General features: G+C 34.9%; 2 protein-coding genes across 3 annotated transcripts; one reads left to right on the top strand and one right to left on the bottom strand.

The window, feature by feature from the left end:
* The first annotated feature begins 11,982 nt into the window (after positions 1-11,982).
* On the top strand, positions 11,983-18,157 carry LOC8285382 (damage-control phosphatase At2g17340). Of its 2 annotated transcripts, XM_002514366.4 has the most exons (12): positions 11,985-12,275; positions 12,374-12,439; positions 12,707-12,773; positions 12,891-12,959; positions 13,042-13,182; positions 13,349-13,477; positions 13,619-13,705; positions 16,973-17,047; positions 17,125-17,202; positions 17,327-17,404; positions 17,691-17,753; positions 17,927-18,157. In XM_002514366.4, exons 1-12 carry the CDS (start codon positions 11,986-11,988, stop codon positions 18,005-18,007), a joined length of 1,224 nt encoding a protein of 407 aa, XP_002514412.2. In that variant the 5' UTR covers position 11,985; the 3' UTR covers positions 18,008-18,157. The 2 variants fall into 2 exon arrangements, with proteins under 2 accessions (XP_015571856.2, XP_002514412.2); XM_015716370.3 differs by lacking the exon at positions 12,707-12,773 and having other exon boundaries at positions 11,983-12,275; positions 12,902-12,959.
* A 160-nt stretch (positions 18,158-18,317) lies between these two features.
* Positions 18,318-19,870, bottom strand: LOC8285383 (cysteine protease XCP1). The gene is made up of 3 exons (XM_015716371.3): positions 19,010-19,870; positions 18,755-18,895; positions 18,318-18,656 (listed from the first exon to the last, which is right to left on the bottom strand). Exons 1-3 carry the CDS (start codon positions 19,700-19,702, stop codon positions 18,441-18,443), a joined length of 1,050 nt encoding a protein of 349 aa, XP_015571857.2. The 5' UTR covers positions 19,703-19,870; the 3' UTR covers positions 18,318-18,440.
* Between the last annotated feature and the right edge of the window lie 41,078 nt (positions 19,871-60,948).

Raw genomic sequence — 60,948 nt, 5'->3', positions numbered from 1 at the left:
ATAATAATTTTACCCCTTTTCTAGGAATTCCTGTAAAAATTCTTAAAAATAAAAAGCAAAATCCCTATAGACTATAAAATTAACTGACTTTATTCATAAATCCAACAAACTGTACTTTTCTTTTTCAAAGATAAATATGACTTCATTAAAAAGACAGAGAGTTACAAAAACCAGAGTTCAACAGCCACATAAATCGGCCTGCAATTTTTGAGTATCGAAACTCATTTAGAAGGGCTTCCTTTGGCTAATCCATGAGCCGCCCAGTTAAGATGTCTTCTAACAAAACAAAAGGTTACATTAGCAAAAGAACAGGACAATGCAAAGATATCAGTGAAAATAACTTCCGTTTTCAGCGGGGGTTTCACAATTTTCTTAGTAGCCTGTATGGTATTTTTGGGATCTCCCTCAAATATGACTCTCACCAATCCCAAGTCCTTTGCAACCTCCATTGCCGTTCTCAATCCCAAAGCTTCCAGCAGTTCCGGGTCTTGGATGCCTCTAAATTTCTTGCAAGCACAAAACACAGGCTTACAACACCAAATTTCTTAGCTATCAGACCCACCATACCCATGTTCTTAACTCCGGATACTGCTGTATCAAAATTTATCTTTATAAAATCCTTCCCCGGAGCGACCCAAACCCCTGCATTACTTTTGGTCCCTGCTAGCTTGTTCAATACTAATGGGTCTTTCCGGCCCATAATTTGATTCCGCTATTTGTTCATACAACTCTTTTGCTCGAGCTCCACTTCCTCAAGGTTGCAAACACAATTCCTAAATACTAGGCTAAATTACTCTCATCGTCCCTAGACTTTGGGCCGATATCAGTAAAGTCTCTAATCTTTAATTTGTAACAATAAACCGTCTAAATTTTCAATTTCAGTATCGCAAAACGTATCATTTTTTGGCAAAAAAATTACCAGAATGATGATGTGGCATGCCACGGGTAAATGAATTAGAAATAAATTAAATAAAAATTAATGGATTAAATTATAATTTTTATTTATTTCTAAAAATTAATAAAAAATTAACAAAAAGATCATCTCCTTCATTTTTTTCTCTCTCCTCACTGTTCTTTCTTTTCCCTCCGCTAATTTTTATTTTCTGATCAAATCAAGTGGCGCTACCACCATAGAAGCGAAGCCCATGTAACAGACAGTCTATCTATACCGTTATTGAAGAGTACCAGAACTGGACGAGTGAAAAATCAGCATTCAAAGCTTAAGAGTGTTGCTGCTTTCTTCTTCAAATTCACCGCTTTCCACCACCGGTCGATGCTGCCACTTTCAACAATGAGTTTGCCTACCTCAACTTAGTGTCCCCCGAAAATTATAATGTTTATCTAGCCATCCTCCACCTTCTGCCATTGATGAGAGAGAGAGAAAGCTGGTAAGGAACCCCCGAAAGGGCTACCGTCCGATGGGTACACGAAAGTGATGAAGTTGCTTTGACTACAGAACCATGCCTGTCTGTTGGAGCGAATTGGGTGATCGGGCTGAGGACTGCCCCCTCTTCCCTTCACTCTACTTTCCCTTCTTTTTACTTGTAAGGTTCTTCACCTTCTGCTATGTGGATTTGGAAAGATCTGTTTGTAGGAATAAGGTTTCTCCTTTTGGTGAATGGAGTTTGTGTTTTGAACCAAAAGCAGAAATCATGGCTTTGTAATGTATTTTGAAAATTAATGCTATCGGAATAGATCATTCAAGCATTTTGTAATTATGTGTCTTTATTTGAAGAACAATGCTCTTTAAAATATTTTTATCATTTAATGAAATTGTAATGTTTGGAAAACAATTGAAAGAAATTGGTCCTTTATTAAGGCTTGACTCAACAGTACCTAACAAAGAATGATAAAAATTTGTAAACCTAGAATCTCTAAGGACTGCTAAGATGGAAGTATCTAAACCTTCTTTGGTAAGGGGCTTTATTCCTACCTGGACAAGGCCTATATGAATATACTTATAGTCTTTTTCTTTATGCTTCTGGAGGGTCATTGGATTCAAAAGATAAATTTCTTCAAAAGGCTTTGAAATTTGAATATCTCTTTCTTCAGTTTTGATAGTAAAATCAGTTTTGAAGAGAGGAAACTTTGAAAACTCATAAATTTATTTTTTTTGAACCTTGGGTATTTCCCAATCATCAATATGCTTTGAAAAATCTTCAATAGTGATTTTCTCAATATTTACTAAACCTTTATACCTTGAAGACTCAAAAGTAGAGTTTGAGAAAGAAGAAGATCTACAGAAAAAAGGTTCTAAATTCATTTTAAAATAAACCAAGATAACTTTCTAAACAAACATGAACCAAGGTACCAGATTTTGCATTCCCGTAGCAATTGGGGTTATGGATTTTCAGTTTATGGGGGGTAGTATGGGATCCGTAGTAGGCGAGAAAATCACTCGTTTGATCGAGTATGCTACCAATAAATTTTTACCTCTTATGCTGCCCTTACACCAGACGGGGCTTACTACTGTGCATAAATGAGCAAGTTTGTTTATCAGAGATATGATGCATATTAAAATGATTTTAAAATCTTTTTTATGCAGATGATGTTTCTTTTTGGAACCCAATTGGCTCTGATACCAACTATGAGACAGACTAGACTAACAAGTTTCTAGTGTGCAGGATCCTCAGACGAGGCAAGCACAGAGCATACGCTTGTTAAATCTTAAACAAGAATGGAAGATAAGATGATAAATTTTATTAATAGATGAAAAATATACAAACTTTGGAATAAAAGCTTTAAACAAAAGAAATATAACTTACAAGAGGAATTGAATACAAGAGGAAGGTGGTTTTCTCACTATCACTCTCACACTCTCTCTTTTCTCACTATATTTCTAATGGTATGACTTGAAGAATACAAGAGTCTCTTGTTATTTTTCAGTCTGCCCTCTTCTTTGGAAAAACTCCTCTATTTATAGAGGTCTTCAGCCTTGAAGCTTTGGATGCTCTTCTTTGGAAGCTCTTCATAGTGGAATGAGGGGCTCCACGTCTTTTGTATGCTTTTGATAATGGAGTAAGAGGCTCCATGACTTTTGCAGAAGTTATCTGCCACGCTTTAGTGAAGAATCTTTTACTTTTTTAAAGAGTCTTTTGTCTTCTTTCTTTTCTTTTTAAATGACTTTTTTTTATTATTATTATTGGGCATTTGGCCCATTAGATAAATATTTTGGGCTGCCATTCCTAGTTTTCAACCCAAGGGCTTTACAGAGATGTCATTTGATGGCTTGAATATCCAAAACAGTCATCTTCGTTCGAGTCACCATCTAGATCTATTGCTGCTGAGCTGGTGCTAGAAGAGGAAGATGAAGCTTTAGATTTTCCTTTGGAAGAGGCAGTTTCTGACAACTGTTTGATCAATTGTAAGAAATCTTCTTCTGTTTGAGCCGCCGCTAGCTTTGGAATAATGAAGGACTTCTGTGCCAGGAAAGTGGTCTGTTCTTTCGGAGGTGGCAAGAAGCTATTCTTTGAAAGAAAACTTTGTACCATCTTTAGAGATAATTTTTCTTGGTGGTTAAATTTATCCCACCATTTGACTTTGAATCTTCGGGCAAGGATGATTTCTCCATCTGCTGCTTGATTGAAATGGAAATACCATACACATACCCATACACATACCCAGGGGAGAAAAAAGTTTGAACAAAATAGAAGTAAAGGGGGAAAACGTTTTTCTATTTTGTTTAGTTTATAGTGGTCTTTGAATAGTTAAACAGAGGTAGAACTTCTGGAATTATGGTTTCAGGAACATTGCTATAAAAATTCCACCATTATTTAAACCAATATGGGATCTTTGTAGTTTGGATTGTGCTTGTGTCGAAGTAGAAAAGCCAAGAATGGCTTTGTCCTTCGTTTTGAAGAAGAAAGGTATTAAACCAAGCTTGTTGGTAGTCCCAATAGTTGAAAGAAGTGTTTACGCTTGATGGGTAGGTTCTTTGGAGGGAAGTTGGAAAAGATCTTGATGAATGTAAATCCATTCCCCAATCTGAAGGGTGGTGGATTCTTTGTATGGTGCATGTGGAATATGCAGGGTCTTTATGATCTTTGTACTTTTTGAAGTGTTTGAACTTTGCAGAACCAGTTACCTCAAGGATAGACTGGTAGTAAGATTGAGGCTTTGATATATTACAGGGCTTGAAATACTATCCTGGAGGGAAAATTTTTGAAATTAGTTTTGAGTGGCTTTCTGTACACAATCCTTCCTTAATAGTTAAAATGCTTTAAAAATTTTGCTTTTCTATATACTCATTGGATTTGAAAAGTTTTGTTTGTGAAAAAACTATTTCTTGGGAGTTGGGCTTTGAAATACTTTGAGAGCTCTGAGATAGGTTTTGAGGGAAAATTTCTATCTCAGGTTTTGAAAAAGGGATAGAAAGTATACCTTTACCTTTGTTGGAAGAAGAGGATGTCTTTGGAGAGGATGTCTTTGGAGAGACTTTGGGGTGAAGTTGTATCATTTGCTTTGAATATTCTTCGACCCTTTTTAGAAATTCAGGATCTTGCTGTGCAAGTCATTCCTGAATTTGTAATTGTTGTTGGGCCGGATCTACCTTGCTTTTGTCAATTTCTTCCGGATGATTTCGGTCCAGGTTCGGATAGGCTTTGAAGAGGAGGGTAAAATCTCCTTCTTTGGACTTTGAACAGGCTTTGAATTTGCTGTCAACTTTTCTTCTTTTGCTTTCGATTTTCTTGGCATTTTCACTCCTATTTTTGAAGGAACTCTCTGGTTAGAAAGTCTAAAATTGAATTCGAATCTCCTCTTATATATTCGATTTCAAAATCAAAAACAGAAAGAATGGCCTACCATCTGACAAAAATCTGCTTTGAAGCTATGTTTTGAACATCTTTTTGTAAAACCTCTTTAGCAGATTTACAATCAATCCTTAAAAGAAATTTTTGGTTTAAAAGGTCGCTTTGAAATTTTGAAATGCACAAAACTATCGAAAGAATTTCTTTTTTGATAGTTGAATAATTTTTTTCTGTATTATTTCAGTGTGCAGAAACTGGACAATACATTCTTTGTTGTTTTGGACTTGCTTAAGAATCCCACCATATCCTAGATTTGATGCATCAGTTTCAACAATTTTGAATGCAGATGGATCAGCTAGGTGTAAACATGGTATTTCAGAAACTTGCTTTTTAATGCTTTGGACAATCTTTGTATGCTCATCGATCCATACAGGGGGGTTTTTCTTTAACATATCATGGAGGGGCTTTGCTAGACAGTTCAAATTCGGATAAAAATCCATCACATAATTTAAACTACCAAGGAATCTTTGTAACTGAGTTTTTTCTAAAATTTTGTTTGGAAATTTTGAAGTAAAGGCTAGAGACCGTTCAATTGGGGTGATAGTTCCCCGAGAGATATAGTGACCAAGAAATCTAATATTTTTTTGGAATAAAGATATTTTGGATTTTGAAACCACTAAACTATTTTTCTTAACAACATAGAAAAATGTCTCCAAGTGTTTGAAATGTTGTTCTAGAAAATTTCAAAATATTAATACATCATCGATATAGACAATGCAAAACTTTGAATAAGGATTGAAAATGTCATTCATGATTTTTTGAAATTCAGAAGGAGCATTTTTTAATCCGAAAGGCATTACATTCCATTCGTACTGGCCAAATGAAACTGTAAAAGCAGTTTTGTACCTGTCTTTAAGATGAATCTGGATTTTCCAAAATCCTGATTTCATATCAAACTTTGAAAAAATAAAAGCAGAATGAAGCTTTTGAAGAAGATCTTTTTTGTTTGGAATTGGGTATCTAATCTACTTTAGGGCTTTATTCAAAGGTTTGTAATTAATCACCAACCTAGGTGTTCCTCTTTCTATCTCACTATTTTTGTTGACATAGAAAGTTGCACATGACCAGGGGGATCTGGATTTGGTAATCAAACCCTTTTGCTCTAAATCTTTTATTTCTATTCTACAATGGCTTTCTAGGGTTTCATTCATTTGGATGGATCTTGCTTTGATGGGAATTTATTTATCACAAAAATCTTTTTCATATGGTAAATCTACCATATGCTGCTTTCTTCTCCAAAAGGCATTAGGAAGATCAGAACAAACTTCATTTTCAATCTTCTTTTGCAAATCAGAGATTTTCCTTTGGACAAAATCATTTTGCATTTGACTTTGGATTCTTTTTAAACCCATATCTTGTTTCAAGTAGAAAAGCTGGGTTTGTTTTCCTTTAATCAAAATATTTATCTCAAAATTATAAATTGAGTGGGCTTTTATAAGATTGAGATTTCTCTTCTTGGGTTTTTCTATAAAAGGAAAAACAATCTTTGAATCTTTAGCTTTAAAAATAATACCAGCAGTAGTTACTTTGAAGGGAGTAATTAAATTGATGAAAGAAGTTCCCAAGATAATTGTTTGCTGTAAATCCTTTGTAAGAATAAAAATATTTTTTAAAGCAATATTATTATTTAGAATTGCGTGATTTAAGCAATTCTAATCTTTGAACTATTGGCTGAGGTAAGCCTTTCTTATATTTCTTGATGATACCTTTTAGGAACCAGCTCATAATTGATACAGTTGAGGTCTGCTCCCGTATCAAATAAAGCGATAGTTTCTATTTGGAAATCACTAGAGAAAATGAGTTTTATTTGGATCAAATATTTTCTTGAGGTAATTTCTTTTAAAACGTTAATGAAGTTTTCTGGAACATTTTCAGAAACCTTAAGATTTTGAAAATCATTTTCTTCTTCAGAATCAGAATCACTATCCTGTTTGAGAATCAAGCTTTGGAGCAAAAGAGAATCATTTTGTTGTTTTTCTTTCAAATCTTTGAGCTCTGTTTTGATGGCTTTGATTTCTTTCTGAAGTTCTTGGACGGTAGGAAGAGGGTTTTTTAACTTTTTCCCTTTATCGAAGATCATAGTAAGATCATAAGTGTTCTTACTAGAAGAGGGGACAAGGGTTTCAGTTTTTAATATTTCTTTCAAAACTTGTTTTTGGATTTGGGGGTCATTAATATGCTTGACGGCTTCAAGAATAGCTTCTTGTTGCCTAGTGAGCATATTAATATTCTTTGGAATATCATCAGAATCTGACTCAGAATAATCGGATGAGGTTTTGATTTCATCAATTTGAAACTCTTCCTCACTATTCGAAAATTCTGATTCAGAGGAATCAACAAGAAGAGCTGAAATTTTACTCAAAATTTCATCTTCTATTTGGAGCTCATGAAGTTTCTTAGAAAACTTGCAATACTTTGAAGTATTGACCCTTTTTGCCACATTTATAGCAAGTAATTTTGCTAAAATCTTTTTTGAAATTATGCTTTGGAAATTTAGAAAAGGATGGCTTTTTGTAGAAATTTTCTTTGTTTTTGGGAGTTCTCCTATTTTTGAAAAATCATTTTTTCTTAAAAGATTTGGAAAAATCTTCTTTGTGTTTTCCTTTGCAGGTAGGGGAAGGCTCTATGGGATTATATTCAAACTGGTTACAAAAACTACCTAGTTCTTGCCTAGTCTTCTTTATTTCCCATTTGAGTTGTCTTTGGAGTTTAAGGTCATGGCAAATCTTCAAACCTTCTTTCTGGGTGAGGCTAACTAATTCATCATAAGTGTAGAAATCATAAGGGATCTGGCCATTATGGGTTTCTCTTATGGTATTCCTAACTCTTTCACCTAGTATCTTAGGTAAACCAGCTAAGAATTTTTCTTTCCAGAAAGGTTGGTTTGAATCTTCCCTAAGCATGACTCTGGTCAGGAAGGTATCTTTATAAGCTTAGAAATTGCTAAGCTTTTTACAGGTTAGATTGCTAAGAAGCTCAGCATTCTTATCTTTTAGAAGAGAAGGGTCTCCTATGAAGTGGAGGAAAATCGTCAGGATTAAGGTTGACACAGCATCCTCAATAGGATTTTCTAGCTCATCTAAGATGGGGGTCCCTTCTATTGTGGTTTGGATAGCACCTAGGATTTGGAGCTGTTGTGCTTGTGTGAGATTGTAATCCCACCATCCTTTAAGCTGGCAAAAAAATCTAGCTATAAGGAGTTCAGCAATGGCTCATCAGAGGTACCACTTTGGATTTTGTAAGCATTGGCTGCCATGGTCATCTATTGTAAGAGACCAAGAATGTTGTATTCTGACATTCCATCTATATTCCATTCATAGACGGAAGAGGCATTGAATCTAGATTGGGTTAGGATATTATTCCTATTTTCTATTCCTAGATCTGGAGCAGTATTCCTAGAAGTATGTCAGGTCAATCTAGGGGCTTGCCATCCCAATCTGTTGATGTTGGAGGGTTTGTCAGTGACACTTTCAAGCTCTGAATCATTGGATTCATCGCATTGGGCTTGATCTATAGCATTGATATTCCTACTGCTTTGAGGAGTATATGGCACTAGGTTTTTGGAGGACTCAGAAATGGCTAATTTGCTAAGTTGTTCCCTAACTGCTCTAGCAAACTCAATTTGCTTCTGAAATTGATCTTGGCTAGGCTTTGAGATTTGGTAAGGTTTGAAGACTGGATTTTTGAGCTTTTCTGATTGGCTTATCTCTTTTGGATGATCAGTGTTGGGGATTGGAGAGGTGAAGACTACAGGAGGTTTTTGGATCTAGCTTTCTATCCTAACAAGTTACTTCCCTATTGTGTTAAGATAGGTATTCGAGATATTGTTCTGCTGAACAATATTCTTGACATTTTTCTCAAGATCTTCTCCTATCAATTTGTAAGGTGTAGCCTCTATTTCATTCTCTCCATAAGGAATGGTTATTTTCCTAAGGGGAGGATGTTCAGACTGGATGGTTTGGTTTTCCCCGACCTTCCACTCTGGAGTCTTGTTTCTTACAGTAACAGGACTAATAAGCTTTTATTTGAAAGGATAAAGAATACTATTTTCTTTGCAATAAATCTGAAACCAATCAAAAAATTTGATTTGGATCTTGTTTTGTATGAAAAATTGATAGTATCTCTCTTGAATACTGTCTTTTTCTTGTAAAAAATACTTAAAAAACTAAAATTTTTTAAGAATGGTTTTTCTTTGAATAGAAATCTTCATGTAAAAGCTTTTTATTGATTTGAAAATCTTTTGAAATCATGTTGATTTCTGCTTCTAGATTTTATGTTATTGCTGATGGTGATGGTGAAGAGGGGGTAGAGACGGTCTCTATATCCTCATCATCTTTCTTTAATTCATTGTAGACGGGTCTGGGGATATTGCTTTGGTAATCAACATTCTGTAATATAGTGTTTGAGCCTGGTATATCAGATGTTGAAAATCTTGGTTGTGTTTGAGATGGAGTTGGTTCTTTGTAAGGAGCATAAATAACAGAAGGTATTTTTGATACCCTTCCAATATCTATGGTCGATGTTAAAGAATCATCATCAGAAAATCTAGAAGAGGTTGATTTCCTGTTGAATGTAAGCTTTACTTTTCCATATGGAAACTGGGTTATATTTTTGAGATTTGTATTTGGCTCTGTTTGCTTTGGTGATTCAGGTTGGGTTGCACCTTCAAGGATCCACTCTTTTGGAAGAGTTATATCTTTCCATTGAATGGTTTTTAGAATAGTTCCATTGGATTTGAAAAGATCTGTTTGTAGGAATAAGGTTTCTCCTTTTGGTGAATGGAGTTTGTGTTTTGAACCAAAAGTAGAAATCATGGCTTTGTAATGTATTTTGAAAATCAATACTATCGGAATAGATCCTTCAAGCATTTTGTAATTATGTGTCTTTATTTGAAGAACAATGCTCTTTAAAATATTTTTATCATTTAATGAAATTGTAATGTTTGGAAAACAATTGAAAGAAATTGGTCCTTTATTGAGGCTTGACTCAACAGTACCTAACAAAGAATCATAAAAATTTATAAACCTAGCATCTCTAAGGATTGCTAAGATGGAAGTATCTAAACCTTCTCTGGTAAGGGGCTTTATTTCTACCTGAACAAGGCCTATATGGGTATACTTATAGTATTTTTCTTTATGCTTCTGGAGGGTCTTTGGATTCAAAAGATAAATTTCTTCAAAAGGCTTTGAAATCTGAATATCTCTTTCTTCAGTTTTGATAGTAAAATCAGTTTCGAAGAGAGGAAACTTTGAAAACTCATAAATTTGTTTCTTTTGAACCTTGAGTATTTTCCAATCACCAATATGCTTTGAAAAATCTTCAATAGTGATTTCTTCACTATTTACTAAACCTTTATACCTTAAAGACTCAGAGGTAGAAGAGTTTGAAAAAGAAGAAGATCTACAGAAAAAAGGTTCTAAATTCATTTTAAAATATACCAAGATAACTTTCTAAACAAACATGAACCAAGCCACCAGATTTACTACCCTTACACCAGACGGGGCTTACTACTGTACATAAATGAGCAAGTTTGTTTATCAGAGATATGATGCAGATTAAAATGATTTTAAAATCTTTTTTATGCAGATGATGTTTCTTTTTGGAACCCAATAGGCTCTGATACCAACTATGAGACATACTAGACTAACAAGTTTCTGGTGTGCAGGATCCTCAGACGAGGCAAGCACAGAGCATACGCTTGTTAAATCTTAAACAAGAATGGAAGATAGGATGATAAATTTTATTAATAGATGTGCAAATATACAAACTTTGGAATAAGAGCTTTGGAATAAAAGCTTTAAACAAAAGAAATATAACTTACAAGCGGAACTGAATACAAGAGGAAGGTGGTTTTCTCACTATCACTCTCACACTCTCTCTTTTCTCACTATATTTCTTATGGCTCTTGTATTCTTCAAGTCTTACCATAAGAAATATAGTGAGAAAAGAGAGAGTGAGGAAAACCACCTTCCTCTGTAGTTATATTTCTTTGTTTAAAGCTTTTATTCCAAAGTTTGTATATTTGCACATCTATTAATAAAATTTATCATCCTATCTTCCATTCTTGTTTAAGATTTAACAAGCATATGCCGTACCGTAAACTTGTTAGTCTAGTCTGTCTCATATATATATATATATATATATATATATAAGACATAGACATGCTTTTGACCTTTTTAGACGTAGATTTGATATTTTTTTTAACCTTTTTAGTTGTAGGATGTGTTGTAATAACTTAGGTTTAATGCTTTCCTTTATTTTCTATCTTATTTTTGTTTTATTATATAAATGTATGACAAATATGTGATGTTTGATTGAAAATTAAAACTTGGACACTTAGACCTAGGTTAAAATTGGGCTTTGCATGTAAAATATAGTCCATTAGATTAAATATTGGTAACTTGGACCTAAACAAAAATCCATATATATATTTAAAATAAAAATCTAATTAGGTATTGGCATGTAAAAGAATAGTCTATTTATATTAAAAAATTTAGTAATAAAAAACATAACTTTTAATTGGGTTAAGATTAGATAGGCTTTATTTATAACTAAATAATAAAAATAGGTTAAGAAAAATAAATAGGGATTGACTCTAACTAAAAATGGGCTAGACTTAAGTCAAACTTACATGCTATAGTGATTATTTGTAGACTTATAGTTGTTGTATTTATAGGTAATAACTCGTTAAATAATAAGATTAAAAATAAAAATACACAAATAAGGAATTTGGCTTTCGAATCTATCTCTAGATGTGGCGAAGTTTCCTTATTAAATCTAGAAACGCCACTCAATTAGTAAAAGTATTCTGAAAAATACTCGGGAGGCAACTTTCTTTATTCGCGCTAGTCTCTGTGACTAATTAGCATGTTCCTTATTAAATTGAAAAATCTTATAATACCGTAATTACTATAGACACTTAGATGCGCGTCCGAAATTGTCTCTCATAATTGTATGATCAATATTATTGTATGATCAATATTATCAATATAATTGATATTACTATTTTTTAAAATAAATATGTCAAAATTTTATGTAATAAAAGTTAATATATAAATAATATATATATATATATATATATATATATATATTTTGAACTAAATGTGAATTTCTGTTTTTATTTTTTAAATAAAATTAAAGATTGCGGAGTGAAATTATAGAAGGATGGCGAGGGCAAATGTTTGACATAAGATACACAGCAACAGAAAAGTTAAAACAAAAATCAAGTAAAACTGAAGAGAAGAGAAGAGAAGAGAAGAATTACACAGGGAATATATCAAAAAGAAAGAAGGAAGAAATGGAAAGCGAATCGGAAATGGTAGCGTTCCCATTGCTGACGACGCCGATAGAATCGAATTATAGGGCATCCACTATTCCTTACAGATTTCCATCTGACAATCCAAGAAAACCTACTCCTACTGAGCTCCAATGGATCGACCTTTTCCTCAATTCCATCCCTTCTTTCAAGTAATCATTATCCTTAATTGGTTTCTTTTTCTTCTTCTTCTTCTTCTTGTGTTTTGTTCTGTTGTTGCATCTCTTTTTATTCATTTTACTTCTTGCAGGAAACGTGCTGAAACTGATCCTACTGTTGCTGACGCTCCTGCTAGAGCTGAGAAATTTGCACAAAGGTCACTGTCGTTTTCTTTTCGGAAGGAATTGATTATGAAATTTATTTTATTTGAATAATTTTTGCTACTGTTTTTGCTCTAAGCATCAGTAATTCTATCGAATTCCATATCAACATTTGTGGGTCACTGGATCAAAATTGCAGTGTTTCTTTTACTCAATGCCTTCTACTTCTTGCTATCAAACTCCCGTTAAATGTCACTCATTTCTTTTTTAAATAACTTAAGATTGCTTTTTTTTTTTTTCAAAAAAAATTTCCTAATAATAAGGTATTCTGAGATCCTTGAAGATTTGAAGAAAGGTCCCGAGAGTCATGGTGGTCCACCTGATTGCATTGTAAGATTCAAGTTCATCTTTTCTTTTGTTACAATTTTCAGGATTTAAATTTTTATTTTACTTGTACATCTGTCTTCTTACTATTATCCTCTCTTTGTTTTATTGGGGAAATTGTAGCTTCTTTGCAGACTTCGGGAGCAAATCCTCAGAGAATTGGGATTCAGAGACATTTTCAAAAAAGTCAAGGTTAGTATTTGTTCTACTTTCTGTTTGGCCTCTCAAAAATACTGTTTGCAAATGAAAGATGTTTTTCTTAATGATGCATTAGGATGAAGAGAATGCAAAGGCTATATCTCTATTTGAGGATGTTGTTTGTCTTAATGATGCTATTGAAGATGGGCCCAAGCGTCTTGAGAATCTCGTGAAAGGAATATTTGCTGGAAACATTTTTGACCTTGGTTCTGCACAGGTTGGTCTTGACAAATTTTCATATAAGATTCTATTATTTTGTTAATCTCTGTATTTAATTAAACCAAATTATATTATTATCACTTTTCATTTGTTGCTGGACTAAATTGAGCATCTCTTAGCTCAACCTTCTTTCTCATCTTCCACTTGTTTCTGATTTGTTAAAGCTTGCTGAGATTTTCTCAAGGGATGGAATGTCTTTTTTGGCCAGCTGTCAAAATCTTGTCCCTCGACCCTGGGTTATTGATGATTTAGACACCTTCAAAGTGAAATGGAGCAAGAAATCATGGAAAAAGGCAAGTTCCAGATGTGATTTGTTTTCCTCATACCTTCTTCTTTTGAAGTAGTCCCATCCTCAGGGCATCTCCAAAAGAAGTTAGGTGTATCGTTCATTCCAGAAATAGTCCTGATCACTTTCCTTTTTCCTGTCACAACAGGCTGTCATTTTTGTTGATAATTCTGGTGCAGATATTATCTTGGGTATTTTGCCCTTTGCAAGAGAGCTACTTCGACATGGAACTCAGGTTTGTTTTCTGGCCACATTCATGTTTGCAACTCATCCAAATTTTTCTTATTCTAATATAAAGTGTTTATTGGCAAATGACTATTTGTTAATGCTTCATTTGCACTTCCAAGCCAATTCTACCCAGCAAATGTCTTAAATTACGGTTAATACTAGAACGACTGAGCTACCTATGGTAATAAGCTTGTTAAATTTTAGGGTGGCGAGGTGGTGGGATGTTGCCTTAATTGCCTGTAGCATCAAGGCCCATGATGAGGCACACATAGAATGGCTGTAATGGGCTGTTTCACCTATTATTGTTATGTTATCTTCCTGAAATAGTAATAGTAGGTCAAAAGTCATTAAAGAACACGAGATACTCTTTAATGTTTTTGTAATTGATAAATTTTAGCATCTTGGCTTAATTCTTTTAAAAATAACTTTCAAATGTTTTCTTGTTTACTTTTGAATTATCTTATTTTCAGGTAAGGCTAAATTTTTTTACTTTCAATTTATCTTCAAACTTGACTATTACCTTGCAATTAGGGAAAATTCAAGATAGAAGTTACATTTATTTGTTTATGTTGCATATTAAAACTTGACCATTGAAAAAGTCAATTCAAATTTTTTAATTTCAATTCCAATCCTATTAACCTCTAAATATCCTTGCTAATGTAGAATGACTAGAGAAAAATTAGCTCTAGGTTAATCTTATTCACTGCTAAGTTCTAAACAATCAAACAATTTTGACAATTGGCCAAAAAAGACAGGGTTATAATCAAACTGAGGCAAGGCAAAACTTTACAAGTTTGAGCTTGGCTAGGATTACTTCGGAATAGAGATCGAGCTGAATTCAAGTTCTATAATGAAGTTCGAGTACGGTTCGTTGCAAAATAATTAAGCTCGCTAGTGGCTCGAGCTCGGTTCATTAGTAGCTTATTTGTTATGATAAATGAGCTTAGTTCAAATTCTGCTTGTTAAGTGATATTATTAAATAACGAAGAAAAACTCGAGCTTGAAATTGACTTGCTAAGCATAATTGAGCTTGTTAACCATATGGTATTATCTTTTTTCTAGTATACTTTTTATGGAAAATTAACAAAATAATTGTCCTAGCTTGGTGGTAAGACAACTAGCATACTCTTTAAGGGTCATGGTTTCGGTCATTGGTCACAGAATATTTTATTTCTAATTATATGTCAGTATTAAAGTCATGCACATAATAATTACAGCCATACAAACACCATGTGCACCGTGTGACTATAAGAAAAAACAGTTTTTATATCTAAAAGTATTTAAATTTGAGTAATAACGAGTTAAATTATTTAAATTTATACACAGTGCATATAAAGAAAAAATAATTTTCTTCATCCAAAAAGATATTTTATTATTATCTCAAATAATGAAAATGACTTGAATATATTTTAGAAATCTAAACTTAAATAGAATATTAGAATTAACAAGCTCCTTTTTATAATTTTTTAAAGTGTTTGCTATATTTTATCTTATTAAAATAAAATAATTCATTTGTGTATAAATTTTTAAATTAATTTAATTTACTCTTACAATATTTGTGAATCTTCATATTTTGCAATAATAATATTAATTTTTTTATTACTAACTATAAAAATAATCAGTATAAATGTTATGAGGTATAAATAGATTAATCTATAGATAAATTTACTAATGTAAGGATGTCTTTATTATCTTAATGCTAAAAATATTTATGACGATAAATTTAAAAATATATATAGCATTTTACTTTTTAAGTGCTAATGAGTCAAATACTTGATATTCACATGCAACTCACATAAATAAAGAGATTACTTCGTTGCAAAAATATAGTCCATTTTTTATTTATACGTTAATTACAATTTTATTAAATTTATTAATAAAATTTCAAAGATAGAATATTATATTATTTTTTAAATAAAAAAAGAATATTACTAATTGAAAACTAAAATAATTATTAAACTAAAAGAGAACTGATGTTTCTATTTTTAATAATTATAAGCCTCACTTTGGTAATAATCAATATGAGTGCTACAAGAGTTAATTGATTATATTTTTATATTTTAATCAACTGACTAATTTATTTTAAATATATTATTCTTTAATATAATAGTGATTAAATTTATCTTTCTGACATTTTGATTGATTTAATTGTAATTTAAATTAGAATAGTATATTTATATAAATGTGTTTTAGTAATTGCAAAAGAAATATATGGATGGAAATATATTAATATGGAAAGTAAAATATATTTTAATTTGTTACAATATATTTTGAGATAAACAAATAATTTTATGTACAAAATATAAGGTGAAAAGATATATAGATTAAAAATAAAAATAAAAATAAAAATAATGATAATGAACATTATAAGGTAAAAATTTTAATTATAAAAATAATATTTTCAAAATAATAATATTAATATATTTAATAGATAACTATATTATTTTTTATTTTAAATTATTTTAATTTATTAGTATGTGAATAATAACGAGTCAAATTATTGTGCACATGAGAAAAAGACTATTCTCAATAAAAATAAAAATATTATCCTAAATTAATGAGCAATTAAATGACAACTAATAACAACTAAGAAACTAATTAGTAGAATATCTTCCCAATAATCCGTTGACTTCTTCTTGACCTTCCCATGAAAAAATCTCTTGAAAATATTCTGAAATGGTGCCAGTGGAGTGCTGTACTCCACTTCTTTTTCTTTTTTTTCTCTATTTTCGTATCAACATATTTCTTATCAAATGCATTAATTAGATTTTGGTTTTGGGTTTGGCAGTCTTGGTGGGTATCCCTGTTCCTCCATCAATATTGCTGATGCTTTATTCACAGTTGTTTTTATCAGGCCTTTAAATTTGAGAAGTTGCTCATTGAAATTTAGCACCTTTCAGACATTTTGATGGGCACGGCAAAATCCATTTCTGCGTTAAATGTTTTATATCATGGTTACTTTCTCGTTAAATGTAGCCTTTGATTTGTAATTCATTTCAGCTATATTGTAAGACTGCTTATGATTAAGTTTTTGCTTTTAAAGAAAGGAAAGCAAATAAAAATTGTAAGAGATTATATTTTGTTACTCCAAATTAAATGCATCCTTTGAAAGGGCAAAACATACTAAACCATGAATTTAGATGTAGTTCTGTTAAGTTTGGACATTTGCATCAAATAATATGCCTCCACAATTGCTATTTTTTTCTTACTCTTGCATGGCTGCCGCTTGCTATCTTAAGCTTACTTCCTTTTTGCTTGCCTATCACTTTGGCAGGTTGTTTTGGCTGCTAATGACTTGCCCTCTATCAACGATGTCACTTACCCTGAACTGATTGAGATTATATCAAAGGTGAAAGAAAGAATAGCTAAACTTTGGTGTTGTTGGGCTGGGTTCTTATTTTTCTGACTTAAGCGCTCATTTTCCAGTTGAAAGATGAAAATGGACAGCTTGTGGGTGTTGATACCTCTAATCTCTTGATTGCCAACTCTGGAAATGATTTGCCAGTAAGGAACATATGTGCTATATCTTCACTTTAAGTATTGGTTGGACTAACATCTTCCACAAATACAATGATGGGTATATGCAAGTGTATAGTAATAGGCTTATTTGCTTTTCCATCATTTGCAGGTTATTGATCTCACAAGAGTATCACAAGAGCTAGCTTATTTATCCACTGATGCAGACCTAGTAATATTTGAAGGAATGGTGAGTCTTTCTCAAATTTTGTCAATATGAAGAAGACAATGGCTACCAGATTGATATGGATACATGAGTTTGACAAGTTTTCTAGCACATAGAAGTGATAATGAAGTCGGGGTAGGATTGGGCCTTGACGGTTGACCAATGGAAAAAAATAGGGAACCTCATTAAGAGAGCAAGAGAGGGAAACTGGAAATTCCAATCCATGGTTATTGGTTATGATTAAACTAAATAGTCTTCAGAAACTGAACTATCCAATTTGTTGCACTTAACCATTCATTGCTTTTTGTAGGGTCGCGGGATAGAAACAAATCTTTATGCTCAATTCAAGTGTGATTCTCTGAAGATTGGAATGGTAAATGTTTAGTTTAGTTTAGTTTTTCTCTTTTTCTTTTCTTTTTTCCTTAATTATTTTTGTTTTTATGTATGTGTGAAGAAATCACCTAATGGCCGTTATTCTGTAGGATTTAACTTATTTTGTGATAATCTCTCCTTTTGCATTTTCTCCTTGTTTTATTTTTTAATCAGGTGAAACATCCAGAGGTTGCCCAGTTTCTTGGAGGCCGGCTTTATGACTGTGTTTTCAAGTACAATGAGGTTTTGAGTTAAGATACTTGTTCTGCTCTATCGTTAAACCATTAAATTAGCAGCCAATCATCAATATACACATGTTTTAGGTCCTTGTCACCTTAAACTTGCATGTATTTACTACTAATTTATGATCATTGAATTAATAAAGAAGTTAAATAAACCCTGATATATAGAACTTCATTTTGTTATTCATGCTCATCTGCATCTTTATTTTATTTGACTCTCTGTTAGAAACATGATTGTTTGTGCACATAAGCATGCACATCCTCTTGTCTGCATTCTTGTTTACATGTGTAATGCCATTATCTACTTTTTAATAGCACAAGGATTTGAGGGATGTGAATTTTCTATCTGATTTTATTGATAAGAGTACCAACAAGGATTAAGAAAGTTTGATCAATGAAGGAGCTATCAGAAAGAAAGGAAATACTATGTTGTCAACCCTGCTGTGTTACTTCTTTTTAGTAGGATATGAAGCCATTTTGTTGATCCCACATAGGCCTTCTGGTTTTCCTGTGTTTCTCTTCATTCGTATGTAGCCTTTTTCACCCCACTTTGGTCCCCAGGAATTCTTCACGATGATGTAATCTAGCCCCTTTGACGATCCATATCCGACTGCGGCTACTCCATGATCTAGATCTGTCCCACAAGGTCCATTGAATACCCCCTGCCAGATCCCTCTGTTTAGAAATTTTTTCTGAAATGTGGTCTTACCCGCTACGAAATTTATCAGATGTGTGTGTGTGTGCATGTCAATTTTCTTACCCTGCCGTAGAACTGGAAATCTCTCCCAGAAGCCTCAATAGATATGCTAAGAGGTTGGTGAGCTAGTGCCTTCAAGAGGCTTTCTTCGTTGTTTTCTGGCACATCATGGTAACCACTGATAGTCACTACCTCCATCTCTTCCTGAAGACAATAGCCATAGAAATGTTAGCACAATTTTACTAGTCATTTGACAATTGAGTCCAGTTTAGAATTAGCCTATACTGTAAAACAATGGTTTTTGCAATGCCCTTTTACCCGCTTTTCATCACAAGTGCCTTCTTCCATTAGGTATGGGTAGTCTTCCTCCTTGTGGAGTCCTCCATTGTTGACGATATAGTCAAATGCATAATCCATGAGGCCTCCATTGCAGCCACTGTTAAAGGACGTGTCGCAGTCGATCAACTCCTGCTCGGACAGTGAAGTCAAATTTCCGGTCACAATCTGGTTTATGCCCTCAACCGCTGCAACTGTTGAGAATGCCCAACAGCTGCCGCACGAGCCTTGGTTCTTGACTGGAGCAACAGCTCCTTTCTTTCTCCAGTCGATGGATTTGGGCAAGTCTATTACATCTCTGTAACTTAAGTCTTCAGAAATTCTCCCCCTGGGAGCATCGGTGTTCAACCCTAAGTACTTGCTCTTGAACTCTTCATGGCTCAAGTCTGCAAACTCATTCAGCGCAAGCCAGTAGGTCGTAACATCCCTGTTTCTACGATCGATGTGCATCAAGTTATCTTTGAAAACCTCGAGTCTGTGTAGCTTCTCTTCAATGCTTTCGTAGGTTTTGCCGTGCTTAGACATCCATGATTCGAAGAGCTCGGTGAGTTTATGCATGGAAGTCAAGTGCTCCGGCGAGTAACCCACAATAGAAAAGTCATGAGCAACAACTGAACAGATGACGAGAGATGTGAAAATGGTGAAAAGGAAAATGCTTGAAACTGAGGGAGCCATTTATTTAGGTTGAGGCTTAATGGTAAGGGAGGGTTAGATGAATGAAGATGGAGGGAGCCGGGCAGCAGTTATATACAGGTTTTAATTTCTTAAATTGCTTTAAAGTGAAGTAGCTGAAATTAATTTTCAATGCATACCGAATCTTTACGGTTGGTTCTTTTTGGTACGCTTTTGCCCCAAGATTGTTTGTCTGCTTTAGGGACATAAGCATATTGATAAAGTAATAATAGACAAGGCTTAAAATTCAAAAACAAAAAACCAAAACAGAAACCCATTTAGCATAACGTTTTCAAATCAGCTTTTAATTTTTAATTTCTTTTGATTTTATTTTGTTTTTCGGGCTAAAAAATTCAGCTTTGAACAAAACAACTATGAGATTATGCCTCTTTGTGATTGCCAACTTCAGTTAACTATTGGCTGCCGGCGCTGGCATCCTGAATCGGATGATTATCTTCCTTCCATGAATCACTTTGTCAACTGCTTCATTCTCTCCTTTACGTCGAGATCTTTTGAGTTTTCTTTTATATTAAAACTCTCTTGTGACTTTATAAAACTAATATCTACCTCTCCTCTATCCATAGGTATTGACAGTTAAAAAACAATTAAATTAATAAGTAAAATTATATTTTGATTTTTAAATTTTTTATCAAATATTAAATTCATTCAAACTTAATTTTTTAATCAAATAAAAATAAAATGATTTATTTTATTCAGAATATTTCTATAACAAATTAATTATAATATAGCAAAAGTTATTAACTAATTTTTTCTACTTATTTTAATTTGTAACACAATTTAATTTTAATTATTTAAACGTTTAAAAAAAAATTATTATAGAGCAACATTATTAAATTATTATACAATTTACTTTTAAATCATTAAACTAAAATAAATATTTATAATTAATAATGTTTTTTTATTTTACTTTATTGGACACTTGAATTAAACTGTGGTAAAAGTGAAAATTTCACTTTAATTTGATGAAAAGAATTTAACTTTGGACGATATTAACACATTTATAAGAAGTACAAGAATCAAAATATAGTTTTTTAAAATTAATTTGGTCTTTTAACCGTCTTGACTTTAAATGTTAAAAAGCACTAATTAATTTTGTAAAAATACAAAAAGTGGATTTTGCTATAGTACTCTACCATTATAAAGTCTATTTTTAAATTATAGACAATTAATCGATATTATTTTAAATAATTTATTCGTCTTATATATTCTTGTACTGATTTAGATTATAGTTGTGAAGTACTAATAATTAAACTAAAAAAAATGTAATAAATAAAATAATATGTTTAATTAATCGATAACCAAATACTATACGTATTTAACTAATTTAGAATTTAATTAGATTATTAAATTATTAAAATTAAAATAATATTAATTTTTATAAATTTATATGATATCATACCTATAGCATATTAGAAAGGCTCAAAGTGTTAAAAGTTACATATGGATCAAACTTAGATATGAAAAGGGTTTCTTACATTTCTGCGGCAAAACGCCAAAATTCTTTTTTATGGTCCTTTTTTTACGATTTTTTTTCTAAAATTTTTCCTTACAATTTCTTTTCAAAAACTTTTATTTATTTATATTTTTTTGGAGCTGTATTATAGTATTCTTTTGATATTTTATTAGTATTCTTTTAGTATATTTTTGTTACCGTTAAATATACTTTTTAATTTTATTTAAATTATATCTTTATCTATTTTAAACTACATTTGATATAGTTTTGGTATATTATGATATATTTTTTGAAACACATATTTTTATGTCACCAAAACACACTAGTTGCTATAAAAAAACATGTAATATCATTCAATTCATGAATACCAAACATAAAGATATAAAATAAAAATAATAAATCTGCCTCATTTGACTGATTTCACAGTCATACAAGTAAAAATCATATCATATATGTATTTTATAGGTATACTTTTTTGTATATTTTCTCGGATGAAATTCTAAAAAGTAAATTTATAATAATACAAGTTATAATAAATAAAATTTCGATATCTTTTAGGTATATTGATGAGATTCTGTAAAAAAATTAAAGGATTTAAAGTAAAATCTGAATTCACAATAATATAAAAAAAATGATATTCTTTTGATATCTTGTAGATCTATTTTTAGTATTCTTTTCTTTCGGTATCTTTTAGATATACTTTTAGTATTTTTTCTGTGACGAAGTTTTAAAAAAATAAAATAAAAATTAAAGTCACAAAAATATAAATTTTGAAAAAAAAATTATTCGAGTATTTTGTAGGTATATTTTTTATATCTTTTTTCTTACGAAATTCTAAAAGAAAAACCATATAAACAAAAACTTTTGAAAGAAAATCGTAAAATATTTTTTTGACTGTAATTTATTTTTCTAAAATATAGTGCATCGTGAAAATTCTTCATTAAAAAAATATATAGAGTAGTGGTATTGCAATTGTTATATCATGGACTCAAGTACATCTAACATTATGCACCTTAAATTATTAACATGTGTGGCCTGCGTGTTTTTAAGGAGAAGTGAGATTAATTGAAGATTTGTGCCTAAAATCAAGGAGAAAAATCATCGATTCAATACATGATTTTTTACTTCAATTAAAATACACAACTGTCTTCTCCAATATTAAAAATTATTTTTCTTTATTTTTTCATTTTTTACATACACTCTTATTCTTAAAACACACAACTGTCTTCTCTAATACCAAAAATCACCTTTCCTTACTTTTTCCCATTTTTATTTTACATACGCCCTATTATTCTTAAAATTATCTTAAAGTTACAATCTTTATAATTTTTTGGCTTTTGATTTTAATCCTTTAAGAGTTAAAAATGTGATTTTTAATTTGTTATTCGGTTCTTTATTTTATATTAAATTAGCATGTATAACTTTTTTAATGAATATATTTTATAAGAATAAATATCTGTTATATATTTGATGAACTTCAAGTCATACTTTGATGAACCCGTTCCTAGTACATGATGAACTTATTGATTATAACCCATGATTAATGAGTTTCTATTATATATTTGATAAACTTTAAGTGATACGTTCATGAACCTATTGTTAGTAGATGATAAACCTGCGGATTGTAACCTATGAATAATGAAACTGTAAACTATAAAATTATATGATATATTTGATGAACCTCAAATGATACTTTAATGAACCTAATACTTGTAGATAATGAACCATTATAATTTATGAATACTTATTTATCTTTATGCACATATGTCATGTTCATTGCTTAAAACTTCTATATTTATATGTTAATGATATAAGATTCATTGTACTACAAAATGAACTTATTCCATTTCAAAAATAAATTCATTATCAAAATTATGAACAATGTGATGAACCTATAGTTCATATATAGTGAATTTTAATGTGCTGCAAATGAACCTATTCTATTTCAAAAATAAAATCGTTACCAAAATCATGAAAAAATGATGAACCTATAGTTCATATATAATGAATCTTAATATGCTACAAAATGTACCAATTCAATTTCAAAGATAAAACTGTTATCAAAATTATGAATAAAATAATAAATCGATAATTCATACATAATGAATCTCAATGTTCTACATAATGAACGTCAATGTTTAACATAATAAACCTTAATGTTCTACATATTGAATCTATTATTTTCTAGTAATAAAATGATTACCATATTTTTAATGAACATAGTGATGAATATTATTTTTAATTAGCCTATAATCGTATTTAAAAGAAGGATTAAAGGTTGTAGAATCTGATTTGAAGGTCCGAAGAATTGAGAAAGAAGGAAGAATTTCAGCTTGTTAAAAATAAATTTTTAAAATCTGCAAATATGCATAACCTATGTATCAGAACAAAAAAAAAAAGAACAACGATATTATGTAATGAAGAATAAGAAAAGAGAAAAGAATAAAAAACAACAACTTGTAGAATCTGATTTGAAGCTCTAAATGATGGAGAATTAAGAATAGAGAAGAGAAAATCAAGCCAAACAACTGAAAGGAACTCGCGATTATGTTTTAAATCGGCAATAACAGATAGAGCATTATATTTGAATTACAATTCTCTCATACGTATATTTTAAAAATCTGCTTCCTTGTTTAAATAAAACCACACGTTTTGGACGCTAGATACATAATGCACAGTGTACCGAATCTAGGATATAATTTACCATGATATTAAGTCCTAATTACATTCCTAGTGTGAGGTCTTATATTAGCAATTGATCTAAAAATTAAGAGGATAAACTATGACATCTGCCGCATAATGGACTCCAAGTATAATATGAATTACAAAGCATGCTAATTTTAATTCTTATAATTTAATGAAAGTATATTTATTTTATATTTATTTTAGTTTACTTAATAAAAATATCATTTTTTATTGCATTCAATTTGTTAAAATTATTATTAATCAAAATGTTTGGGTTGATTTTAAATATAATTTAGTAAAATGAAATTGTAACACCCTTAGTTATAATAATAATTATATATATATATAAAAAAAAACTTTTTTTTCTCCCCTCCCCCTCCTCCTTTTCCTTCCTCCCTTCCTTCTCCCTCCCCCATCGACTGTCTTCTTCCCCGCGCCGCCTACGTGCCGCCCAGCTCGCCGCCGCCGTCGCCAGCGCCTTCCTCCCTTCCCGCCGCTCTGCAGCAGCTCTCCTTCCCCTTTCCTCCTTTCCGCCGATGTTAGCCGAAGGTAGGGAGTTGTCTTCGCCGTTCGGCCTCTTGCCGGCTTGTTTTCGGCGATCTGGCGCCGGAATCGGACTCCCCACCCCCGAAAACCCTTGAAGCAACCCTCCTCCGTCGGAAATCCTTGCCGGCAGCCTTGAAAGGTGTCGCGTGAGCAGCGACTTTCCGGCCCCGATCCGCCGCCTTCCGGCCACTTTCCGGCCAAAACTCTTGTCCTTCCGGACTCTCCGCAACTTGAGCTTCGCGTAGGCGCTTCCGGATTTGAATTCCGACACTGTTGGCGGGACCGGCTTCCGGACCCCAGTGTTTTCTGGACGAAATATTTTAATTTTCAACTCGGTATAATTTTATTAGACTCTGAAAAATTTTGTTATAATATTAGAAAGTTATTGAGGCTATTAATTGCTTGTGTTGGGTAGTTTAAAAATAAATCAAATTGAATTGTTTGGATTGTGGTGTTTTGGAGTCGGAAAGTATTAATGCAGTTCTTGTGGCCTCACTGTTATTAAATTCCAAAGATGTCGATATGTTTTGGCGGTCTGGACCCGTTTCTGGGGTAAATATCCGTAATTTAGGGAGGTTACATCAAATTTCGTGAGAATCCTCGAGTCTAATTTAATTCTAGGCGGTCGACCTTAGGGTCTAAGTTTAGGAAAAATTTTCGAATGTCTATTAATTGTATGTCTTTTGTTATTAGATAATTCGACCTTCCCGACTCCACCCGAGGCGTAGGAGGACCGTGGAACGCATCAAATCATGAGTTAAAGTCATTTAATCTTTCGTATTGCTAGTCGATTTTAATATGCTATTTAGAATTTGTGCTTAATATGATTATTAGTATCATGAGGTAAATGATTTCACTTGATTATTAATATTTGAAATAATATAAATATTATTATTAGTATGTTATAATAAGATAAGCGTTATTATTTTTCCCTCGCAAATTGCACGTTGTTTTACCTTAAATCTTTAATCTTTATTTCCGATATGTGTTGGTTGAGTTCATCGGATAATGATATTTATTATATGTGATGATTGCGAATTGGGAAATGTGGCTTGTAGAACATGCGATGGGTTACATCGGGACGGCGTCTGCCGGTAATGATCATGGACATGTAATAAGATATTTATGGGTTTGCCCTCGGTCGAGCATGGCTCTGGGCTGATTTGTGTAAATTCATGGGAGGTAAGGTCCTGGTCGAGCATTGCTCTCAGGCTTATTTGGATATTTAAGTGGCCGGTGGAGGTAAGGTCGCAGTATTGCTCTCGGGCGCCGATCTTATTGGATTAAGAGAGCCGAATGGCTACTAGATTTCTTATTTGGATATTTAAGTGACCGGTGGAGGTAAGGTTCTGTCGAGCATTGCTCTCAGGCGCCAGTCTTATTGGATTAAGAGAGCCAAAGTGGGCTGTTAGAATTTGGGGTTAGGGTTCTACTTAGCCACACGTCCCGTGAAAGTAAAAATGTCTTTATTTATTTACACTCTCCTTTTATCATTTTATTATTATGGTGTATGATTTTATATTGTCGCAATTATATTCGGAAATTGGTATATTGTTTTGAATAATTAATATATCATGTGAAGGTTGCAAAGCCCTTAGATTATTTGATTTTGACTCACTCTAGACCGGTCTCGGTTGTAATTTTTTCGGTGTGATTAAAGACTTTCGCCCAAGACATCTCGACAGTCCGACTTCTTCTTTTTTGGACTTTTGTAATTATCTTGTACTTGTATACTTGTCATTTTTACTCTAGAGTATCCGCAGTAGGAAATTTTAAAATTTGTATAACTATTCTGACTCTTGTTGGTAGTTTGATGATGTATTATGCAAGACAATTATGACTATTTTATATTTGGTTAATTGTATATTTGGATTTGCGGGTTGGTAAGGCTTACTACGGGTTTCGGTGGCCTTAAGCCTACCCATTCCCTAGTGCCGGTCACGGGCCCCCAGAGTGGGTCGTGACAAAGTTGGTATCAGAGCTTAGGTTTAGTTTTTCCTTCGACCTAGGTTAGCTTTCTAAACTACTGCGGAAACTAGGATAAATTGAGTATGTCCTTGCATGTTTCGTTGATTCTAGTATCTGCGCTATCGTTAGAGAGTCTGTTGGGTTAATAGCTTGTTGTTCATTTTCAGCTCTTACCAATGCCGAGAACCCGAGCGACTGCAGCATCGGCCCAGGAAGGCGAAGATGAGTTTTCCGCTCGGGACGGCTCCTCCGGACCCAGCCCATGGTACCAGAAGGCGAGGTAGGCCTCGAGCAGCTGCCCAACCAGATCAGGGCGAGGCTCAGGAGGTACATGGTGCTGGTGAAATCCCAGTGGAGGCTTTTGTGTCTAGTATGACTGGGATGCAGAGGGCCCTAGAGCGTTGCTAGCCTTTCAAGAAGCAGTTTCGCAGTGAAGCCGTGCTAGTGGGTCCTAGATAGGAATCCGGACGATGTCCCTATGTCCGAGTATACCAAGTTAAGACTGTGGAGTTTGATGGGACGGTGGAGACCCTCTGGACTTTTTGGATGAGGTTGAAAAGAGGCGTCCGATTTGCACTTCGGCGGAGGACCATCGAGATGGCCGGGTTTTCCTTGAAGGGAATAGCATCCCGATGGTTCGGAGATTATATCCGCCTTTCCCGGATGGGTTGTCGTGGAGGCAATTCGGAGATGATTCAAGAGTACTTCATCCCTTTCGGTGTAAGGCGGGAGTATAGAGAGAGGTTTGAAAGGTTAGTTAAGGGAGAATCATCCGTGGCTGAATACACCAGCAATTTGTTCACCGAGTAGGTATGCACCTTATCTTTGTGGGGGACCGAGGAGCGAAGAACAAGAATACATTTCAGGGCTCGGCCCAGAGTTTGTTTCCTTGGTTCAATCTAGGAGGAGTAGCTTCCTAGAAGTTACTGACATGGCGAGGCAGATGGAGATGACGCTACGAGGGTTTAGTCAAGGGACTGACGATTGTAGGAAGAAGAAAACCAGGGTTGTGGGTCAGTCCAGTGCGCAGCCTGTCGTGCCGTACTATGGTAGTGGAAGTTACTCTAGAGGTACCGACCAGCAGGCCGTGCAGAGAAGTCACCGCATCCACAGAAAGGGTAGGCGTAATCGGAGGAGTAGCCGAGGATTCAGACCTGGTCAGGGCTTCAGTGGTAGTGGGCAGAGTTCGGGTTTCAGCAGCACTAGTTCTGGGGCCAGCACATGTCGGATGTGTGGCAGGTCACATCAGGGACCGTGCCTAACGTCTAGTGGAGCCTGTTTTAGGTGTGGTGAGATGGGACATATGGCTCGAGAGTGTCCTCGCTATTTCGGTCGACCGACTTTTCCATGAAGGCTCATCCGCTAGTGCGACCCGACCAGCTTTTCCTGCAACCCCGGAACATTTTCAAGATGGATCTCAGTTTGTTGGCCGGCAGGGCCGTAGTTTTGGAGGGAGATCTTCGGAGGCGGTCGGGGGCAAGGTTCAAGGTCGAGCTTCGTGGTCTCAACAGTCGGTAGGGGCAAGCTAGAGTGTTTACCCTTACTCCTCAAGATGCGCGAGCCTCAAATGCTGTGGTGTCAGGTACTATTCTTGTTTGTCATTCTGAGGCTAGAGTTTTGTTAAACCCTGGGCTACCCATTCTTTCGTATCGCCTAGTTTTGCCATAAGATTGGATGTCGACCGTTAGGCTCCCGGTCCGATGTCGGTCACTCTGCAGTTAAGTGAGGCCTTAGAGACCGATGTCGTGTATCCGTGTCCGTGTCTGAGCGTCGAGATTTGGTTCTTCGACCTAATTCTTTTAGATGTGATGGATTTTGATGTGATTTTGGGAATGGATTGGTTAGCTTTGCATTTCGCCATGTTGAATTGCCGGAGAAACAAGTGACTTTCCGAATTCCACGGAGACTCGAGTTCTATTTTAAAGGTGAGCGGATACCTTCTCCCACGAATCTCGTGTCGGCGATTCTGACTAGGCGGATGCTTCGCCGGATGTCAGGGATATTTGGCTTTGGTTAGGGATACCTCTGCAAGGAAAGGTTGCGTCGAAGACGCGTTCGGTGGTTCGCGAGTTTCTGATGTATTTCCGGAAGAACTACCTGGATTGCCGCCCAGTAGAGATAGAATTGCATCGACGTGATACCGGTACAACACCTATCTCTTTGCCGCCCTACCGAATGGCACCGTACCGAGTTAAGAGAGCTAAAGGAGGCGATTGCAAGACCTCCTAGATAAGGGTTTCATTAGACCTAGTACGTCTCCTTGGGGTGCTCCTGTTCATTCGTAAAGAAGAAGGATGGCACCTTGCGTCTTTGCATCGATTACCCAAGCGAACTAAATAAGGCGACGATTAAATGGCAGGTATCCGCTTCCCTCGCATCGATGACCTATTTGATCGACTTCGGGGAGGCGGTGTATTTCTCCAAGATTGATCTACGATCGGGGTATCACCGATTAAGGATCCGTGGTGAAGATGTGCCAAAGACGGCGTTCGGGGACGCGTTATGGGCATTATGAGTTTCCCCGGTGATGTCGTTTGGACTCACTAATGCCCCTGCCGGCTTTTATGGATTTGATGAATCAAGTGTTCAAGGAATTTCGGATCGTTTTGTCATCGTATTCATTGATGATATCTTGGTTTATTCCAAAAGCGAAGAGGAGCACGCGTGGCACTTGAGGATAGTACTTCAGACTTTGAGGGAGCATCAATTGTACGCTAAGTTCTCCAAGTGCGAGTTCACGGTTGGAAAGCGTTGCTTTCCGGGGCACATAGTGTCTAAAGAGGGTATTCAAGTGGACCCTAAGAAAGTGGAGGAATCGATTGGCAGAGGCCAACTTCGGATCAAGTGCGTAGCTTTCTAGGTGGCTACTACCGTCGATTTGTGCAAGACTTTTCGAGGATAGCAGCGCCTTTGACTAAGTTGACTCAGAAAAATGTCAGGTTTCAGTGGATTGACGCGTGTGAGAGAAGCTTTCAAAAGTTGAAGCACTGTTTGACTTCAGCTCCGGTGTTGACCTTACCTTCTGGGACTGGTGGATTCACGGTGTATTGCGACGCTTCTAGAGTGGGTTTGGGTTGTGTTCTGATGCAAAATGGAAAGGTAATAGCTTATGCGTCTAGGCAATTGAAGAAGCATGAACAAAATTACCCGACCCACGATTTGGAGATGGCGTGATAATCTTTGCATTAAAGATTTGGAGGCACTATCTCTATGGAGAGACGTGCGAGATTTATACGGATCATAAAAGCTTAAAGTATATTTTCCAACAGAAGGATTTGAACCTGAGGCAGAGAAGGTGGTTAGAGCTTCTGAAGGACTATGATTGTAATATTCTCTACCACCCGGGTAATGCGAATGTTGTGGCTGATGCTTTGAGCAGGAAGTCGGTAGGTAGTCTTGCTCATGTTAGTGTAGAGAAGAGACCGCTGGCTGAAGGGTTGCATGAACTGTATGATCAAGGGTTTCAGGTGGAAATATTAGAATCGGGTGTGATGTTAGCACATTTCAGGGTTAGGTCTGTGCTTGTCGACAAAATCAGGATGGCTCAGAATCGGGACCCACAGTTGCAGAAAATCTTGGAAGATGTGCAGCAGGGTCGAGCTAATAACTTTATTATAAATGATGATGGCACCCTCATGATGGGCTCTAGGCTGTGTGTTCCCGATGTGGATAATCTCAGGAAGAAGATTTTAGAAGAAGCTCATTGTACAACTTACAGCGTGCATCCGGGCTCCACAAAGATGTACCATGATTTGAAAGGAAATTATTGGTGGAGCGGGATGAAGAGAGATGTAGCAGAGTTTGTCTCCAAATGTCTGACGTGTCAATAGGTTAAATTAGAGCATCAGAAGCCGTCTGGTTTACTGCAACCGCTTCCTATACCAGAGTGGAAATGGGAAAGGATTACTATGGATTTTGTATCAGGCTTACCCAAGACTTCTGCTGGTTATGACTCTATCTGGGTAATTATGGATCGATTGACTAAGTCAGCGCATTTTCTTTCAGTAAAGACTACCTATTCTGTAGCTAAGTATGCAAGAGTGTATTTGGAAAGGATTGTCAGTCTTCACGACGTCCGGTTTCCATAGTGTCGGCGGGGGCATGATTTACTTGAAGGTTTTGGAAAAAGTTGCAAGAGGAACTTGGTACCAGGTTGGACTTCAGTACGGCCTTCCATCCTCAGACGGACGGACAATCAGAAAGGACTATTCAGACTTTAGAGGATATGCTTCGGATGTGCGTGATAGACTTTGGTGGTCAATGGGATTGGTATCTACCGTTGGTCGAATTCGCGTATAATAATAGCTATCATGCAAGTATCAAAATGGCACCTTTCGAGGCCTTGTATGGTCGGAAGTGTAGATCCCCCGTATGTTGGGAAGAAGTTGGTGAACGGAAGTTAGCGGGATCGGGTGGTTCGATCACTTGAGAAAAGATTAGGTTATTCATGCGAGCGACTTTTAGTAGAAAAGTTATGCGGATCCAAAGCGGAAGCACGTGGAATTCAGTGTTGGGGAATATGTATTCTTGAAGGTGTCTCCTATGCGTGGTGTGTTGCGATTCGGCAAGAAAGGCAAATTGACACCTCGTTATGTGGGACCCTTTGAGATTATTAAGCGAGTGGAGATGTGGCATACAAACTAGACTTGCCACCTAGAACTTCTCGCCGTGCATCCGGTGATTCCACATATCGATGTTAAGAAAGTATATTTCAGACCCTTCGCATGTGTTACAACCACAGAATGTGGAAGTTGGTGAAGATTTGACTTATAAGGAGCAGCGAGTCAGGATTGTGGATACTCAAGTTCGCCAGCTGCGCTCAAAAATTATTCAGATGGTCAAAGTTTTGTGGCGGAATCATTTGTCCGAAGAGTGTACACGGGAGGCCGGCGGGGAAATGAGAAGGCTCTACCCTCATTTATTTCAATCCTAAGTGGGCTATGGTTTAAAATTCGAGGTCGAATTTCTTTTCTAAGGGGGTAGAATGTAACACCCTTAGTTATAATAATAATTATATATATATATAAAAAAAACTTTTTTTCTCCCTCCCCCTCCTCCTTTTCCTTCCTCCCTTCCTTCTCCCTCCCCCCATCGACTGTCTTCTTCCCCGCCGCCCACGTGCCGCCCATTGCGCCTTCCTCCCTTCCGCTCTGCGGCTCTCCTTCCCTTTCCTCCTTTCCGTCAGATGTTAGCCAAGGTAGGGAGTTGTCTTCGCCGTTCGGCCTCTTCGGCTTGTTTTCGGCGATCACGGAATCGGACTCCCCACCCCCGAAAACCCTTGAAGCAACCCTCCTCACGGAAATCCTTGCCGTGACCTTGAAAGGTGTCGCGTGAGCGACTTTCCGGCCCGATCCGCCTTAGGCCACTTTCCGGCCAAAACTCTTGTCCTTAGGACTCTCGCAACTTGAGCTTCGCGTAGGCGCCCGGATTTGAATTATGGCGACCGGACCCCGGTGTTTTCGGGCCTTGTGAAATATTTTAATTTTCAACTCGGTATAATTTTATTAGACTCGAAAAATTTTGTTATAATATTAGAAAGTTATTGAGGCTATTAATTGCTTGTGTTGGGTAGTTTAAAAATAAATCAAATTGAATTGTTTGGATTGTGGTGTTTTGGAGTCGGGAAAGTATTAATGCGATTCTTGTGGCCCGGCTCCTGTTATTAAATTCCGGCATGTCCGATATGTTTTTGGCAGTCCTGGACCCGTTTTACGGGGGGTAAATATCCGTAATTTAGGGAGGTTCATCAAATTTTCGGTAGAATCCTCGAGTCTAATTTAATTCTAGGCGGTCGACCTTAGGGTCTAAGTTTAGGAAAAATTTTCGAATGTCTATTAATTGTATGTCTTTTGTTATTAGATAATTCGACCTTCCCGCCCGACTCCACCCGAGGCGTAGGAGGCGTGGAACGATCAAATCTGTGAGTTAAAGTCATTTAATCTTTGCGCTATTGCTAGTCCGATTTTAATATGCTATTTAGAATTTGTGCTTAATATGATTATTAGTATCGCAAGGTAAATGATTTCACTTGATTATTAATATTTGAAATAATATAAATATTATTATTAGTATGTTATAATAAGATAAGCGTTATTATTTTTCCCTCGCAAATTGCACGTTGTTTTACCTTAAATCTTTAATCTTTATTTCCGATATGTGTTGGTTGAGTTCATCGGGATAATGATATTTATTATATGTGATGATTGCGAATTGGGAAATGTGGCTTGTAGAACATACTCCCGTAATGATCATGGACATGTAATAAGATATTTATGGGTTTGCCACGGTCGAGCATGGCTCTGGGCTGATTTGTGTAAATTCTGGGAGGTAAGGTCCCCGGTCGAGCATTGCTCTCGAGCTTATTTGGATATTTAAGTGACCGGTGGAGGTAAGGTCCTCGGTCGAGCATTGCTCTCGGGGCGCCCGATCTTATTGGATTAAGAGAGCCGAATGGCTACTAGATTTCTTATTTGGATATTTAAGTGACCGGAGGTAAGGTTCGCAGTCGAAGCATTGCTCTCAGGCGCCAGTCTTATTGGATTAAGAGAGCCAAAGTGGTACGTTAGAATTTGGGGTTAGGGTTCTACTTAGCCACACGTCCCGTGAAAGTAAAAATGTCTTTATTTATTTACACTCTCCTTTTATCATTTTATTATTATGGTGTATGATTTTATATTATGACTGCAATTATATTCAGAAATTGGTATATTGTTTTGAATAATTAATATATCATGTGAAGGTTGCAAAAGCCCTTAGATTATTTGATTTTGACTCACTCTCGGGGTAGCGATCTCGGTTGTAATTTTTCGGTGTGAGTTAAAGACTTTCGCCTTCGCACATTCGGCGATCCGACTTCTTCTTTTCGGACTTTTGTAATTATCTTGTACTTGTATACTTGTCATTTTTACTCTAGAGTATCCGTGAGTGAAATTTTAAAATTTGTATAACTATTCTGACTCTTGTTGGTAGTTTGATGATGTATTATGCAAGACAATTATGACTATTTTATATTTGGTTAATTGTATATTTGGATTTGCGGGTTGGTAAGGCTTACTACGGGTTTCGGTGGCCTTAAGCCTACCCATTCCCTAGTGCCGGTCACGGGCCCCCAGAGTGGGTCGTGACAGAAATTATGAAACTAGTTAGGCATGATGATAGATTCATATTATGTATATATATTTAGGGTATTCTATAGTGTTTTAATTATATATTTTATATATATAATATGTGGAAATATATGTTTTTTACCCCACTTTAGCTTTATTGTCCAAATTTAGGTATCATTAGCCAAAAAGGAAAAATATGAGTTAAATACTAATAAATAGGCTTCAATAGGACGGTTGCTGCTAAGACGCAGAACTAAAGATGCGTGGAATACTATTTCCACAGGCCTAGCTGAATAATTCAAGGCCTAAGGGGGATTAATTAAGTCTTTTTATAATTATGGACTATTATTATTATTTACTTAAGTTAGGAAAGTTAAGAGTTTTAGAAAATAACTCTTAAAAGTTTTGTACTTAGAGGAAGACTTTGCAAAAGAAATTGCTAGAAGTATTAGAGATCAGATACATAACCGATAGACATTCATAGTCTAGATTTGTCCCTTATTCCGCTCTATGTAATTCTCTATAGTTCATCTTCCACAAACATTTAGTTTTAGTTTTCATTGTTCTTTTAAGATCTAAGAAGCTTTTCAAGAAGTGGAGAGTGATGACCAATCATCTTCTTACTTGAAGGATTCTGGATTTCAAGAGAGCTTTTATTTTCTGTTTTGTTTCATATCTTTCTATTTAATTACAATGATAATTGAATTAAATATGTCATGTTAGTTTCCATAAGAGTTTAGTTTAACCTTTTTACTTATGTATGAATCTTGTTATTTATTTATTTATTTAATGAGTGATATCTTTACCTTCAAATCTTTATTAGTTTTAGTTATAATTATTGGTTGACCATTATATCAATTTAATAATAGTAGTTGTTCTAAAAATATCTGGGTTGAATGTATTAGAAACGCCATCTTTACTTCAATTTATATTGGTATAAAAAACTTTTAGTTGCATCATTAGCTTGAGTAATTAAAGGAAAAGGAACATATGACCATCTTATTCATTAGATATAGGCTTAAGGGTCAAGCAAGAGGATTACTAAGTAAATGGCTAGGCTAGATACTATTTTTTTCATATAGTTTTCATATATTATATCATTTGCATTTTTATTTTATAGTTTGTTATATTTATTTTATGAATATTCTATTTTCTCAAAACACTAATTTAGAGTGCTTAGATTTACTTTAAGTATTTTTTATGTGATAGTTAGTCTTTATAATAACGGCTCACAATTCCTTGAGAGATCGACCTCGTGGTGAACTTATCCTTATTATAGGAACAGTTCGTACACTTGCGAGTACATGTTGATAGACATAAAGTTTTTGGCATCATTGCTGGAAAACTATATCCAATTTTCTATTGATTAATTGTCAAGTGTTGTTTTTGTATTTTTATTTTTATGTCTTTTTTGTTTTGTTTTTATATTTTATTTAAAAATTTTTGAATCTGAAATTTTTTTATATTTTATATGCCTAGCAGAGAATTAGATCAGATGATTCATCAACTCAAAATCCGTACAATTTGAGATTAACTATTTAAAAGGCAGAAGAGGATTAAGAAGTAAAGAGTGAGTTTGTATCTCCAAGGCTAGAAGAAGAGGAAGAATTTGAGAAAAAGCTAGAAGAAGAGGTTAAAATAATGGCTAATGATTAACAACAAGTAGCAACTGAAAGACAAATGGCTATGAAGGATTATGCTTGACCTATAATTAGTAACACTATTTCATTCATAGTTCTAAGTGATGCATTTAGGAATTATGGACTTAAGAACATACAATTTAATCTGCTTCCTTTATTCTATGGTATACCTACTGAGGATGCACTAACATTTATTAGAGAATTTTATGCTATAGTTCATACATTCTCATTATCTGGATTAAATAAGGACCAATTAAGGATGATATATTTTCCTTACTCATTAAAGAAAAAATGCAAAGGCTTGGTTAATGACCTTACCTCTTAATTCTTTAAGAACTTGGGATGAAGTCTATTAAAAAATTATGAGTAAATTTTACTCAGATAAGAAAACAAAGAATTAAAGGCTGAAATCTTAGATTTTATGAAGCAGGGGATCACTTTAAATCACTTTTATTACAATGCTCACACCATAGATACCCACTTTGTGTAACTAACCAATCATTTCATGATGGGTTGACATAACAGTATCAATGTATGGTTGAGAATGCTGCTGTAGGTGCTATGTTAGAAAAATTGTTGATGAGATTTATGATACCTTTGAGATGTTAGGAGCTAATTTACAATAAAAGAGTATGAGGACAAAAAGTGTAGGAGTGCATGAAATTGTGTCTAGTAATGAGATAACTATGCAAATAGTTGAACTAACTAAAAAAGTTAAAAGACTTGCTTTAACTAAAAATATACCAAGCAATGAGGTTTATGGTATATGTGATATTTATGTTCATGGTGCTAATATTTGCTCATCTCATGAGACTTATGCAAGAAATAATTGTGAACATGTTAATTTGATGGAATCTTATTAGTCTAGGCAACCTAGGAATAACCCATATTCCAACACTTATAATCCATGATGGAGAAACCGTCTAAACTTTTCTTGGAGAAATAATGACCAAAATCCACCGCAATTATTTAAGAATCAAAATCAGTCTCAATATCAAAATCAAGAGCCTTAATACCCAAGAGATTCAAATCCTCCATTTCAAACTCAAGGACAAGCCCCTTAAAGAAAACCAAGCTTGGAGGAAACACTCCAATATTTTATGACAGCTACCATTGTTAGGATGGAGAGGAATGAGAAAAAAACTGATTCTATTGAAGCTTCAATAAAGCGATTAGAAACCTAAATCGAGCAAATTGTTGAAGCTGTATAAGAAAACAAAAAAGAAAAATTGCTAAGTCAACCTAAACAAGCCAAAGCCATCACCATTCTTAACGATAGTGAGTTATTTGATAATAATATGAAAATCTTAATTAAAAAAAGATTCTTCTTATGCAGATATATCAAAAGAAGATGAATTAGTTGATGTGGAAATAACTGAAAGAGTTATACAAAAAGAAGGAAGAATAGAGCCAAATCTTAGGCAAAAGAAGAAAGAAAAGAGGCATTTTCAGGACTTGAATTTCATAAGGCAGCCGAGCCTTACAAGCCTCCTATCTTCTCTAACAGATTAGTAAAAAGCAAACAACATAAAAAATTATCTGAAATTTTTGATATGCTTTTTAAAGTTAACATAAATCTGCCTTTGTTGGATGTTATCAAAAGTATGCTAACTTATGCTTATGTTCTTCAAGAAACTTAATCCAACAAAAGGAGATATGAGAATAATGAAAAGTTTATGGTTTTGAAACAATAAGTGTTGTTCTTCAACAATAATTATCCCCTAAGATGAAAGATTCTGGGAGCTTTACTATTGATATTTCAATGGGGGATAAGAAAGTTACTAAAGCCATGTTGATTTTAGAAGAAAGCATCAACTTGATGCCTTACTCAATTTATACACAGCTTGGCTTAGGAGAATCGAAAACAACCACCAATTTCTCTACAACTTGCTGACAGGTCAATTAAGTATCCAAGAGACATAATGGAAGATTTGCTGATTCAGGTAGGTAAACTGATAATCCCTGCTGACTTTATGGTTCTTGATATGGAAAATACATCAACAAGGGATAATGAGCAAACTATATGTCAGCACCCATTTTCTGAGTTCAGATACTAAGAGAATTATGGAAAACCCTGTAATGAAAATTATTGCATTTCTCGAGTCTTGGGAGATTGAAGACAGATGAATCTAAGTTAGGGTTGAGAATCATTGAACCAAAATTACTTTTTTAGAATCAATTTAGACCCAATTAGCGAGAAAAATTAAGTTTGAGGGGTGAAATAACAGTTTTTACAAGTTTAAAGACTAAATCATCAAAATTCTCAAAACTTTTTACCCTTGAAGCCAATCCGTTCTGCGTACAGCCGAATCAGCTTCACATAGAGCCAATTGCCTTAACATATAGCTGAATCAGCTCTATGCAGAGTCGGTCAGCTCTACACATTGTCGATTGGCTATTTTTCAAAATTTAACACCATTTTACGTGTATTTTTGACCTAAAACACTAAAATTTATAAAAAATAAGTTTTCAAAAGATATTAGTGATAATTATTGGAGTTTAAAATATATTTAGTTATAATTATTTAATTGGATATTAATTTTAAATGATTTGATTATTTGATAAAAGGAGAAGATAATTGTATCTTTTTAATTTAAATAATTAAATAGTTATCTGTTCCTCTGGGGTTTCTTGAAATCCTACTGCTATAAATAGAATGATACACCCTAGGTCGAGGGTTAGCTACACTCACTTAATAATTAGAAATTAAAGTTTTATGTTCATTACAAGTAGAAAGTTTTAGGAAATAAATAGAGGAAGTCACTAAGAAAGAGCTTCATATTTAGAAACTCTTCTTTGAACGACAAAAGATTTTCAAAACCCAAGCAGCACTAGATTCTCAATTCCACCACTTCATCATCTTTAGAGACTCGAAGATCAACAATCTATGGTGACAACTTGAGGGTTACCCTATATCTAGCATCATTAACATCTCTTTCCCTTTATCGGTTCATTGGTTTTTATGATTCTAGAAATATGATTAGGATGTTTTTATTTTATTTTATATGATTTACATGATTAGATTAGGGTTTCTTATGAATTAACATGCTCTTGATATGTTAGGTTTTGAATATAATATGTACTTGTAGGTTTTGGATATGATAATATATTTTTCATTCAATTTCGAATATGATTAGTTAAGTAATTAAAGTAACATGGTTGATTTGTGTTTTTCTTATAATAATATAAATGGATTAGATTTTTAGGGTTATATGATTGAAACCTAGAATCCGCCATGAAATGTCTTATTTGCTTATTGTCCGTCTTGCTTTCTAGGGTTTGCATGATCGTTTAGGCTTTCTGGTTTCATTTGATGTTTTCTATGAATTTTTCATTCATTCTTCACGTTTTAATTGATTCTTTTATCTTATGTGCATATGAAATCAGCTTCTGAGTGAGGAGAATCGAGGAAAAATGCAAAATCGACCATGACTAAGCCCTAGAGCTGATCCGCTCTATACCAATTTTGGCACTATTCTCAGATTTTTATGCAATTTTGTGACAGTATTTATATATTGTAACTTAGTTTATGCATTTTTTTTAAATTTTTAGTTGTATGAGGGTTGTAATAGCTAGATTTAATTTTTTTATACTTTATTTTTGCTTTATTTTGAATGTATGCTAAATATCTGCTATTTGATTGCCTAATTAAAATGGAATATATAAACATTAAGCCTTAAAATTGGACATGACATAAAAATTGTAGTCCATTAGGTTAATAAGATGGTTAATTAGGCTTAAACTAAAATCCATATAGACTTCATGGATTTTTTCCATGCTTTTAATTAACTAATGGATCACATTAGAATAAGATCATCCAATTGGGCCTAAACATAAAAGGTAGCCCATTTAGGTTAAAAGATTGGTAATCAAAGCCTAACTTGTAATTGGACTAGACTAGATGCGTCTTTGTACATAATCAAATAGTTAAGTAGGCCAACAAAATCAAACTAGAGGCGGGCTTGATAAAATGTGCTAAACTTAAGAGGACCTCACATGTTGTAATTAATGCTTGTAAGAAATATAACTGTCATATTTATAGGGAATAACCCGTCAAATAATAAAATTAAAGATTAAGATGTACAAATAATGAAGTTGGCTTTTGGATCCATCTCTAGATATGGCGAAGCTTCCTTATGGAATCGAGAAACGCAACTCAATTAGAAAAAGTGTCTTAGAGAATTACCTGTATGGCGACTCCCATCTCCGTGCTAGTCCAATGATTAGTTAGCATGTTCTTATTAGGCTGAAAAGTCTTGCAGGACTGTAGTCGCTAGAGACACTTGGGTGTGTGCCTGAAACAGCAGCCCACACTATACTCCTTGGTATACTGTCCACACCCATTTTTCAAATCTAGATATTAAGGAAATTACAAAAAATCTTATGTTGAAAGTTATTGCCTTTCTCGAGTTTCGGGAGACTAAAGATGAGCAAAACCAAGTTAGAATTGAGAATAATTGAATCAAAATCACTTTTCTAGAATTAATTTAGATTTAATTGTCAGAAAAATTAATTTTAAGGGGTAAATTGGTCGTTTCAGCAAGATCAGAGACCAAATTGCCATAATTTCCTAAACATTTTTTAACACTCAAAGCCAATTGGCTCTATATAGAGCCGGTCGGCTTAGCATAGAGCCGAATTGGCTCTACACCAATTTCGATTAGCTAATTTTCACGATTTGACATCGTTTTACGTGTGTTTTTGATATTTAAATGCTTAAGAATATAAAAATAAGTTTTTAGAAAGTTTTTGTGATAATTATTGAGTTTTTTTTAAAGATTTTTATTAGATATTTTAACTGATAAAGAAGAAAACCTTTAAAACAACTGAAGCATATCGTTATGATTTTTAGGGTTTTCAAACTCTAGCTCTACAAATAGAACAATATGCTTTATGTCTAAGGTTAACAACTTCATTAGGAAGCAACATTCATTATTAGCAACTCTATAATTAACAATTTTCATCATTAGATTTTTTTTCGAGGCTGAAGCTTTTGAGAGAAAACCTATAAAGAGTTTTTTCTTAGAAATCACTAAGAAAGAGTCCTAAATTAGGAAACCCTTTTTTGAATGGTAATAGTTTTTTAAATCTTAAGCTACACTAGATTCTCAACCTATCTTCGACTCAACTGCCTTCTTATCTCCTGAGACTCACAGAATGACAACCAACGGTGACAACTTGAGGGTTCCCTTACATCCACATCACCTTCTGAATTATTGGTTCTTTTATATTTATTTATGAATCTAGAAACATGTTTAGGATGTTTTATTGTTACTTCATATCATCTATGTGGCTAGAATATGTTCTTTTTCTTGTGAACTAACATGCTATAACTCATGGGATTTTGAATATGATAATAAGAACATATAGGGTTTTAAATCTAATAAATCTGATTAGTCTAATGATTAGGGGAACATAATTAATTTGTTTGCATTCATTTGAATTAGATTTCTAGGATTGCATAATTTTAATTGGAAATATGCTTTAAAGTATTATTTTTACATAACTATCAGTTTTGATCTCTAGGATTTGCATGTTTTTAGGTTTTAATTGTTTGATTTCATTTTTTTATGTTGTTTATTCAATTTTATTTCAATCGAGCTTTCTATCCTTTATGCATGTAAAATCGCTTTTGGATATAAAAAGTTGAAGAAACTCGCAGAAGGACCATCTAACCCCTTAGAGCCGATCGGTTCTATGCCCTACACCAATTGGCTATATGCAATTTTAGCCTAAATCTCGAGTTTACATTGTAGTTTTGGCGATTTTATGAATTGTACTTAGTTTTCAGGCATTTTCCTTTCGTTCTTTAGTTGTAGGAAAAGTTGTAATAGCTAGATTTAATTTTTTTGCACCTTTAATTTTGCTTTATGCTTGATATATGCCAAATAACTATAATATGATTGCCCAATTAAAATTTGGACACATAGACTTTAGACTAAAAAACTGGACCTTATATGAAAATTATAGTCTATTAGGTTAATCAGATGATAATTTGGCTAAATCTAAAATTAATATAGATCTAATGGGCTTTGCCATGCTTTAAAGGAATCAATTGGGCTATACTAGATTTAAGATCACATAATTGGACATTTGCATAACAAGTCATTTATCTTGGGTTAAATATTGGAATCAAATCATAACTTCTAATTGGGCTAGACTAGAAATAGCCCGTACATAATTAATTAGTAAAGTAGGTTAATAAATCAAATCTTGGTTGGGCTTAATAATTGGGCTAGATTTAGGTGGACCTCACATGCTGTAGTATTTGTGTGTAAAAATATATATGTTACATCTATAGAGAATAGCTCGTTAAACAATAAAATTAAAGAAAAGAATACAAAAATAAGGAAGTTGGCTTCCCAATCCATCTCTAGATTGGCGAAGCTTCCTTATAGAATCGAGAAACGCCATTTAATTAGAAAAATTATTCCGGGGAATTATCCGGGTGACGACTACATCTCCACATTAGTCTTTGTGATTAGTTAGCGTGTTCCTATTAGGTTGAAAAGCATTGCAGTGCTGTAGTTACTAGAGACACTTGAGTGCGCGCCCAAAACCGCCGCCCACATAGACCTTTCATGGCAACTACCAAAATAATTATTGATGTGTACAATAGGAAGCTGACTATGACAGTCTTGGGAGAGACTATAGAACTTAAGGTGTTTGATTCTCTAACTATATCTCCTAGTACTTCAATTGATGAGTGTTCATATATTGATTACTTAGATTATCTTACGTATGAAACATATTTATAGGATAGAGATGATAAGTTAGAGGTTGCTTTAATATTGAAAATAATAGAGGAGAACCTAGATGAGGAAGTCCTAAACTTTCATGATAAATTAGATGAAGTTATTCCAATGTCACTTATATGAAAGCATTAATGAACCTTTAGATTTTCCATGAAAATGAAATAGAAATTACTAATGAACCACCTAAACTTGAAATTAAGGAGTTGCCTACAACACTTAAGTATGTCTTTTTAGGAGAGGGAGATATATATCCAGTAATTGTAGCATTTGATTTTTCCCCTCTTGAAGAAGAGGCAACTATTAGTGAGTTGTTGTCCTTTAGAACTAAGAAGGAAGATTAAATTGATGGCTTCAAATTGCGGAAAAAAATAGTTTTAGGTAAAACACAAGGATTTAATAAAGATTAAGGATTATTTAGAGAGAGTAAGGGTTAGAGAAGATGTCACAAAGGTTTATAGTAGTTCGAGAATAATCCTCTCTACATCCACTCCTTAAGATCACACATGAGTATTCCACTATAATTTATAAGATTACAACCTTTGCGTTTTACAAGTTTACCCAACAACTTAGTGTTTTCAAGGCTAACACTAAACCTCTTCCCTTAGTGAACCAATCTCTCACTAAGTATCTGAACCTTTGAGTACTAATGGTTACTCAACAACTAATTCCTTGTATTTTTAATACCTAGGCTCACACAACAACCCTTTAGCCTTTTAGTTGAACAAAGAGTTTTAACTTAATATACTTTGCAAGGAAAAAAATTGAGTGTAGAAACTTAAGAAATGAATTTGCAAGAGTTTTGGTATATCTAAATCACACACTTGCTTATTGAGTCTTTAAGAGGGGTATTTATACTCATACTAACCTCTTAGGAATGTTCCAATAGGTCCAAAACTCATTAATTGTAAGATTAATGACTTGGCAGAAAATTACCTAAAGTCTTGAAAAGTGCCTTCGCGCTTTCTAAAAAGAGACGTTGAGGCTCTAACGGCTCCAAACACATGGCTCTAACGAGGTGGCTATTATCTCAACGGTTACTGATATCGCATTAATTATGAAAACCACCCCGCGCCACAATGGCACCCTTGTGCTTGCCTTGTCCACGCCTAGAAGTGCCTTCGTGCTTCTCATTGCGCTATCGTCTGCCATTTTCTATCTTAAGCTATAATATGAAGCGCCCTTGTGCTTCTTGAAGCTTTGACACTTTGACTGCTAGGTGTCGTGATGCAATTAGCAAATGTCAGGTGGACTTTTTTCAACATCTTGTAAAATTTTGGTCATAAGAAAAGCGCCCTCGCGCTTTTTGGATCTATTTACAAGACTTCCTTTAAAGCTTAAGAATGCTTTGACTATGGTTGGTTCCTTTGGTGCTCTATCATATAGACATTCAGACATAGGGCTAGCAATGTTCAATTTTGGGTGTTAAGATCAAATAAAGATTAATTGCACCTTATGTAATAAGAGTTAAGAAGACTTGAGAAAGCCATTGGGTGAGAAATTTTTGATATTAAGGGTATTAGTCCAACTATGTGTATGTGAAAAATTATTTTAGAGGATAATGCCAAAGCTATTAGAGATACTCAAGGAAAACTTAATCCTAATATGAAGGAGATGGTGAAAAAGGAAGTTAAAAAACTATTGGATGAGGGAATTATATATCTAATAGCTGATAGTAATTGGGTAAGCCTTGTATATATAGTGCCTAAAAATTCAAATATTATAGTTGTCAAGAATGAAAAAGGAGAACTAGTTCCCACTAGAATGACTATAATATGAAAAATTTGTATTGATTATAGGAAGCTATATACAATAACAAAGAAGGATCATTTTTCCCTTCCTTTTATTGATCAAAATTTAGAGTGTTTAGGAGGACATGGAGTTTATTATTTTTTTTGATGGTCTTTTTAGGTTATTATCAAGTACCCATTGCACTTGAAAAAAATAATAATAAATTCACATGTCCTTTTGAAACTTTTTCATTTAGAAGAATGCCATTTGGACTTTGCAATGCACTTGCAACATTTCAGAGATGTATACTTTATATTTTCTCTGATATGTTAGAAGACTACATCGAGGTATTTATGGATGACTTTTCAGTTTTTGACTCATCATTTGATACATGTTTTAGTAATTTAAATCGAGTGCTTGAAAGATGCATTAAGTGTAATTTGACCTTTAGTTGGGAAAAGAGCCATTTTATGGTTAAATATGGTATTATGTTAGGACATGTAATTTCTAGTAAATGTATTGAAGTTGACAAGGCAAAGATTGATTTGATTGCTAATTTCCTCCACCTACTTCAATGAAGGGCATTAGAAGTTTTCTTGGTCATACATAATTTTAAAGGCGTTTATTAAATATTTTTCTAAAATTGCTCGTCCTTTAATTGAATTGCTGGCTAAGGATATGAACTTTATTTTTGATGATGCATGCCTTGTTATTGTGGCACCTGAATGGTCTTTTCCCTTTGAAATCATGTGCGATGCATCTGATTATTGCTATAGTAGCAGTTTTGGGGTGAAGAATTGATAAATCTTTATATGTTATGTATTATTCTAGCAAAACTCTCAATGATGCCCAAATGAATTATTCTACCACAAAAAAAAAGAATTTCTAGTTGTTGTGTTTTCATTAGATAAATTTAGATTTTACTTGGTGGGATCTATAGTTATTGTGCATTCAGATCATGCAGCTTTGAGATATCTTTTGACTATGCCAAATGCTAAACCACGACTTATTAGGTGGGTGCTTCTATTACATGAGTTTGATCTAGAAATTAAACATAAAAATGTAGTGAAAATGTGGTTGCTGACTGCCTTTCTAGATTGATTTCTGATTTTGATAATCTTGGTTCTAAGAAAGCAATAAATGAAAGGAAAAATCCATATTTTGCCCCCTGCACTTTTATTTATTTTTCCTTTTCCCCCTTGCACCTTTATTTTTCTACATTGGATCCTTGCACTTTTATTTTTATTTACTCTTACCCCGTATCTGACTGTGTAAATGTGCGTGTAGCATAGACGCTGTCAAATGCAAGTAAGCATGAATATTACATGCTGACATGGATAAGTTTTGCCAGGTGTAAGAAAATCTAGCTAAAAGTAAAATAATTATATGTAAAAGGTTTAAAAAATAAATTTTACCTTAATAAACCCTAAGCTAAAGACATGTTATCTAAAGACAAGGAAATAAACTCGTCGTTGCTATTTTGAAAGAAACTGCCTTAATCCCTATGTCTGAAATCAGATCCCTAAATTGAACTGTAAGCTGAAATCCCTAATCCCTAACTATTTGTTTGCGATCTTAAAAGGGGTAAGTCCTTAATTTTTTTATTTTGTTTAATTAAACCCTAACTTTTGTAACAGAATCTTAAAGTAAAAATGATCCTTGTGTTTTCAGCTTTTGCTCATCCAAGAAGGAAAGGTGGGGCTTTTGTCTGTCTCCTTTGGTGGTGGACCTTTGTGTTCCCTTATAAGTATTTTGTTCTGTCTTTCTTAATAATCTTTTATCAACCTTTACTTTTATGTTCATTATTTATTCTGTTGTGTGGTCCCTTGATTTTTTAATTTATGGCATCAAAACCAAATACATATTTTTTATGCCTTTTTTGTGATAAATCATTGCATTTGGTTCAATGGTGCTTTATAGCTTTTGTGATGTTATTTGGGTACCTTTGCTTTTCATTTCTAATTGGAATCTATTCTAATTTGGCTATATTTGTTAATTTAATTTTTTAGGTATGGCAGATGTTACAATAGAGTTAGTGATTCACCACAGTGGTAGTTTTATTAAGGAAGGGGTAATTAAGTACATAGGAGGTGAGGCTAGGTTAATGGAAACTGCTTTAGATGTTGACCATTTATCCTTTCCTAATATTATGTCTTATGTGAAGGACCTAGGGTACAAAGAAATTGGAGGGTTGTTTTATAAAGAACAAGGGGGTGGAGAATTTATTGTAATAATAGATGATGCACCTTTAATGTGTATAAATAATGTTTTTAAGACTAGAGACATGCTAGAGTTCTACATTAACCACAACACTTGTGAGGGTAGTGATGCTAGGGCTTCTAGAAATAGACAACCTTTTATACAAGTATTAAATAGGAATAGTGAAGGGGCCATACCTACTACTGGTGGGGTTGATGATTATAGTGATGAAGATGAGAGCATACTAGTGTTCTCTACTCATCAAACTTTTGATGAGATCTGTGTTAATATGTCATGTATGACTAATGATGAAGACAATGAGCTGCAAGCAGCTAGGGATAAGGTGAGGGAGTATAAATATAGGTATAAACCTAAAAAGAATAGAGATGTGGGTAAGGCAGAAGGGGTAAGTCTTCCTATAGACATTATTTCTAATGGGGAAGAAGTAGTTGATGATGATGAACTACATGATTTGAATGAAGAGAGTGATGGGAATGAGAATGTGTATTACAATAGTTCAGATTTAGGAAGTTTTTATGAAGAATGTGATGAAGAATATGGTGATATTGCATTGAGGAAAGCAAAGACCACAATTAGCTTTGATCCGACTTCTAAACTACCTATTTTTTTGCTTAGGAATGACTTTCAAAAACATGACAGAGGTTAGAGAAGCAATAGCCAGATACACTATTCTAAAGGGTTTAATAGTTCATTATAAGAAGAATGATGGCAATAGGGTAAGAGCTGTTTGCAAGGAAGGCTGCCAATGGGTACTGTTAGTGAGCCCTCATAATGCTACAAACACATTGACTATGAAAACATACAATCGCCACCAGTAAAACAAAGTTCTGTAATAGTTGTTTTTTGATGAGGGAGTATAGGAATAGAATTATGACCCAACCCAATATTAAGTTAAAGGACTTTAAGGCATTAGTAGCAACTGACTTGAAGATAAATATGAGCATAAATGTCCTTAAGAATGTAAAAAAAAAGGTGATTAAGGGGCTTATGGGGGTCTTACAAGAAGGAGTATGCATTATTGCATGATTATGAAGCAACTGTTCTCCAAACTAACCCAGGATCAACTTGCTTTGCTAAGTCTTATAGTGACAACTTAGAGGGGAGGCCACTATTCAATAGGTTCTATTGCTGTTTAGATACATGAAGGAAGGGGTGGTTAGAAGGGTATAGACCTATTATAGGAGTTGATATGTGTTTTCTTAAGGGAGTTTGTAAGGGTCAGTTGTTATATGCTGTTGGGAGGGATGGAAACAATCAGATGTTTCCTATAGTGTGGGCAGTAGTGCAGTTGGAGACCAAAGCAATTTGGAGCTGGTTTTTAAGATGCTTGAAGACAAATTTGCAATTAGGAGATGGAGAAGTCTATACTGTTATCTTGGATATAAATAAGGTAAATAACTTGGATATCAATAATTATGTATCTTCTTATATTCCTCTTTAGTCCATAAATACTTAAATCTTTCCAACATATTTATTCTTTTGTGGCAAGGTCTAGAGATTGCTATGGGAGATATCTTACCCAATGCTAAGCATAGGATGTGTGCTAGACACATCTATGCAAATTGGGCTAAGAATTGGAGAGGTGAAGAGAGGAAAAAAGCTTTTTGGAACTGTGCTAGGGCTACATTTGGGAAACAGCTAAAGGCAAGGTTAAAGGAGCTTGAAAAGCTGGGTAAGAATATAATACTAGATGCCTTGAGTTATGGAGTTGAGAGTTGGTGCAAAGCCTATTTCAAGACAGAAGAAAAATATGATGTTGCATAATAACCTGTCCAAAACATTCAATGGGTGGATCCTTGAGCCTAGATGCAAATCAATAAAAGACAAAGATGAAGTGAAGAAGACAAGAAAACTCTCTGGATTAGGTAGGATAATGACATGTGGGGTGTGCAAAGAACCTGGCCACAACAGGAGGAGCTGTCCTAAAAGGACAGTTGATAGATAGGTAATAATTTTCAATTCAGTCTAATATTATGCAATGATTATGGCCCGTTAAGTGGAGCTTGTTTTTCCATGTGATTAGGTGAAAATAAAGAAGAATAATAAGAAACAAAAACTAAACAATACACAGACCAATGAGATAGTGATATCATTATAGAGCAAGCAAGATAGAACAAAAGAATTTAGTCCTACTGAATAATTAAAAGAATTCTCAAGACCAAAGAAAGCTTATACAACATCTTCAATTGGCAGATTTGATGCCAAAGGAAAAGGAGCTGCCAGTACACCTATAACTACTACATTTTTTACTGAGAGGCCATCTGCTGTTGATCTTCGCTTTACTCCTAGTTTCTTTACAACTGCTAGTTCACAATCTACCCCTAATACTACTTATGTTAATGTTGAGAAACAATATTCATCTCAACCAGACAAGAGAAAAGATAAGTCAAAAATATCTGGTGTTGGCTGTTATATAAACATCCATACTAAAGAAGCAAGCTTCATGGTAATAAGTCAATATGTTTGTGTTTTCTTTTTGTGGTTTCTATTTCTGGTATTTGTTTTTATTATTTGTTTTGGTTTCTAAGCTAGTTTGTAATTGATTTTGCTTTTTTCAATCATTGAACCAAAGACCAAAACACTTGTATGGTGGTCTGCAAGCAATTGATAAGGTAAAGAAAGTTGTCACGAACAATGTGCCTCAAAAGACAAAGCATATTGAAGTGAATGAGTTGATATTGCAACATGATTACCTTAATGCTACCTTTCGATCTAGAGGACTTCAATAGAAAAGAAGTTCTGTTGTTTCGTTAAAAGACTTGCAGAATGAAAGGGCAAATAAGATGGGCAACTCTACTAGACTTATTTGGAAACCATGAAACTACTGTAATTGACATACATTTTGTCCGCATTTCACAGATGTTAACGGCAAGCAATTTTTTTTTCTTGGCTTAGAGTTTAGAAGATAGACTTTTGTTGGAATATTTTGCAAGGTATTAAAGGAGACTTTTGTTGGAATATTTTGTTAGGTTATTAAATGCCAATATTGCTGGAATGGCTATTGTACATGTTAGTGTCAGTTTGCAACAAACTTTTTCATTATAAGATGAACATATCTTGTTAGAAAAGTAGCCATACTTTGTTATAAAGCTTCTATAATATTTGTTAGATTTAAATAAAGCAATAATGTTACATTATTGGCACAAAAAAGGCAAACTTCATTCCATCAAAAGGTAATACAAGAAAGGTGATGCTAAAATGCTTCACTTTTTTACTTTTGTTTGATAGTAAGATTTTGAATGTTTTGATTTTGTATTTTGTACAAAATAAAAAATATTCTAATTGGATTCATGGATCATTTTTCAGTCATTCCCAACGTTTATACAAAGGATTACGTATGGGGAATGTTGAAGCTGTTACACCAAAAGGGATCAACAAAAAACAACCATATAGAAGCTGCTAATGTAACCTAAACAACAGTCACCTAACAATGCAAGGTATATCCAACTATGCCACAACAATAAACATAGGCCAATAACCACCATTCTCCTTTCTTTAGCATCATTCCATTCTATTGCTTTCAGCTTTTCCTTAAGTATATCAATCTCCATCAATAGCAGTCCAGATTCCTCTTTCAACAATTAATTTTCGCCCTTAAGACCATAAATCTTAGCCCTCAATCCTACATTGTCAGCCCTTAATGCTTCAATCTCAGTCCTCAAAGCTTCATTCTCTATTTCATATCCCATCATTTGCTGTAAAACCCAAGAGTTAATAGCTTGAGCTTCTCCGGCTTGTATTAATGCTTCATTTCTTTCTTCTCTCAAATCAAACACTTTATTCCTCAATCGATTCATGTAGTATATGGATTTCATCATTTTCTTGTCAACCAAAACCAATTGTTGGTACCTTTGCTCTACCCACTGGTATTCTTGTATTTCAGCCTGCAATATAACTCTCAAAGACTTCAACTCTAACTCGACTAGCAAAACTGTTTCAGTCTTGTAAACCACAGAGTATGGTGTTCGCCCAGTTGATGTTTGCTTGGTTGTCCAATATCCCCAAAGTGCAAAGTGTAATCGAAATGACCAGTCCTTGTGATTCCACACCATCTTTGAAAGTATTTTCTTTAGATTCTTGTTGGCTACTTCTACTGCTCCATTCGCTTGAGGTCTATACGGAGAAGACATGTGATGCTTGATCTTGTATTCCGCTAGCAGGCCCACTATCTCACCCATGAATTGTATCCCATTATCTGTCACGATGTGATGTGGGACCCTGTATCTGCATATCAAGTTCTTTGCTATAAATCTGGCCATCTGCCTTGCCCCCATAGTGGCGAATGACTCGGCTTTGACGCATTTTGAGAAGTAGTCAATTGCTACGACTATGAACCTGTGACCAATCGAAGGAGGTCTTATTTCTCCGTTGATGTCGATCCTCCAAGCTGTAAAAGGCTAAGAAGACGTTAAGTTGTGCAGCTCAGTTAGAGGCATGTGACTCAAGTCACTATATAGTTGGCATTCTTGGCATTTTCTCACTAACGCAATGCAATCTTTCTCCATTGTTAACCAATAATAACCCTACCACATGATCTTCTTGGTTAACATTATGCCATTCATATGAGGCCCGCATATCCCTTTGTGCATTTTCTCCATTACTACTTGAGCTCCTGCTTTAGTCACACATCGAAGTTGTACACCCAACACCATTCTCCTATACAGGACTCCCTCATGGCTGATGTAGTTCCTAGCTTGAATCTGCCGTGCGTATCTTTACTTGGCAGTCACTTCTTTTGGATACTCCTTGTTTTCTATGAACTTCTTCAGATCATAGAACTATGGCTTCTCTTCTGGTCCCATTTGAACTTGTATTATCTAATCCCCTTGATAACAAGGTGCATCTGATTTCACGATCACCAAAGACTTCATTGATAGCTGCGAGGGATTGAGCCACATAGATGATAGAGTAGCTAGCGCATCCACCATTTGATTCTCATCTCGAGGCAAGTGTATAAAGGAACACTTGGAGAAGTTACATAATAAAGTTCTAAGATAGTTGACGTATGGCTTCAACCTTTCTTCTTTTACTTCTCATTCCTCGAGGGCTTGCTGGATTACCAGCACAGAGTCCCTGTAGATCATCAAATGCTTAGCTCCTGCTACCACGGCCGCTTCTAATCCAAATAAACATGCTTTGTATTCTGCCATGTTATTAGTCATATTAAAGTCCAATCTCTTAGCCTTTGGCAGCATCTCCCCTTCTAACGTGATCAAAACTAATCCTAAGCCTACCCCTCTTGCATTCATGGCTCTATCGAAGTACATCTTCCAGGATTCCAATTGCCTCCATATTCTTATTAGGAAATTTTAATTCCCAAGGGTCGTCCCCTTCGATCACATTCGAGGCTAAAAACTCAGCTACAGCCTTACCCTTAACTACATTCTTAGTGATGTACTCTATGTCGAATTTCGTCAAGAGCACCAACCATCTAGCCAACTTTCCTATAAGAGATGGAGCTTTAAGTAAGTACTTCAGAGGGTCTATTTTCGAAATTGCCTGCACTTATAAGACTGAAAGTAGTGCTTCTTTCCACATGGTTATACTTTGACTCATAAGGCAGCAACTTCTTACTTAGGTAATAGATCGCATGCTCTATATCATTAGGTTCACATTGCGCTACCATTGTTCCCATAGCTTCTTTCTCCAAGGCCAAGTATAGGATCAACGGCTTACCATCCTTCGGTAGCTTAAGTACTAGCGACTTCATCAAATACTCCTTGATTCTGTCGAAGGCCTTCTAACAATGTTCATCCTATACAACAGGCTGATGTTTTCTCAAAAGCTTAAAGATAAGATGAGCTTGGAAATGAGAACTGCTAATGTATTATAAGCGTCTTAGAAAACCTCTGACTTCTTTTTCTATCTTTGGCGGCGACATCTCTTGAGAAGCCTTAACCTTCTCTGGATTGATCTCTATACCTCGTTGACTTACTATGTGCCCTAACAGCTTCCTTGATATAACTCTGAATATGCTCTTCTTCAAATTGAGTCTCAGTTTATACCTTTCCATTCATCCTAAAACTTATCAAGAGCCTGAAAATTCCCTTCCCTTGTTTCGGACTTTACCATCATGTCATCAACATACACTTCTACCTCCTTGTGCATCATGTCGTGAAACAAGATAGTGGTTGCTCTTTGATGAGTTTCTCCCATGTTCTTTAGTCCAAAAGGCATAACCTTGTAGAAGTATGTCCTTAAACGACGTCTTTGACTTGTCCACCACTGCCATCAGGATCTGATTGTACCTAGAGAACCCGTCTGTAAAGGAGTACATCGCATTTGAAGAAGCACTGTCAACTATTACTTCTATGTAGGGAATAGGAAAGTCATCCTTTAAGCATTACCGTATTCAAGTCCTTGGTAATCTACACACATCCAAACCTTACCGTCCTTGTTCGAGATTGGAACAATGTTTGCCAGTCATTCGGGGTAGTTAACCACATCGATGAAATTAGCCTTAACCTGCTTAGCAACCTTTTCTTAAATCTTCTATACCCATTTCAGCCTCGGTTTTCTCATCTTCTGCTTAACCGGCTTAATATGTGGATGATTTGGGATATGGTTCTCTGCTATTTTTCTGTCTAGACCTAGCATATTGTTATAGGACCAAGCAAATACTGCTTTTCTTTTTTCTATTATTTTCTCAAACTCTTTCCTCTTTTCAAGAGTTATATCATGAGCTATCAGAATGTTCCGTGAATTTGCATCTGTGCCTAAATTAAATGAATCAATTTGTATGGAATTGATGTCAAACATGCACATGTCATGATTATCAAAATGCACACTACCATTAGAAAAAACATCACACAGAAAAAAAAAATTATTCATATCATTGATCTTAAAGAGAAAAGAAACATCATCCTCCTAAATGTCGGACATTATTACATCATCATAAAATACATCAATGATATTATTCTCAATAAGAGCAGCTAGTTCCTCTTGGCTTATCTTCTTCGACTGAGTGGTGGGCTCTTCTAGCTTCAGCTATTCTATTTTGGTGGTGACCTTCTCTCGGACTTTCATGATACTTAGCTCGACCATCCTGTCGATAATTAGGTTCTTGAAAATCTCAAACCTTGATACCCCAGTTCCAGCTATTCTAATAGGTTCAAGCTCCCTAGAGTAAGGCTTTACTCCTAGACGAACACGTCTTTTAGAGTCTTTCCCTTTGGTTTGCCTTTATTTTCTTCTTCATAATATCCCAAACCTCACCGACTGTTCTGACCTTTGAAGTCTAGTAGCTCTATGCAATACCTTGCTGATTCTTTACCAGCTCTATTCCAGGCATGAAGTTCATTCTCTTGAACATGCTGGCTACTTTAAGATCCATTTAATTCTCATAGAGGCCACCACTTGGAAATTTAGTAGGGGCATTTTCCTCTTTGACTGCTTCTTGGATTGTTGAGACAACCTTACCACCTTCGATGTTGATGGTGACAATCTCGCCTTCATGAGGAAATTTTACCTTCTGATGTACTGTAGAAGGGACCCCTCCTAAGACCTAGAATCATGGCCTTTTACAATAATAGTGCAAAAGTTATCAAGATGTCCAAGAAAGTGAACTCCACCTAGGATTCAATAGGACTCGTCTTCACTAGTGTTGAAAACATCCCTTTTATATCTCTTTTCATCTCGTCATAGGCCCTTATGACCATACCTAATGGTTTTAGGTCCTTCGCAATCATCCCTAGTTTAGGGAGTATGCGAGAAGGACACACGTTCATAGTTGACCTGTCATCAACCACCATGCATGGGGTCTCTTTCTTTTTACTTCTGCTACTATATAGAGGACCTTATTGTGGTCTCTTGCCTCAAGTGTAGGTCTTCATCCGAGAAGGTGATCATCCCGATGGTCTTGTCAGTTACCATTTTGATAATCACTTCATGGGTAGTTATTGTGCTAACAATCATACCATATAAGGCCTGAATTAGAGCATGTTTGTGGTTCGATGAATGAATCAGTAGTTCTTAAATGTCGGTTGTCTTCTAATCATTTTAACAACACGACATCCCTGTCTTCAAGTGCTTGCTTATCTTGCTTCAGCTCTTGTACCCCGATTTCCTTACCCTTACCTACTAGCTCAGAATCAGAATCACTATCTACCCATATATCCTTGGCCTCGGTGTCTTGAACTTCACTCTCATCCTTAGAACTATACCAGATGTCGATGCCATGACCGTCTTCTTTTCCCCTTCTTTCTAGACCTGCAGAAGACAAGGCTTATAAGTGGCTTGATCGTCATTTGATTCCCAACCACTTGGCATAATATTCTCAATTCAAACATGTAATACCCGAAATTTTTTATTTAATAAAGATAATATTAATAATGGCTAATAAATGAGTTTTTATTTAAATTAATTTACTTTATTTTTATTTGGTTTAATTTGGAATGATTAATGGAAATTTTAATGTTAGACAAATAAATGAGTTATTTTCTATATCCAATTAGTTTGATTTTTAAGGAGATAATTAAGTAAATTATTTGAGAAATAAATTATATTTTTGGTCATTCTAAATTTTTCCCAAATATATATATATATACATATATGTATATACATATATATACATATATGTATATATATATATATATATATATATATTATTTATGTATATATATATACATATATGTATTTGTATATATACATATATGTATTTATATATATATATATACATATATATATATATATATATATATATTAAATTATATATTGGAAGAATTTGTAAAGGATGTTTCTATAAAAGAAATTTCTTGGAAAAATTGGTATTTTAATTAGCTAGTGGTATTTAATTTTAAGTTGGAAAATAGTTAGCAAATTGATTAATTAAATTAATTGTGTGTTACAACTAAATTGAAAATTTATTTTGGGATGAGGATTAAAAGTATAATTTTATTATTATAGGGGTTTAATCAAAATTTGTATGTTTGGTATTCTTGTAAATATGTCGGCAAGGGTATATATGTAATTTTGTATTTTCAATAATTCTAATTTGGTCCAAATTAATTAGTTAAGGGCTTAAATGAAAGGCTAAAGAAAATTTTAGGGGTTAATTGGAAATTTTGTAGGGTAAAATTGTTGTAATTAAAAAAGTTGAGGGACCAAAAGGTAAGAAAGAAAGATTTGAGGGACCAAAAGTCGATATGGAAGGAAAAAAAGAAGAAAAGAAAGAAGGAAGAAGGAAGAGGGAGAAGAAGTCATCGGGGAGAAAGAAGGAGGCCAGGTGTGATCGGAGTTGGGCGTCTGTGTTGTGGAGGAGTCTTTGTTGGCCGGTGAGTCAGCGGTGGCACGACGCTGAGAAAAAAGAAAGGGGGAGCGTTGTGGCTGTCGGCGTCATTCCGACCGTTTTCGGCGGCCTTGTTGGCTGATCTCGGTGGTGATCGGCTCCCCTCGGAGAGAGCTTCCTTTTGGGGGCGGCAACGTCGGCTTTGGTGGCCGGAGAAGGGAGTTCTGGCGAAGTGTTGGCAGCGGCGTTTTTTAGCTTTTCCGGCGAGCTCCGGCGAGCTATGGATGATCGGAGGACGTATCCGGACTCCTCTCAGCTCAAGCTTCGCAATGGCACCGGTTTCGTGGCGATCAAACTTCGTTTGCAAATCAACGGCCGAGATCGTCCTCAAATCGCTCCGGATGATTGGGGATCGGATCGAACAATCAGAAGCGGGGATCGTCATCAACGCATCGTTTCGAGTCCGATGGTGTGTTCAGATCGTCGATCGGACTCCGGCGGCTGGAGGCGAGTCGACCGAGCAATCAAGCATCTCGGTAATTTTCTCTGGCCCGTTGATCTTGGAATTCTTTGATTTAATTTTATGCTTATTGATTTGTGTTGAGTATTAGATGATATTCGTGAGTAAAAAATAATAGTTTGTCGGACTGCCTGCCGTAGTCATGATTTTTGTGTTATGTGGCGGAGTCGGGAAATTAGTGATGTCTTGGGGACCCGACTCCAGTTGTATTAATTGTTGAATATTTGAAGTGTTTTTCTGGCAGTACCTAGACCCGTTTTACGGGGGGTAAATGTCCGTATTTTAGGGGAGGTTCTACCATATTTTCGGTAGAATTCTTCTGAGTCGAGATTCTTAGACAATCAGTCCTAGGAATCTAGACCTAGGGTTAATTGTCAATTGTTCAGGGTTTAGATAAATTGTTTTTTCGTGATTAGATAATCCGTCTGTTCGGCTCGCTCCAATCGAGGCACCGGAGCAGAGCTAGGAGATCGCCAAAGCTGTGAGTTAAAGTCATATATCTGTTATGCACGTGTCATGCATAATTTTAAATAGTTATCGTGATTAATTGATTGCAAGTTTAATTATTGATTTAATTATTGTTCATATATATTATGCTTTTTAATTACTATTCATGTATGTTCTCCCTTATCATTGATTTTATCATTGCATGATGACACGGGATGGGACAACAGTAGAACATATTGGTTTGATGAGTGTACTGATGTAAATTCGAGAGTGATGGAAAAAGGGTAAATAGGTAAATTTAAAAAGGAAAGTTTAGGATTTGCCCTGGTCGAGCATCGCTCTCTAGGCTTAGTAGAGTGTGTTTGCTAGAGGTAAGGTCCCTGATCGAGCTTGCTCTCTGGGCGCCAGACTTGTTAGATTAAGAGAGCCGAAAGGCTAAGACAAGTGACCAGACTGGAGGTAAGGTCCCTGATCGAGCTTCGCTCTCTGGGCGCCAGTCCTGTTGTAATGAGATTAGTCGGGATGTTAGAGTTGAGATTAGTCGAGATGTCAGTAATGAGATTGATCGAGATGTTGTGTTGGGATTAGGATTCTACTGAAGTACTCCATCCCGTTGTATATGAAAATTATTTTATTTAAGCATGGGATGACACGTATGTTTTTACATGACTTATGCTTATTTTAAATTGAATAAATGTATGATTGAAGTATATGTAAATGTTTTTAGATATATGATTTTAACTCACTCTCGAGGACAGCAGGTCTGAGTTCTTATCGCTTTTGATCCGTGATCGCTAGTCTTCCATGACCCTTATCTAGTAACCCGACTCCTTTATCATCGGGTGATGTATTTGATTTGGTATGTAAATTGTAAATTCTTAGATTCTCCACAGTAGAAATAGTAGATATATCGGCTGGAATTTTTTGTAGTTTCGGGTCTCGCCTAATTTTTCTGGCAGACCGAATTAATTATGTAAGATTTAACTGTTAAGATAATTGTGGCATCAGTAAAATGAGATGAGATTTATTTAAGTCAGTGAGTGTCAGGCTTACTATGGGATTCGGTGGCCTTACGCCTACCCATTCCCTAGTGCCGGTCACAGGCCCACAGATGGGGTCGTGACAAAACATTAGCTGAGGGTGGCCTCGAATATCAGAACTTGAAGTCATATTTGCCCGAGAGTTGCCCAAGTAAGTATTCACACTCATATTGAGGAAATTGCTCAACCTCCCATTCTCTAGAGTCAATTAAGTCTTGAACCTCATGCTTGAGACTATTACACTAGTGTGTCACATGCCCGAAGGCCTGGGAATACTCACAATACTAACCATTATGAGGCTTAGGACTGTCTTTTGGCGATCTGGGTTGAAGCTTCCTACTCCATTTTAAGTGTCGAAACACCACTGATAATGGTGCCCCTAGCTAGGCACCTTAAAGATCTAAAAAGGACTTGATGAGAGGAAGGCTATCAAGATTTGCATTGAAGGCATATTCCAAGAATATCGAGCTTGCTTTGAGAGTTTTCATAATGCCACTTTTCTTTCCTTTCTAGAAGATATAAAAAGAGCTAATAGCATCATGGGAGTTTGAAAATCTAAGGATGACTACATATAAAAAAGAGAAGTAACTCGGAGTGTGACTTAAAAATCAAATAATATGTTGAATAAAAAAAGGAGGAAGGTTAGAGGTTCAATGGGGAAATGACCCAGGCCTGACGATGACCGCCGGCTTTATCTTGTAAGATGCATAAAGTACATGCTCTCTTAGATCAATGAATTGTAGAAGAACACCTTATTCTTCCTCAATTGATGGGCTACTTATACAACCTACAGCTAAGGTAGTGAACCTATTGATGCAGCCTAGCACTAGTGAGTATCAAGGTCGTATCCTTGGAGATCGGGTGAACCTAGATTTACTATTGTTCACTATGTTATCTAGTCTGAAATAGGGTGTGAGAAGTCTAAATTAACTAACTAATGATTATGAATGCAAATAAATAAATGAACAGCAACTGACAATCAAAAGACAATCGCAATAAGAGAAACAAACCCAAAGGGTATCTAAGTGATGAATTCTAAAGGTTGATTTTATAAATTACCAATCTTGCTTACCCGTGCCTAAATTCGAAATCGAACTCGGTTCCTCTCTCGAGCTCACCGACTTCCTAAACCTGCATTAACCTAATAGAATCTTTTCCTATCAGATTATTACAGATTAGCATTAAGCGTGATTTAGATCTATTAAGAGTTGTTAATTCTTAATCTGGCGAGTAAATTAACCTTATCTCTAAGTGTTAACCTGATCTCCCAAAGTCGACAATTGAGGTATAGAAAATAAGTGAATTGAGTGTGTATATTAGAATTAGGTCAGAAAAATCGAGCCACCATTCACTAAATCGAATTTTGCCTATATAGTCTCTTCAGCACGGTCGTGGTCAAGCCTGTGCTGGTTAGCACGGGCGGAGTCCAGGCCATGCTGAACCTAAGGATTCTGTTGTGTTAACCTCTTCCAAGCCGTGCCCAAGCCGGTGCTGAGCCACCACGGGCCGTGGTGGCTATAGAAATCGTGCCAAAAGGCACTCTTGGAGGGCAGCTAGTTGGCAATTCAGCACGGTCGGAGTCCAGACCATGCTCAACCCTCAGGATTGTTGATAGTGTCCTTTGAGAATGACCTGAAACATGAAAGGAAACAAAAGACAGGTGATTCTAGCATAAAACGAGATAATCATGCGCAAGAATGTAAACAATTAGGCATGAAAACATGTGTAGTATGATGCCTATCAAATCACCCCACACTTAAGCTTTTGCTTGTCCTCAAGCAATCAACAAATCACTCCTCAAACAGATACCAAATAACTCAATCAAATACTTTGCAGGAAGTTAGCTCAAAACAAATCCCAAAACTCCGTAATGAATTTCCCAAAAATCCCCAAATCACTAAATCCTTAAGAGAGAGAACAAAGTTAATAAAGCTGCTAAAATTAAAATGATAGACCATCCAGACTGAGAATTTGAGAACCATACCTCACAAGATGTCACTCAAAACACACAAGTTTATATAGGTGAAAGAAGATCGCCAAGCTCTCAACGCAAAGTATAGAAAAAGTGCTTACCATAAGCTTGCTTATAGATCCAATCTCCACTACTGTGAAATAATCAATAATCATGATCAAAGAGTCTTGAGCCAGGTTGTAATGGGGTTAAGGTAGGGTATGGAGAAATGTGGAAAGTAGGCTAAAAGTTGCAGGAAAATTATGCAGGTAGTGCAAGAAAATAGCCAAGGATCAAATGCTGTACCAAAATGAACACTAAGTTGTTCCAACAATAAGATGATGCTCGAAATAAACTAAAAGAATACTCTTCTCTTTTTTTTTCTTTTTTTTTATATATACTATGTATATATATAAACAACAGCTTATATAGGAGCTGCCGTGGTTATTGACATAAATATAAGAATGAATATCCAATTTTGGATTGGAGGGAGCATTTACAAAAAATCTGGCAACTTAGTGAATATATATAAAAAGAATGCAAATTGATCCAAAATGAAATGCAGCATAAACTTACATAATTTCCAGCAATAATGGTAGAAAGAATGGTAAATGAATAGAAGTGATAAAATGAGTGTCAAAGGTGAATTGCAACGAAAGAAAAGGCTAAGGCTCAAAATTGGTTCACTAAAGGAAAAACAGGGTTAGGCTTTTAGCCAAATTGTGTAAATCCTAAGTGCCCAAATCATCTCATGACTATAAAAAATTCATATAATCTCAAAAGGAATCACAAAGCAAGTTCTAGAAATAAGGATTCTGTACAATGCTCACTAATCAAAAACAAAAAGAGCATAAAATAATAATGATGCCCAATTTGGCTCAAAACCTCACCATTTGAGTGGGTTAAAATTACATGAATTCTCAAACTAAAGTTTAAAGAATCAATCATAGTAATAAGCAGCAATATTAACAATGTTCTATATCCAAGATAAAGTAAAATGGAAAAATTAAGGAAAAACACCAACTTTACCTGGCTCGATTGAAATTAAGAGATTCGTTCATTGCCTTCTTCCAACAAGATTCGATAAAAGCTATAAGGGTATCCATTCAGAAGAGAAAAATCATCAACTACTCGATTGAAACAAAACTCAAGATAATAACAAAATCGGTACCTGCACAAAACTAAAGTACCTACCCCATATTTGAGTATAACACTGTTCACAGTGTTAGAAAGATTAAAACTGGGTAAGCATATGACTCGCACATCATAGTTATTGAAGATCATGCTTAGTTTTCAAATTGGGAAAGCATAGTGTTCTACTAAAATAACTTAACATAAAAAGGAAAAATGAAAGGAAATAACATAAAATTAAGCATGCAAAAAGGCAAGAAAATAAAATAAAATAAAATAAAGGAAAGAAAATAAAAAGAAAAAGGAAAAAGAAAAAGAAAAGTAGGACAATTTTTTTTTCACTGCTAGGAGTCTGTTGATGATGTATCCTCACTGGTTGGATCTGCTAGAAGATGAGGAGCAGGAAAAGTCACTGAAGGAGGGGGTTGTGGTGGATCAGGGTCCGTGAAGCGTCCTGCCAGATCGAATTCCATATCATCAATGAGCCGTTGATTTTGTGCTCTAGCGTCCATCATCTTTTTCATCTGCTCCACTAAGAAGTCTGTCTGGGTGGCCTGCCTCTCCAACCCGCTCATAAACTGCTGAAGCACGGTGTTCATTCCGCCAAGCTGTGCCCTAGTCTCCTCTTGAAACTGCGTAAATTGAGTATAGTGCTGCTGCTGTAGATCACAGACTCGATCTAGTCGGTCAGCCAAAACACTAATTTGAGCACTCGATGTCCTTGCAGAATAAAAGGATGAGGCTCCAGATGGAGGCATAAACACTCTAGCTGGGTTAGGATTCCTAACATCCGGGATCCCAGCCGACGGATC

The sequence above is a fragment of the Ricinus communis genome, chromosome 4, assembly GCF_019578655.1.
Source record: "Ricinus communis isolate WT05 ecotype wild-type chromosome 4, ASM1957865v1, whole genome shotgun sequence".
NCBI classification, from domain to species: domain Eukaryota; kingdom Viridiplantae; phylum Streptophyta; class Magnoliopsida; order Malpighiales; family Euphorbiaceae; genus Ricinus; species Ricinus communis.
Note: the sequence above shows the minus strand (reverse complement) of the source record. Positions and strands in the feature narration are given on the sequence as shown.

Excerpts from the sequence above, each read along its gene's own strand:
- LOC8285382 (XM_002514366.4), top strand. The coding sequence starts at position 11,986 with ATGTTTGACATAAGATACACAGCAACAGAAAAGTTAAAACAAAAATCA. Across the intron at positions 12,774-12,890 it reads GTGGTCCACCTGATTGCATT|CTTCTTTGCAGACTTCGGGA; the intron begins GTAAGATTCAAG and ends GGGAAATTGTAG. Across the intron at positions 17,405-17,690 it reads TAGTAATATTTGAAGGAATG|GGTCGCGGGATAGAAACAAA; the intron begins GTGAGTCTTTCT and ends TGCTTTTTGTAG.
- LOC8285383 (XM_015716371.3), bottom strand. The coding sequence starts at position 19,702 with ATGGCTCCCTCAGTTTCAAGCATTTTCCTTTTCACCATTTTCACATCT. Across the intron at positions 18,896-19,009 it reads GCACTTGTGATGAAAAGCGG|GAAGAGATGGAGGTAGTGAC; the intron begins GTAAAAGGGCAT and ends TATTGTCTTCAG. Across the intron at positions 18,657-18,754 it reads ATTTCCAGTTCTACGGCAGG|GGGGTATTCAATGGACCTTG; the intron begins GTAAGAAAATTG and ends GGGATCTGGCAG.